General features: G+C 48.7%; 2 pseudogenes; both read left to right on the forward strand.

The window, feature by feature from the left end:
- Nucleotides 1-17,352: 17,352 nt before the first annotated feature.
- On the forward strand, nt 17,353-20,614 carry LOC125547027 (metal transporter Nramp2 pseudogene; annotated as a pseudogene).
- Nucleotides 20,615-37,942: 17,328 nt separating this feature from the next.
- LOC147980715 (uncharacterized) lies at nt 37,943-40,269 on the forward strand (annotated as a pseudogene).
- Nucleotides 40,270-72,089: the final 31,820 nt, after the last annotated feature.

Raw genomic sequence — 72,089 nt, forward strand, 5'->3', positions numbered from 1 at the left:
AGCCCTCAAGGTGTGTGTCGGTCTAAAACCCTAGATCCATTCGTGCAATCGGCCTGCGGATCAACTCTTAGCTCGGTAGCATACATAGGAATAGAAATGCAGTGTAATATATTAGAGGTAATAGTGATCGGCGGACGGGCCCCTGAGAGAGGGTCATGAGAAGTCATCGTGATATATTAGCTTGATGCCGGATAAGTCCCATATGGTACTTATTGTCGTCCGAAGACGCGCTTGTCCATAGTTCGGTTATGCCAAACAGTGAGCACTTTGAATTTTTTGCATTGAATAGGCAATGCAAAAGCCCCCAAGCAACTGGTCAGGTGGCAACGCCAGATCAGGGGATCGATGTGCCCTTTTAATATTTATAAATAATGAGTGCCAAGCCCAGTAGCCCCCGAGCCTTAATGTGGGCACGAGTGGACGAATTAAGGATCGATATCCGTTTGACAGAAAAAATTTGTTGTGTTTAACACAAACTTCTCGGAAAGAGAATAAAGATCTCATAAAGGAGTTAGAGATAACGAAAGTTGAGCTCTCCAAGATCGGCCTCAAGGGACTTAATAGATAGGAAATCAATGCCAATAAGGAACTATGAGAGCGTTATGTCAGCTGCTCGATTGTCTCAAACAGACAATGCCATTGACTCTTTAAAAGATTGGCTGCGAAAAAATTGATTTTTGCTCACAATTTATGTGTAATGATTCTATGTACCCAAGTACTTTACATCATTAATGCTTGGATCCGCATTGTAGAAAACTTTGTTGACTGACCATGGGCTTCAACCTCCTCGGCCAGTAGCCAGGGAGTGTTTGTCCTACTTTATAAAGCCTTTATGAGGGCAAATATTTACGACAAACAAGGCAATCCGGCCATACGGTTTTATAAACAAAGTTACACAGAGAGATGTGTCATATTACGTTTTAACGTAAGAAACATCTTCCGAAGAAAATAGTCCCGCTATCGTATCCTTTCTTTGGGTTGTCATGTTGATCGTGATCATAAAACCTCGCATCCGATCAATGTGGGAGGAAAATATTGAGGATTTAGTTCGGGGAAAGTTCCCGAACTCTATAGTATTAACGAACCTAAATTTTCACTTCCGTCGTTGCCGACCAATTATATCCTTTAAGATCGCTAGCTTTCGGCTTCACCCAGTCTGAGGTACTAACTCGGATGGCCTGGTAGTAACAATCACAGAGGTGCTCTCCCTTTACCGCCTAGATGAACAATCGGGAACATAGGGGTAAGCACAGGAGGCAAGCAACCCAGTTTGGAGAAAATCTTAAGTCAAATTGATGCATATTTATGGCTTTATAATGATGATTGCAGAAGGCAGCCCTCGTATATGAAATACAAACACCGATGAATGTTTATTTTGACTCTGTTGAGACCATTTATCAGTTGAAAGTGGCCCATCGTTGGCTTCCACCCCCTTGTAGATGCTACGCAGGGTGTGTTCGCAATAACAAAACAACCCTTAGCCGACGTCTCGGTGCCCGAAGGCGGTTGTGTTAGCGGAAACAAGGCAATCAGATATGCGGGCTTTATAACTTTCATGTAGTCATAGGAGCTTTAAATTGGGGAGGCTAGTTACGAGCCCCCGATTAGTGTTAGGTGACAGCCGAGGTCAAGCCGTAAACACTTCAGCCAATGTTATGATCGGCCCATCATTTAACACAGGGTGACCTCTATCTATCTTATAGGTTAATACAGACATCGGATCGCTGACCAGTTTACGCTTATTGTGACTGTCAGTTTTTGGCTTTCTCCACTAAGGCGCTTAACCAAGCGAACTGGAAGCACAATCGCGGTGGTTCTCCATTTGCACACCTAGCCGAACAAAGCGGAACATAGGAGGCAAGCACATGAGCCGGGCAACCCAACTATTGACCGAAGACACAATTCGAAACTGGTGCATATATAGCAATATCCGAGAATGTTTTTGCCGAATCTCGGAAGGTGTTCGGCGTTGCACTGCGAGACTTATGCTGGGAACACATAAATAGTTTAAAAGTGCCATAGGCTTGGAAAACCTAAAAACTTTAGTAAAAACTTTACGCCCGAACTAAAGCGAGTCATTTGGTGCCAATCCGAAAATTGGTCTTTTATAAAAAAAAGTGTGCTTCTGTCGTGGTTTAACATGACACATCCGATCTCAAGACTTCAAGCGGGTCAGCCTACGGCTTCAAGCTCCTTATCCCGAAGGCGGAGTGCTTCTCCGAGGCGAGTTTAGCAAACTAAACTCGAGCGGCTTTAGAGAGAAGCTAGGCTATCCGGCTATTGACCATACACTCGAGTCGATAAAGGAGCGGTAGAAAAAGACTTTGCAACGACCAAGAAGAAAACACATTTACTATAAAATGGCTCAAGTAAATTTTAAGAGCCCCTAGTTAACATGAGAAAAGGGAGTTTCTTTTAACGAACAACGTATGTGAGGAAGGTTGAACCAAATACAAGTTACAAAATTAAGACTTTGAGCATGAAAGCGACTTAGCTGGTTAATGTGTTCGGCATTGATTACGCGGTCCGAGCTTGATGCGGGACAAGGTTCCATCCCCCAAGCCGGTCCCGAGATGGCGGAGCGAAGAGCTCGGCACTTCGGAGTGGTGACATAGCACAACCAAAGCAGGCTAGCAGAGTGACGCCAATGTCCCCGGCGTGGTTTAATGAAGTGAGGACGAAGGCCCAGTCCAGCCGAGGTGACGTTGTATGTCTGTACGCTGAGGTGACAACACTGCCCGACCCAGATAATTAACCTGTGCACAGGAACTAGTGCAAACTGGAGATAATAGTAATAATAATAAATTAAAAAAATTGTTGCATAATTAATAATTTATGCAAAGTGAGTAATAAAAGAAATATCGCATGTGTGCCGAACACTCGATGAGGTAGAGCTCCCTCAGTGATGCTGAAGTCCCGAGGCAACCGAACATGTCGGTATGGCAATTCGACCAACAAGGTGATCACGCGAGCCGATTTAAGCCGATTGGGATGACGATGTCGGCTTGCCGAAGTGACCGCGTGACGTAGTCGAAGTCGATTACCTACACATGTAAAATAGTGCAGTCCATCAATAATAATATAAATATATAAAAATCCTCGCATAATTAATTTACGCAAAATAGTTTATTTAAAGATATGTGTCTTGGCGCCGAAGTCAATTTCGATGCAGGGCGTCGGCGTGATGCGGTAAAGGTGCGACAAAGCCTGAATTCATAGACCTGTGTATGGAAACTGACCGAACCACCACGCAACCGTCATTAATGTGGCCACCATTTGATAGAACTGTGTACAGATGATATAACAAACTAGAGTAATAATTCCCCGGGAAAAATAAACCCAAACAAGTAAAAATCACTAGGATTAATAACACCTGGTTTATTTGTTGTAGCAATCCGAAGAAAGGTGACTCCCAAAATTGGGACTCTCCACACACCCATTGCCTGATGGGCGATAAAGCGACGGCATGGCGATCCTGGCAAAAGTTGTCTCGCCGAGGCAAAGCCCCCGGTCCAACTAAGGTGACAAAGCTAGTCGGCTGGTGACGCCGAAGTCACCGGGGTATGTTGATGAAGAAATAGCAAAGTCCCTGGTCCAACCGAGGCGTCGAAGCCTCCATGTCAGTCGATCAGTCAAAGCATGTCGGCTGGTGACGTCGAAGTCACCAGAGTAGGTTTGATGAAGATATGCTGAAGCCCCCGGTCCAGCCGAGGTGAGGAACAGGCCGGTAAGGAGACGTTGCAGCTGCCGTGTCAGCCGAGGTGTTGAAATAGTTTGGCATGATGGACATCGGCTTGAAGAAGCAATAGTGTGGCCATGCCGACGCATGTCATAACTTGTGATGCGGTCAATGCCGGCTTGATGAAGTGACCATGCGGCGATGCCGGTGTGCCCGCTCCATGTGATCCGTGGGGTGGCGATGTTGGTGACGATTTATCCTTTGAAATTCCGAACTCTGGTTCAGCTCACCAAGACGATGATCTGAAGAAGTTGAGATCGGCTCAACAAATCGACGATGTGTCTAGTGCAGGTCGGCAGCCATGAAGCAATATTGCTGGACTGGTTTGACACTAGCGTGACAGTGAAGATTACCTCCGAAAAGGAGCGAAATTTGTGAGCATGTGTTTGGAAACAAAACACAATACCCTAGAAAGAGATTATTCCAAAAAGGTTGTTCAATATCTCATTCATGAAAAGAGATGAACTCAGGTCAGATTCGTATTCGCGCAGGAAAGAGATCCGAAAAGTGATGCACTAATCAGAAGGTTCCCGGAGTTTGAACGGTTGGATCGATCTGAAATTTTGAGAGGTGGTAGATATGGAAATCTGCAGCAGATGAACGGTTGGATCTTCCAAATAACCTCTGAGCTGGGCCCTAGAGACCACGCCCTAAACTCGTCCTGATTCCCGTCCAGACTCGACAGGGCTCCGGTATATCGGAGATCGGTGGAGATTGTTCCATCGGAACGCAATGAAATTTTATAGTGTTGTTATAGACTCAATTCCGCACAATTCCACTGAAGGAATCGTCAAACCGATGCTCGAGGAAGTGGTGTTAGCGGATACAAGTTCGCTTTTCGGAAAAACAGCACAGTCGCCCGAGGGCAATGTTGACGCTGATAGAGATCAGAGTTGATGTTGATGTTGATGTTCATGATAGAGATCAGAGTTGATGTTGATGAAGGCCCTCATCCGAACATGACAATTGGAGGCAGGGCACAATCCTTGGTCAATCCAAGGTGACTAGTTGAGCCGGCGACGAAGATGTTGACGTCGCTGTTGATCTGCAGGAGAGCCATTGATCCCCATTGATCCTTTGTCGAACTCACAGCGGAACTCTCAATGAAAGCACCACTGTCGGTGTCAAAACCGGCAGATCTCGGGGTAGGGGGTCCCGAGCTGTGGATTCTCGAATCAATGGTAATAGGAACGAAGGAGATGATGTTTTACCCAGGTTCGGGCCCTCTTGATAGAGGTAAAACCCTACGTCCTGCTCTTGTTTATATTGATGAAATATCAAGTACAGAGTTGATCTACCTCGAGATCATATGTTGTGGTCTAAAACCTGGGTGTACAATGAATAATGTCATACTGATCTTGCATGTCCCTATCGACTAGCCCGACCTCGGCTTATATAATGTATCAGAGGCCTAGGATAACAAGAGTCCTAGTCGAATACGTCGGTGGAGATGAGTCCTTGTCTTGATCACCAAGTCTTGTGGAATCTTCCTCGTGTATGCATCGACTATCTGAACTGGCCCATGAGTAAACGGCCATGGGGGTCCTCGGCCCAATCCAACTTATCGGGAGACGATGTGGTGAGTACCCGCTAGTCCAGGACACTGTCATCGGGCCCTCTCGAAGAGGTAAAACCCTACGTCCTGCTTGATTGTATTTGATGTGTATGATATAGTTACAGAGTCGATCTACCTCAATATCAGGCGAGCTAAACCCTAGGTTGATGGGGTAATGGATGTTGCTCTATCCCTAAAGAATAAAACCCCCTGGTTTATATAGGAACCGGTAGGGTTAGGGATACATGCTATCGGTCACAACAAAGGAAAGATCACGCTATTCTTGACTTGGAGGGCACACCACGACTCTGAAGATCTTCTGTCCGGTCACGTGTCCACGCCATAGTTCGGCTTCATAGTAGCCATATAGTCCGGCCCACAAGCAATGGGCTGGTGTCCCGAGGACCCCTTTATCCATGACTCCCTCAGTAGCTCCCGAACTAGCCTCCAATGTCGGGGAATGCCATCTGGCGTCTTCAAATCTTCGTCTTGCGAGGTGAGTTGTTCACCTTCCCCATACTGTTCGGAGCAGTGTTCTTATGCCGAATACTATCCGGAATTCGGATCAGCATTGAAAGCTCATCGACCAATCATGGCCCATTCACATTCCGCACTCGTGCCTGACTGGCTTTGACAATCCGGCGTCCGAAGACATCTTTGGATCATGGTGGGACCATCGGAGTTTAAGGCTTACCTCGAGGCAAGGGCCAACTTTGACCGCCAGGCACCTTTTTAGAAGGCACACGACCCAATGCCCCCTTTTAGCAAGCTCGTCCTTTCAGCTCTGGGCTAGGATGCTTATTTATAGATCCAAAGGTATGGGGGATGGTTAACCCATCCCCTTCACCAAAAAATAGCTTCGGAAAAAAATCCTCAGGCACCATGGCCGACATTCCCTGTTCATCCTCGTGCCCTCATGGCCCTCTCCCTGGTGATTGGACGAGATGTTCAGTCTAGCGCCTCTAGCTGAGAAATCTACAGACGCATGGCTACCTTCCCATGGAGAATCTCATTCCCGTCCGCGCCGGATTAATTTTTGTCGATGGCCCAGCACTCACTGAGAACTCTCCTGCTCCAAAGCAAGCATGAGAGGGTATGCTTCGTGCCCTTCCTACTAAGAGGCCTAGGCTTTCCCGTTCATGTCAGGACCCCGATCCTAAGTCACACTGATCTAGCATGTAACACATCATATCACTTTGTGACCTCACACACGGTATTCCCACGGGTGCCACCTTACCTCGCCCAGGACTGTTTGCGCCTTTTGGCTCACGTATATGATAGTGTCTCTAGCATCCATATGACAGAGAACCCGGGCCGACATGACTATTCATAAACCCAAATTGGCACTAACTTATAGTGACAGGCATACATGACCCAACAACGAACATGTCGGTCATCAACGTATGAACCCAAGTCGTAGCAAGCTACATGGACTTAAAGGAACAATGCGTGACATTTTCCCGAAGGGACAGACACATGAACGAAGAAGGACACATGCCGGCTAGCCTAAGTGTTCCGGAGCAGTAGCAAGCTACCATGGCTCAGTGGAAGCACTAGGAGACATTCCCCCATAAGAGAGGCTACCAAGAATAAACAACTAGATTGTCGGATCACACACATACCAAGCATTTCAAAATCATACACACAATATGCTCGATATGTGAAAATACAACATGGCATCACAACACCACTCTATGACTAGTATTTATTCATAAGGCTCTGAAGAGTCATACATAGTAAGGATTACAATCATGGGTCACATGACCCAACACACAGAGCATACAGGCAACGGAAGCATAACATGTCTGAGTACAGAAAACTACAAATGAAAAAGGCTGAGAAGCCTGCCTATCTACTAGACCCTCCCAAGGGTACAAGTTTGTAGCTGAGGTAACAAGCTGAACGTCGAAGTCCACACGGAACTACTAGTGAGACTGAAGTCTCTCTGCAAAAACATAAATTAAGCAAGCATGAGTACAATTATACCCAGCAAGACTTACATCATAACTAACTACATATGCATAAGTATCAATAAAGGGTGTGGTGGAGTTTAACTGCAGCAAGCCAGCTTTGACTCAGTGGCTATCCTATACTACGACTGCAAGTAACTCTTTTGAGGTGGCGCACACGAGTCCACATATTCACCAATCAATACACCACTATGGATCCGCTCTCGTCTCCCTACAAGAACGCCCTCCATAGCACTCACGCTTATCTTGCACATTTTAGAGTATCCACTTTCACTTGTCTATGAACTGTATAAGCAACCAAGTAGTCCTTTACTGCGGACGCGGCTATTCGAATATATTATGTTAACCCTGCATGGGTGTACTTCTTCACACACGCTCTCACCACTTATCACCGTTTACGCGACATGTACTCGGCAACCTTCAAGCGAAGCCCGGCGAGGGTGTCGGTCACGACCGACTAACCACACAAGTCTCTACTATAGGTTTATTGCCTATTCGGGTTCCATCCACAAGGAGATCCGGCAGGGATTTCAGTCACGACCCCAAACGATGAGAGCAGGGTTCCCGAGGCACCAAAGGGGCGTCCCAATACACCGTGCCTCGTGTCTCTACTGCATTATAGCCCACCCCTTGGGTCAGCGCTACGCACGGCCCCCAACACATGTCCTACAAACACCAGAAACTAGTTGCAACTCCTGGATAGAGATCAAGACGATTAATAAGTCGAGAGGGGCACTTAAGCATTCCAATGCGTGGTAGTAACTGTCTTGGATCACAAACACAGAACTCAGTTACTGAGGACGGCTGCAATGAGACAACCCACCATGTACTCCTACATGGCCTCTCACCGCTACCTTTACCAAATCATGTTCAGACAGTTAGCTCTCAACAGTAGGACATGTTCACCACATTTCAATTAATCTCTGATGAATCAGACCTGACTCAACTCTATGTAGTAGCAGGCATGACAACAATTATGAATGAGTAGGCACATCAGGGCTCAAACAACTCCTACTCATGCTAGTGGGTTTCATCTATTTACTGTGGCAATGACGGGTCATGCATAGGAAAGGGGTTCAACTACCACATCATGTAACAGTTGAATCGTTGTTGTCCTAATGCAGTCAAAGTGAGCAGGAGTGAGAGAGTGGGATTGTATCAGAATGAACAAAGGGGTTTTGCTTGCCTGGGCACTTCTGAATATAGTATAGTTCTTCATCGGTGTCATCGAACTCATCGTCGGAACAACATCTACTGAGGGGGGAACAACACCGACAAACAGAGTAGGAACACAATCAATGCAATGCAACAATATGATGCATGAATGTGACATGGCAATATGATGTGATTTGAGCTAATGTAGCTAGCAACAAGTTAAATGAAGTTGGTTTGAACTCAAGGTTCAAATTCAAACTCCATAAATTATTATTCACATGCGATTGAATTGATTTGACCTTATGAGAAGGTTTAACTTGCTTTAACATGCATGAAAATAGTACCATTGGATAGACTGGATTTTTTTATCATTTTTCATATATCAATTATTTTATTTGGAGTTATAGATTATTTTCTATGAATTTTAGAAGTTTTGGTTATTTTCTGAAATAAATAAATCATTTAAGATTTATTTAAATTCTAGAAATGGATTACTGTGACAACATGACGTAGGTGTGACATCAGCAAGTCAACAGGAGCCGGTCCAAGTTAAACCTGACCAGCGGGTCCCACTGGTCAGTGCACGGTGATGGCTAGGGTCACAGACATGTGGGCCCGGTCAAAGGCCACGTCAGCATGGTCAATGCTGACGTGTGGGTCCACTAATATTACTAAATAATCTAATTATTTTTGTTGTCTAGTAAACTAACAAAGCGGGTCCCACGGTCAGTGTCTAGTGTTAAACTAATAGGGTTAGTTAGCCCCTAATCTAATGACGGCCACGTCGGCTAACCGGCGATTAGCCACCGGCGCTAAGCAGGACACGACGGAGGTCCTCGTCCGACCGTTTCTGATGACGAGAGGTCGTGCAGATGGGTTCTGCGGGACCGACGCGACGAGGCGAGTTGGTCGGTGGCTGCTGCGGGTGCTGGGCTGGCCGGAATCAGCAACGACAATGAGTGAGGCGGCGGCCGGAGCTCGGGCGACCTTGGGTTCGGTGTTAGGGAGCATGGCATGAGGAGCTAGTGCATGCATTCGGCTCCTGGGTGCACGGTGAGAATGGCGACACGCTCAAAAGCGGGCGGAGGCAGCTGTGGCCGTGGCAGCGACATGGCACGATGGCAGCAAGCTTCAAGCATGGCGGTGAAGCTAGCTGGGGGCGCAAAAAGTAGAGAGAGGAGAGGAGGGAGACGAAGTAGCTCACAGGGAGGACAAGGAGAGGGTCAACGTGCCTGGGGAAGGCTTGACAACATCGGAATCCCGACTGCGATATCCTGTGGCCAAGGAAGAAGATGAGGTCGAGGACGACGCGTCGGGGTTCTTCCAGTCGCGTGAGCCGACAGAGAGGGCTATGGAAATGAGGTGAAGGTTGTGGACACGCTGGCGGGGCGCGAAGCTGGATGTTTCTAAGGCAACGACGAGCGGCGGCGACGGGCGCGCTCGGTGGTGCTGCAGGGAGAGAGCAGAGGAGGGGGAGGGGTCCAGAGAGAGAGGGGAGAGGTGCAGAGGGTCGAGACAGTCCTGGGCGGTGGAGCAGGACGAGGGGCAGCAGCTACGTGGCCAGCAGGAGGTGGCCGTGACTCGGCTGTGCACGCGCCACGCAGAGTGCCAGTAGGCGCGGGGAAGACAACGAATGAGGAGGTGAGTTGGGTCGTCCGGCTATCAAGGTAAAAGGCTCAGATGGGTTTCTTTCTCTCCCTGTCTCTGTTTATATTTCGTTTCTCTTTTCTATTTCTTTAACTCTATTTTGATTTAGTTTTCAAACTAAACCATTTTTGTAGAACCTGAAAATCATTGTGGGCACTCTTTGAAATATTCGAGTAACCCTCAAATAATTTCAGAATTGTTGGAGCAATAAAATATTTATAGCATTTATTTCCCTCCATCTCAAATACAATATGATTTAATTCAAAATTCCAAAAATGTCCTAGAAATATATTCATCATTTTTGGCAGAGGTTTCTATCTTAACCAAAAATCATGAACTTTTCTTGAGGCACTTTGGGTTCAATGAAAATATTTTTAGATTGAACCTAGTTGAGTTCTTTTGGTGCTAGGGTTTGATCAATCCCCATTTCAACTTTAAATAAAATTAAAACAAGATGCAACAAGATCAAGCAAGGACAACAGGGGCTGAGCTAGGGCTATGACAACTAACCCCCACTAAACAAGAATCTCGCCCCGAGATTTAAGACACGATATAAGAAGATAGAGGGGACACAAAGCTGACACGATCTACATGATCCAATTGCCCCTCTCTAAGATGTTGATTCATTGCTCCAATTGTTCTTGACATCTTTGCTTTCAAGATCTTCATCCAACATGATGACGACAGAGAGGAACTCTACATGAATCAATCCCCTCGAAGTTCGAGCACTCAATATCAACTCACGGAGTCAGAAGAAAAAGTGTCTCTTGAGCTAAAACACAAAACACACAGGAGGGGTGAAAGGAAACATATGGCAATTGCTCAATTTGGTAGGCAACAATTCCACGCTCGGTCACGGCGTAGCGAGGAGTTAACTGCCATGATTCCATAACGGGGCACCTTAGAGGAGGTGACTCGTAGAATTATTCTATTTAGTGGCAAAAGGAATTACTTTTGATACAAAGATCATTGAAACTCTTTATACCATCCTAAGACAATCACAATCGATCATTCGAAGGAGTTCGAAAGAATGACATACTCGGACTAGGATGGACGATGTGGACTAACTTGTTGAAGATAATGTAATGGATGCTTTTTGCTTCTTAGTGGAAATGGAAAGAACCCATAGTAAGCCACTTTTGAAGGTAATCCTGAGTAGTACTTACCGAGAGGGCGGACCATAGTAAAATGGCACAATTTCGGGTGCAAGGTGGGGACAAAATGCAAATGTTGGGAATGTTCCAACCATCATATCTGCCTGAGATTCAGATCTAGTTGGTAACGGGATATTTCAGACGGCATGTCTGGAAAAGAAGGTTTGCAATGCAAATCGACAAGACGATGTTGCAAGATTCTTGGGAAATGAACTACAATAGCAAGCTCCAAAACATGAGCTGGTTCTACTAGACACATGTGAACACCTTGTCCAAGACAAGCATGACCACATAGTAGTCTTATAATAAAACACTATCGAGTTCTGGTTGGGAACCATCATCAAGTATATCGAAGTCCTTATATAAGTCTGGATTAGCTCTTAGGAAGGAACTTCTTATCCTTGAACAAATCAATCAGTATCTTGGTGTGCTAGGAAATACATATGGAATGAAGATGATCAGTCTATGAAACCATGGAATACTTCGCACGTGCATGACTGACTTGGGATGATTCCAGAGGAAGCAAAACAAACTTTCTTGAATTCACGGTGAAAACTTACATCAGATACACGTGAGTTAGAGGAAGTCACTTCTCTTATCCAAACATATACCTCATGAATGCAACAGGAAGACATTGTTTACAAAGTTTCCAACACTAGCTTACTGTTCAACATGAATCATGGAGAAGATAAAATGTTGCTGATGAGCTCAACAACAAGTCATCAAGATACCCATGAAGATGGAATTCCATAACTATGTGAATAAGGCGATAGTATTGGTCAGACCCAAAAGATATAATGGTGTATGCTCGAGGAACAACCGCGAGTAAGACAACATTATGAACATCATTGCTTCTGATTTCATTTGACGATATCCCATACTCAAATCAAAGATTGGATAAGATAATAGATCCAACAACTGATCACGAGGATCAATCGATGAAGATATCATCTTCCTTCAACACACACCCAAGGATATCCCTTTGGAATGAACTAAGTCAGATAAAGCTTTTATCTTCCAATTCTCCAAGTTATTGTTTAGCTTAACCAACTAGCTCAGGGTATGCAACACAAATTCTTGGAGAAGGGGTGGTTTACAACAAAACCAACTAGATCACGAGCTCAACATCACAGTCAGGGAACAACCTGGTGATACTTCCAACAAGATATTCGGAAAATCATGAACCAACGGTATCTTATGAAGCTCGAGAGCAATCTTGCTTTCAAGGCAAGATGATGTGATCAAATAAGCAAGGGATTGACACAATCCTAACTCATTTATCGAAAAGTGCACCACGTAAACGAACTAGGTAGCATTATCAATCTTAGAATGATGATTCAATAACTAACATGCTAAGAATGAAATTATTGTCCATTAACTACCAAGCAACGGGGTTGCTAGGTGTATTGATTTCACGCTTCACGCTTCATTTGTCGTTATTCTGGTCGCAACAACGCGGGAACAAAGGAATGAATGATGATGGTGAGAAGTATCATTGTATCAAGAGTTCATAGGATGGTGTGCAATTCCCATGATATTATTGATGTAAAGATGGTAATACTCCAAGGTAGAACCGAACAAAAGCTGGATTGGCATTTGATCTGTGGAATACAACTACTTTGACCCAATCCTAGAAATGGATGAGGTACTGCGGTTTGTTTCTCCTAGTCATTCCGAAATAGAACAGCTTGACGGACCACAAGAGTAAAAGACATCGATGAACACAAATGCACAACTACTTCCGACTATCAACTGAAACACGAGGGTTAGAATACAACTAAAAAGGGACAACTCAAAGGATCATATCACTTTCTAAGTTGTGGATGCATAGATTAGTATGTCGAGCAAAGCTCAACATTTCTTCCGGATAACCCATGCAGAAGAGGAAGGACTGGCAAATTCACAATGTAGGATGGAGAACCCATCAAGAGCACTCTGGTTGTGATCTTTTGGTTCAGGATGAGCTTTTGCCAGGATGGTTCATGGTATTTGGAAGAAGTATATACCACGAACCTTGAGGACTATTTTAAAGGTCACTAATATCTTGAAGGAACTAACAAAGACTATCAACATGAATGAGTAGGGTGAATCTTGGGTTCAAAACCCAGGAGTAGAATGCCTACTAACTATATGGCATCACGGGATGTTTTCGAGAATGATGGCCAGAATCAGTACACTGGGAACACAAGACATGGCTAGATTACTAGGTGATCCTCTAAGACAACTAGGGTCATAATAATAGCTCCAACATATATGTCGAGGCACTAGAGTACCTCAACTCACCGATTAGTGTGGTTAAACTGGCCCAAAGAAACAACGGGAACGGAAAGAAGGGAGTTGCAAATGCATCAGACTATTTAGAAACCTGGGATGACTCGGACAGCATAACAGCTGTAAATGCTCAAAAATATTTGAGACATCCTGCAAAATAGTGGCATGACCACTCAACATCACAATATCAAGGTTTTGAGGCTAGCTATGAACATACGGTAGTAGTAGAAACTAAACTGAGACTTGAATCCATCAATCCTATAAGTCTATGGATTAGTAACACGTGATCCTGATAGAAATAATAGAAAGCCTAGTTCTTAATTCCCATAGAAGAGAAGAGGATGACTCAGATCAGAGGGACATAAGGAAAAGGAGTAAAAAGAGCCGTACATTCCCTTCCACAATCAATTCTGTTATATAACTAAAGCATTTCTAGACACGACTACTACCAGTTTGGCTTGGTAGTCCTACAGGCGGTCAAGCTCTGATACCAAAGTTGTCAGGACCCCGATCCTCGTCACACCGATCTAGCACGTAACACATCATATCACTTTGCGGCCGCACGCACGGTATTCCCATGGGTGCCAGCTTACCTTGGCCAGGACCGTTTGCGCCTTTTGGCTCACATATATGATAGTGTCGCTAGCATCCATATGACAGAGAACCCAGGCCGACATGACTAGTCGTAAACCCAAAGTGGCACTAACTTAGAGGGACATGCATACATGACCCATCAACGAACGTGTCGGTCATCAACGTATGAACCCAAGTCATAGCAAGCTACAAGGACTTAAAGGAACAACGCGTGAAATTTCCCCGAAGGGACAGACACAGGAACAAAGAAGGACACATGCCGGCTAGCCTAAGTGTTCCGGAGCAGTAGCAAGCTAACATGGCTCAGTGGAAGCACTAGGAGACATTTCCCCATAAGAGAGGCTACCTAGAATAAACAACTAGATTGCCGGATCCCACACACACCAAGTATTTCAAAATCATACGGACAATATGCTCGATATGTGGAAATACAACATGGCATCACAAAAAAACTCTACGACTCAAAGTATTTATTTATAAGGCTCCGAAGAGTTATACATAATAAGAATCACAATCATGGGTCACATGACCCAACACACAGAGCATACATGCAATGAAAGCATAACATGTCTGAGTACAGAAAACTACAAATAAAAAGGCTGAGAAGCCTGACTATCTACAAGACCCTCCCAAGGGTTCAAGATCGTAGCTGAGGTAACAAGATAAACATCGAAGTCCATGTGGAACTACTAGCAAGTATGAAGTCTCTCTGCAAAAACATAAATTAAGCAAGCGTGAGTACAATTGTACCAACAAGACTTACATCAGAACTAACTACATATGCATCAGTATCAATAAAGGGGGTGGTGTAGTTTAACTGCAGCAAGCCAGCTTTGACTCAGTGGCTATCCTCTACTATGACTGCAAGTAACTATTTTGAGGTGGCGCACACGAGTCCACATATTCACCAATCAATACACCACTATGGATCTGCTCTCGTCTCCCTACGGGAACTCCATCCATAGCACTCACGCTTATCTTGCGCATTTTAGAGTATCCACTTTCACTTTTCTATGAACTGTATAAGCAACCAAGTAGTCCTTTACCGCGGACGCGACTATTCGAATAGATCATGTTAACCCTGCAGGGGTGTACTTCTTGACACGCGCTCTCACCACTTATCGCCGTATACACGACATGTACTCGGCAACCTTCAAGCGAAAGCCCAGCGAGGGTGTCGGTCATGACCTGACTAACCACACAAGTCTCTATTCCAGGTTTATCGCCTATTCGGGTTCCATCCACAAGGAGATCCGGCCGGGGTTTCACTCACGACCCCAAACAATGAGAGCAGGGTTCCCGAGGCACCAAAAGGGCGTCCCGGTACACCATGCCTCGTGTCTCTACCGCATCATAGCCCACCCCTAGGGTCAGCGCTATGCACGGCCCCCAACACATATCATACAAACACCAAAAACTACACTACTGCACGCAGCTGCTAACGCGACACAACGATCAGAGACCGTTCGACGAAACTGTGTGTGATGCAATAATCGCAAATGATGGTGTAAAAAACCCGTCAAAAAAGGCGTAAAACGCTTGCGATGACAGATGCATCAAATGTTTGCGATTCAGGGCATACAATTTAGTTCAATGAACCATTTTCGATGAGGAGGAAAAAGAAACGGGTAGCCAGATGAAGGTGTGTGCGATGTACAACATATGGTTCACTTGGATGAACTATTTGTGATTAGGCAACACAAAAGAAACGGTCAGCCAGATCAAGGTGTGTGTGATGTATATTACAAAGTTCACTTGGATGAACTGTTTGTGATTAGGCAACACAAAAGAAATGGTCATCCAGATCAAGGTGTATGCGATGTATGACATGCGGTTCACCCGGATGAAATGTTTGCGTTGAGAGAAGACAACAGAACGGTTCAATATAACAAAGAACATAAATATTGCAAGGTTCAAATTCAAAGATTACAATGCCCAAATTCAAACATTGCAAGTTGTGCCATTTCTGAAAAGGGGTCAGTCGCTGACAAGTCATGTATGGGTTTGACACAATAACTTCCAATTGCTTTGCCATATGCTCTACCAAAACGATGTTTGGCATTTTTGGAGGCATTTCCATTCCACAGTACTAGCCGACTCTGATAATCATACCATTTATGTTTCCTAATTAAATGCGTGTTCTATCTCAGTACCCTCAGCACCTTTGCTCTGGGAAGAAAGAACCTGGCGAGTGTAATCTCTGGTGGGGTCCCTTTGTAGGAGTTCAAAGTAATATTTGAGAGATGCAGATCCAGGCATTCGAGATTGTGTTAGTGCCTACGTGCACTTCAAAAGAAGCAAACGTGTTAGTGCCTACATGCAGTTTTGAACACTGCTACACGCCCATTTCGTTTTTAGGATTTGTAAAATGCAACAACGTGATATCTTCGATCTGGCATGATTAGCATGGGCATTTGATTCCAATCTACTCCCTCCATCCCATAATGTAAGAAATTTTTTGACACTAGACTAGTCTTGAAAAATGTCTTACATTATGGGATGGAGGGAGTAGAAACATGAAGCCTTCTTCACAAGAGGTTGGATTGGATGAAAAATTCCCTAAGAAAACTAGTACAGATGAATCCAAAGGAGAAATGCTTATGGACGATTGTAACCATATGAATGAAGCAACCAATATGGGGTGGGGGTGTATGTCCTAAAATCCTCCAAAATTCCTTCAGAAATCGTAGTAAATTGTCATTGTAAACTTGGGGAAAGGTGCAAAAAATTGAACTCCCTTATGGTTAACATTTAACAGGAAAGGAACATCACGTCGATATACAACTTCTTGAGGCACGGAAAGCATCTTAGGCAACTAACAACTTGGTCTAGGTTGGGGCCGACAGATTCTAGTGCCAAGACCTTCCCTGTGCCCAGAGTCTGGGTGAAGCTTCGCTGGATGACAGATGAACATACATATTCAAAACTAGAAATAACGTTGATATCAAAAGGAGAGGTATATAAGGCGACTGTTGTACCTGAAAGTTGAAGTATTTGACAGACGAGTAGCCCACCACTTTCAATTTCGGTGCAGAAATGACATTGATTCTTGTTGGACCTTGTTGATCAACTAGAAGTAATCTCTCAAGTGAAGGTGTGTCCTGGATGACCATATTGTCGTCCACTTTTTGTGATCTCTTGTTGCAGCACAGGCAACACACATAAATAGTCCGGAGGGTCCTGGAGGTGATGTGCAAGGTACTCGACCAATTCATCACCTGAAGATGAAGTAACTCGAGTGCAGTACAACCGCGGAGCAAGCGCTCCATGTCCCATGTCATCCTTTGGGATGTGGACGGCGACGAGCTCGAGGTGCTTCAGTCGTGGTAGAAAAAGAGCGGGCGCATCATTAAGGGGGGTGGCAGTTCATGAACTTGGCGAGGCGCAGCGTGTGCGCGAAGTGTAGCAGGGACGTTGGCACCAAGCGCATATGCCCATCATTATAACTTAGCTTCTCGAGCTGATCTATGGCGCGGGATCGGAACCACTCGTCAAGCTTGGCTCGGTGTCTCTTGGATTAGCACCGAAGTCTGGCTATAATTTGCATACCGTAATCTGAACCGTTTGCATTGAAGAGATGCACAGATCTTGCGTTGAACATCTTGTACGCTTCCCAGTGAGCCTGCACATCGGACTGCGCTCACACGCCTCCCATTCAGTCAAGCAGCTGTCCACACGGCACCTCCTATAGCCATTAAAACCAAGACATGTGGCATCACATGAATGGTTAACTGAACGCACACGGTTTGAATTATACAAACGTTTGAGATATTAAAGTGGAAGCTATTTTTTCAAAATGCCTTTGTTGGCTGTCAATATTCGAGTGCGCCTTCTCTCAAAATGGACATGAAAAATACCACAGCATGTCGGGTGCCCTACCATGATAGCATGCTAACTTTCATGAATTTCAGACGAGTTTTGGACTTACTAGAATTTAAAAACCGGGCATCTCAATGTTTTGCCGGCAATCAACGGTGCCCTGGTGTTTGAAATTCATTCCCATTTCTTCCATGGGACCTAAGCATGCACCCAAGGACACATATTTGATTTATCAACCAATTTATATGCACTGGAGCATGTGCATGTAGTTCAAATTTGAATTATGCACGTAAATGCATTGAAAACTCACTTAATGAACAAAAATGTCCAAATGAACCCCGAAAAATCACAAAAAATAACACAACACTCCTGTTGTTCAATGTTGACACGATAATTTTTTTGAAAGCAATAAGAGGGAATGGATATCGTTTCGTCCCCAAAGGTGGGGCGTTCCGTACCGAAACCATCATGCTTGTTGTGAGAAGCTCTAGTTTGTGAGAAGCATATACCCAAACCTGCCCCAAATGGGACAAAAAGGTTACCACGACATGTTGATGCCGCTCCATGATAGCATGCCAAGTTTCATGAATTTCAGATGAGTTTTGGATTTACAAGAATTTAAAAATCAGGCATCTCAATGTTTTGCCAGCAATCAACGGTGCCCTGGTGTTTGAAATTAATTCCCATTTCTTGCATGGGACCTAAGCATGCACCCAAGGACACAGATTTGATTTTTCAACCAATTTATATGCACTAGGGCATGTGCATGTAGTTCAAATTTGAATTATGCACATAAATGCAATGAAAACTCACTTAATGCATAAATTTTTTCAAATGAACCCTAAAATATCACAAAAAATAACACAACACTCCTGTTGTTCTATGTTGACACAAGAAATTTTTTGAAAGCAATAAGAGGCAATGGTATCATTTCATCCCCAAAGGTGGGGCGTTCCCTACCGAAACCATCATGCTTGTTATGAGAAGCTTTGGTTTGTGAGAAGCATATACCCAAACCTGCCCCAAATGGGACAAAAAATTTACCACGGCATGTTGATGCCGCTCCATGATAGCATGCGAAGTCTCATGAATTGCAGCCCAGTTTTGGATTTACAAGAATTTAAAAATCAGGCATCTCAATGTTTTGCCAGCAATCAACGGTGCCCTGGTGTTTGAAATTCATTCCCATTTCTTGCATGCGACCTAAGCATGCACCCAAGGACACATATTTGATTTTTCAACCAATTTATATGCACTAGAGCATGTGCATGTAGTTCAAATTTGAATTATGCACATAAACGCATTGAAAACTCACTTAATGCATAAAAATGTCCGAACGAAACCCGAAAAATCACAAAAAATAACACAACACTCCTGTTGTTCTATGTTGACACGAGAAAAGTTTTGAAATCAATAAGAGCCAATGGATATCGTTTCGTCCCCAAAGGTAGGGCGTTCCCTACCGAAACCATCATGCTTGTTGTGAGAAGCTTTGGTTTGTGAGAAGCATATACCCAAACCTGCCTCAAATGGGACAAAAACATTACCACGACATGTTGATGCCGCTCCATGATAGCATGCCAAGTTTCATGAATTTTAGACGAGTTTTGGATGTACTAGAATTTAAAAACCAGGCATCTCAATGTTTTGCCGGCAATAAACGGTGCCCCGGTGTTTTAAATTCATTCCCATTTCTCTCATGGGACCTAAGAGCATCTCCACCCACGCCCCCTGGAATGCCCCCCGGGCCATTTTTCTAGCACCGACGGTAAAAAATCCTCCCACTGATGCCCCCAAATCCTCACTTTTCGCCGGATTTGGAGAAAAACGACGCCGATAAACCCACCCCGAACTCAGCTCCCCAGGGGGCAGCTGGGCGTGCCGGCGGTTACTTTTTCTGGCTATTGGCCCACTCTCAATCTCCCACCTCCCTCTCTCCTCTCTTTTCATCTGGGCCCCACCCATGTGCCCTCACCCTCTTTCCTCTCTTTTCCTCTCTCCTCTCCCATGCCCCTGTCTCTCGAGCATGCCGATGAGGCAGCGGGGCAGCGAGGCCGGCGTCCGGCGTGCGGGGCAGTGAGGGCGCTTGGCCGTCGTCCGGTGTGCTTGATGAGGTCGCCTCGGGTGACCTCGCCGAGAGCCTGCTCCCTGGCGGGGGCACCTCCTCCTCCCACGACGAGTACGAGGAGTGCGCATACGACTCGGACGGCAAGATCTCCATCTCCATCTCCGACTCGGAGCCCGACGACGACGGCGACCCTGGCGCCGCGCGCGCTCGCCTGGCCTTCTCCTGGCGGAAGCTCTAGCGCTTCACGGGGCCCGGCTTCCTCATGGCATCAGCTTCCTCGACCTGGGAAACCTCGAGGGGGACCTGCAGGCGGGCGCCGTCGCCGGGTACTAGCTCCTCTAGCTGCTGCTCTGGGCCACGGTCATGGGCGCGCTCGTGCAGCTGCTCTCCGCGTGCCTCGGGGTCATCACCATGAAGTACCTCGCCGAGCTCTGCCGGGAAGAGTACCCGCCATGGGCCACGCGTGCGCTTTGGGTCACGACAGAGCTCACGCTCGTCGACGCCGACATACAGGAGGTCATCGGTAGCGCGATTGCCATCAAGATCCTCTCCGGGGGCATCGTGCCGCTCTGGGACGACGTCGTCATCACCGCCTTCGATCTCATCCAGGCCAACACCATGGCCGCCTTCCGCTCGCTTTGACTGCGCGGCATCCTTCCGGCTCTGTTCTGCGACGCCATTGCCAGTGGCTCAGCGAGGCAGGCGAGTCCTGGCTCATCGAGCGAAAGCTCGTGTAACATCCCAAAATTCTAAATTTTGGATGTTATAATAAATAGATAGATTTGACTGATTCTTTGATTGATTGTCTGAAAGTGAGTGAATTCGAAACTTTTTGAAAGTTAAATGAGAGGGAATAAAAGGACTTTCCCAAACTTTCATATTTGCTTTCTGATCTCCATGAATTCAAATTCTTTTCAAATACAAAACCCTTGAGCGAAGATGATATGACTTCTTCCATTTAAATTAAATGAAAGGGTATTTGAAAATAATTGGATTTCATTTGAAAATATTTCAATTCATAAACTTCATGCATCTCAATGATTTTCATGAGAGAAGATAAAAGGAGTTCTTCAAATTGTATGAAATATGAGTTGGGAGTTTCAAAGAATTAAATTCAAAGTTCTTTTGAATTTATTTTCAATTTGGAGTTATTTGAGTTTTATTCAAATTATTTTTATCCAAAAAAAATATATGGAAATTAGGGTAACAAGATTCCCTACAATAGAAAATTGGAGAAAAATTAATTTGAAATCATTTTGGTATTTTCTAAAATGATTTTTGTTGGGTTTTAATAGACCAGTAGCACTCTTTGATTTATTTGATTTTGTGTGGATTTTATTTGACTTTACTAAAATGTCCACGTTGTAGACAATGTTTTTCTGAAAATTTTGATATATTATATGCCTAGGTTCTATTTTATTTTAGTTTGCTTTATGTTATTCTCCATTGTGTTTTTTCTAAAAAAAATCTTTTCGCCGACTGGGCCGTCCCAGCTCGTGCCAGGCCTAGGCCCAGTGCGCCACCGCCTTTGTCTCCCTCCCCGAGCCAGAGTTCGACTCCCGCACGTCGCCGGACGCCGCCGTAGCCGCCGCGGACTCCTCCGCTGCCTCGCCTTGCCCCTCCCGCAAGCCTCTCCGGCCCCTCCTATAAATACCAGAGACCCGGGCCCCGTTTCTCTCCTCCTCCGCCGCAACCGCCGCCCTCGCCGGAGCTCCCGCCTCCGACGAGATCTGTCGCCGCCGCCGCGCTTCGTTCCGACGCCCCTGAGCGCCGCCGACCCCACCGCTGCATCTGCCTCGATGCGTCGCCCCTTCCCCGCTACTCCGCCGTCGCCGGCGAGCCCCGGAGCAGCCGCCTCGATCAAGCCCGACGCCCCGCCGCCGTTGCTCTTCGCCACCGCCGCAGTAAGTCGTCGTCGCCGTCTCCTCCGTCCGATCTAGAATCGACGGCCAAGATTTGATCTAGAAGTTTTTTTCTTCGAACCGGTATGCGCTAAGTAGCGGACGTTCGCTCGATTAGCCTTGCAGCGAACGGTTTTCAGCCTGTTGTTTTGCGCCGCGTGGTAGGGGCCTATCTGTGATTATTATCTTTGCAGATTAGCCCCTGGAATTTTCAGAACAGTCCCTGAAATTCAAAACCCTCCAACTTTTTATCCGTAACTCCCATTTAAGCGATTCTTTTTGCAAAATACTCCTTGTGACATTTTCTTTCCAATAAAAATTGGATTTTGGAGTTTGAGCAAATCAAATTTGTTTAACTTCAAATCTAGTTCAAACCTTCGTTTGATCATAACTTGAGTTTCGTAGCTCCGTTTCAGTTGATTCTTTTTGCAAATCGAAGCTCTTGACCTAAACTTTCTGATAAGGCCAAATTCACATAATTTTGGTACTGTTACAAATTGTTTTATGTTGCAAGAGTTATTTTCTTGGTTTTGATGTTTTCTGAATCGACTTCTTCGATCTTTCTGGTATTTTGAGTGATTGCTTATGTGTGGTTACTATTGCTTGCTTACGATAGATTGACCGGAGTGTGACGAGTAGAGCTATCAAGAGTTTTGAGTGTGAATCGTCTTCATCAACATTGCAGGCAAGTTCACACTTTGATCACACCTTTTTCATACCCAGTTTTTATTGCATTAGATCAAACCTCCAACATTGCATGATTAGGATCTAATTAAATTGTGGGATGGGAAGTAGTTGAGGTAGTACCTATTACCTGTTTATTATCAAACCCTTGGGAGTTACTATTACGTTATGCTTACTTCGCCATGCTATGCTCGTAGACGTGGATTGGGTTTTTGAGATTATTCATGACAGATGTGAGATTGTTAATTAATGGTTTACTTAAGGTGGCAACTTAAACACACATCTGGGTGGATTGAGGCACCTGGGTAGACCAGGATTGCCTGTCTAGGCACCTGGGTAGACCAGGATTGCCTGTTTTTTTATGGACCGCCACCCACGCTCAAAGGGATCATGAGATTTTTCATGCTAGAAACTTCCGTGTGCAGCCACAAGCTATTATGGGCTCTAGCATAGTTGACTAAGTCGTGCAAACTCTTATAGTGGTAGACTAGCAGATGTAGGGGAGGTAGGTGGTACGGTCTACCCGATCGTAAGGTGCTAGCGCTTCTGAAAGACTATGTCTCAGTCATCCGTCTTCTCAAACACCTTGTAGTGCGAGAAACCAAACGGAGGCGATCGAGTCTTGTGGGGAAAAGTGTGCAAACCTCTGCAGAGTGTATAAACAAATCATGATTAGCCGTGTCCCCGGTTATGGACAACTTGAGTATCTAGTACTTGGATTATCATGTGAATCTCATCACGTTACTTTAAATTAAGTTTGTTGGGTTTAATGATGTTATGTAATTGGGATAGAGAATGCTGTCAACCATTCTCAATGTTCAACAACCACCATGATAGTTAAATAAAATTTATTCCTTTGCAGTAGGGAAAATTTGGCTTTTCGCAAAAACTATAACCATAGAGCTTTTCCACCATCCAAATATGCATGTAGTGATAGCCTTTGTCCATCATTCTCTATGGTGTGAATTTGCCAGTACATTCAATGTACTGACCCTCTGTGGCTGCAACGTCTCATGTTGCAGGATATCTTACGACGAGTAAGTGATACGTTAGGGTTACGATTTCTACACTCAACTTTGCCGTTGGTGTTGATGGGAATCCACAACCTTGTTACTTCCGCTATTTTGGATTGAGGTCATAGTATTTACGTTACTTTATACATGTGATTTACCTCTGTTATAAATCCTCGAGTACTGTGTGTCAGCATACCGATTCAGGGATGACACTTAAGCACAGAGACTTGATCCATTCGGGTCAGGTCGCTACAAGATGGTATTAGAGCACATGTTGACTGTAGGACGTGACCCTAGAAACCGGCAAGCCCATAGCAAAGATTTTTCTCTACAACTTTCCCTTGCAAAAAGATCTTTTACCTCTCTTCTCTTCCGAGCTTATTCAAAAATTTCCTTTTAGTGAGACTATACCCCTTTCCCCTTTTGACCACACGAAGATTCGACTGATGAGACCACTCCAAGAAGTACAAGATATCGGACAACTAAGACCACTTCGGAATGAAGAGTATTTTCCGTGCATCCGAATAATGGAAACTACAATGGTTGAAGACCGAAGACAAGTAGGATTTGAAGGCTCTGAAGAATTCCCAGATTTGTATGACCTAGGAAGGCTACCCTTATGGAACTTGGCAGACTATGGAAGTTGTCAATACCCGAGATCAAGGTGTATCGGAGAAAGACTAAAACAAGGAGCATGAGAACTCGAAGTTTTGAGGCAGGAGATATCAACTATGGAATGATAGCTCATGGGAATGACAATGTCATCACCCGCTGATGCTATTGTCACCGTGCTGAGTTAAGGATGCATTTCTTTAGAATGGATTTGATGGAAGAAGGCCGATGGAGCACCTATTAGTAAGATGAAGTTTTAACCTTAGCCGGTGTACCACCAGGATCTGGAGTAGTACATCAAGAAGTTTAAGGTGCAGCTCCATGAAGCCGTATTTTGACAAGGAAGCATTTCGTGAAGAACTTAGGTCCAAGAAGCTGAAGTAGCAAGCTGGAGGAGCAAAACTCGAGAAACCGGAGATTCGTCAGGAACTAGACCATGGTTCATGCCAAGGATGTTGAAACCTAGAAGTTTGAAATGCAACTCCGGAGTATTAAAGAATGTCACGAGAGACTTCACGTCAATAGAGATGATCTGGCAAAAGAACTTGAGAGAGACAAGCATGATCTGAAGAAGCCATTCGAGGCATGAACAAGGCTTGAAGAGTTTGGAGACGTTGAAGATTTATTGACCTTAGAAGACCAAACCCTTGTTATATACCTACGTTAGATGCGACGATTGTGAGCTGTCATTTGTTTGATGTTTTTCGACAGCCACAACAAAAATCTGTCTTTTCAAAACTGTTGTTTGTATTGTGTGTATCCCTCTCTATCTCTCTTATCTCACCCCAAACCCATGGACCCAATAGAGGATGAATGAAGATGAGCTTGTATTTTCTGGACCAATGAGTCAGTTGGAGACGGACCGATGGATTCAGAACATGGAGGATCACATGAAGAATAACCCTGTAGTCGAAAAGGATATGACCCAGCATGCTTTTCAGTGCTTTGAAAGAGGTGCTGTTACTTGGTGGAGGATGTACCAAACCATCAATGGATGGCAAGGAGTAACCACTTGGAGAGAATTTAAGTTGACTCTGCAAAGATCTCACCTTGTGTCCCAGAAGTTGAAGCCTTATGGAAAGGATATGAGGAAACCTTGTGCATGTAAGATTCATGGAGAAATAGGACACACCCATAAAGAACACAAGGAGGAATGCCCTAATTGTGAAGGAAGTCACCCAGTTGAAGAATGCCCAACTAGGCAGATCACTTGTTTCTTGTGTGAAGGGACTACCCACTATCCTTCTCAGTGTCACATTTACCCCATGGTACAGAGGACCATACATCAGAAGAAAGAAGTAAATAAAGGAGCCCTTATGGAAATTTTATAAGAACCCGTGATGAAGGAAGATGTGGAGGACACACCTAAAGAAGACCCGAGTAAGCCCTTCACTAAGTCTTGCTATTCATGTGGAGAAGAAGGACACATCTCCCAAAATTGTTTGAATGGGGATCTAGTAGAATTCCCGACAGAGGAAGTAGAATATGACCCACAGGAAATAGAAGCCCTTATTGGAATGGAATAGTCCGGGAAGAGAAGTAGATTGGATTCCAGGAAGTACCCGAGTCATATCACTTGTTACAGGTGCAAGGAGTTAGGGCACTACCTCAACAGTTGCCCAAAAAGGAAACCTCGATACTTGTCAGAAGTAATATGTTTTAGTTGTAATGGAGCAGGGCACTTTGCCAGAGAATGCCCCAAGGAGAAGGAAACTTGTGCTAAATAGTTGAGTTTGCAACAAAAGAAATGGAGTAGCAGAAGTGAGAACATTTTCTTTTATATTGAGGTGTTGAGTTGAGACATGTAATGGAAAAGCAAAAGATTGTAATCATTGGAGAATCAATGAAGTTAGCATCGTTGGTAAAGATTTGGGTTTTATGAGTTGTTACTCTATGAAGAAGGATTTTGACCATTTTGAGGACATGAGAAATATGGTATATGGAAGATTTGTGCATTTTAAGGGTGGTAGTACCCTGTAAGAACCGTTGACCCCTGGAAAAGATAAGGATACTCCACTGAGTGGATTTCGGACAAAATGAATATGAGTTTTATCTCGATATGTGTGATACCCCAAGAGTATGTGGGATGAACTTGGAGACCGTCAGTTGTTTGGACCAAATGTGATCAAGGAGTCAGAAGAGAATGTTAAGTTGATTCGAGATAGACTAAAGGTAGCTCAGTCCAGACAGAAGAGTTATGCAGACTTAAAAATGCAAGGAGGTAGTCTATGAAATTGGAGATAGAGAATGTCTTCATGTGTTCCCTCTGCGAGGAGTTAAAACAATTTGTAGTTAAGGGAAAGTTAGCCCCGAGATTTGTAGGACCATACCGAGTTTTGGAGCGTATGGGAGAAGGGGCCAACAAGTTGGAGTCACCCGAACGACTGTCAGGAGTTCATGATGTGTTTCACGTTTCCCATTTGAAGAAGTGCAATGCAGAGATGGCCAATATTCCCCTGTAAGGACGCTTGACTCTGGAAAGGATAATGATGTTCCACGAAGTGGAATATGGACTTCATAAGTATAAGTTTTTCTCTCGATATGAGGGATATCCCACGAGGATGAAGAGATGAATTACTATTGGATATAAAGGAGGTATGATGTCGGAAATATGGATCAATGGAAACTCCATGATGAGTCTGAGTAATCATGTCCTAGTTTGGTGCCAATAGAAGGAAGGAAGACAGTACAATTGGATGGATTTAAGAATACTAGGAAGTTGGAAGTTGGAATAATGATCAGTTGCCCAATGATAAGTTCAAGGACTACAAGTGATGAGGTGTGCCATAACCCACAGGCCCAGGACCTGCCAAGAAGCAAGCACATTCTTGCTGAAGGAAAAACCCTGGAAGAGGATATACCTTTGTGGACAGACGATTTTATAGGAGTAACACAAAACCTGAGAGTTGTGAAGAAACGTTAGATGTTGTCTGGCTTGCAAAATCTATGGATATATCCTAACTTGGTTCGTCGACAAGAGAAATTCTGCAATGCTTGTGAGGATGACGGAGTGTTAGAATGCGAGATTCGCTAAACCGTACACAAGGTAATGATTTGGGTGCGGGATGGATTGATCAGCATACTGACTTACTCTTATTATTCGCCTTGCTATGTGGGAAGGTAAATCTGAGTGACCTACCTATAGTAAAGAGACGACGATTAAAACCCTGTTTAAACCTTAGAATGGTATAGCAAGTTTTCCCTTGTACAAGGCAGCTTTTGCCAACCGTAGGTTATACGGTGAGGATCAACCCAAACCCATTTCCTGCAGGAGAAACCATAAATCGTTGACCACCATGAGATATCGATTAGTTGTTTAGTACTGGCGCCAGACCCGTCAGGTAAGAAGACCCAGTCGCGGAATAACCATACCAAGATGAAAGGATAGAAGAATTGTGGTAAAGGTTATGCCACTACCGAAAGAGCCAGAGAAGCAATTATCCTTACGATCTGAGAAGACCGGCCCTGTCAAGAATAGGGATGGAGTATATGAGTATTGATGGGACCGTAACAATGTTTCTAAGGGTGGTAGCACCCGAGACCCCGGAGACGATCGATGGATTTTGAGAAGACCCCGAACTTAACCTATTTCTTTCTAGCCTCTCCGAATCTTGAGGATGAGATTCATTTTAAGGGTGGTAGGTTTGTAACATCCCAAAATTCTAAATTTTGGAATTTTATAATAAATATATAGATTTGACTGATTGTTTGATTGATTGTCTGAAAGTGAGTGAATTCGAAACTTTTTGAAAGTTAAATGAGAGGGAATAAAAGGACTTTCCCAAACTTTCATATTTGCTTTCTGATCTCCATGAATGAAAATTCTTTTCAAATACAAAACCCTTGAGCGAAGATGAGATGACTTCTTCCATATAAATTAAATGAAAGGTTATTTGAAAATAATTGGATTTCATTTGGAAATATTTCAATTCATAAACTTCATGCAGCTCAATGATTTTCATGAGAGTAGATAAAAGGACTTCTTCAAATTATATGAAATATGAGTTGGGAGTTTCAAAGAATTAAATTCAAAGTTCTTTTGAATTTATTTTCAATTTGGAGTTATTTGAGTTTTATTCAAATTATTTTTCTCCAAAAATAAAATATATGGAAATTATGGTAACATGATTCCCTACGATAGAAAATTGGAGAAAAATTAATTTGAAATCATTTTGATATTTTTTAAAATGATTTTTGTTGGGTTTAATAGACCAGTAGCACTCTTTGATTTATTTGATTTTGTGTGGATTTTATTTGACTTTACTAAAATGTCCACATTGTAGACAATGTTTTTCTGAAAATTTTGATATATTATATGCCTAGGTTCTATTTTATTTTAGTTTGCTTTATGTTATTTTCCGTTGTATTTTTTAAAAAAAAAATCTTTTCGCCAACTGGGCCGGCCCAGCTCGTGCCAGGCCTAGGCCCAGTGCGCCACCGCCTTCGTCTCCCTCCCCGAGCCGGAGTTCGACTCCCGCACGTTGCCGGACGACGCCGTAGCCGCCGCGGACTCCTCCGCCGCCTCGCCTTGCCCCTCCCGCAAGCCTCTCCGGCCCCTCCTATAAATACTAGAGCCCCGGGCCCCGTTTCTCTCCTCCTCTGCCGCAACCGCCGCCCTCGCCGGAGCTCCCGCCTTCGACGAGATCTGCCGCCGCCGCCGCGCTTCGTTCCGATGCCCCCGAGCGCCGCCGACCCCACCGCTGCATCTGCCTCGATGCGTCGCCCCTTCCCCGCTACTCCGCCGTCGCCGGCGAGCCCCGGAGCAGCCGCCTCGATCAAGCCCGACGCCCCGCCACCGTTGCTCTTCGCCACCGCCGCAGTAAGTCGTCGTCGCCGCCTCCTCCGTCCGATCTAGAATCGATGGCCAAGATTAGATCTAGAAGTTTTTTTCTTCGAACCGGTATGCGCTAAGTAGCGGACGTTCGCTCTATTAGCCTTGCAACAAACAGTTTTCAGCCTGTTATTTTGCGCCGCGTGGCAGGGGCCTATCTGTGATTATTATCTTTGCAGATTAGGCCCTAGAATTTTCAGAACAGTCCCTGAACTTCAAAACCCTCCAACTTTTTATCCGTAACTCCGATTTAAGCGATTCTTTTTGCAAAATACTCCTTGTGACATTTTCTTTCCAATAAAAATTGGATTTTGGAGTTTGAGCAAATCAAATTTGTTCAACTTCAAATCTAGTTCAAACCTTCGTTTGATCATAACTTGAGTTTCGTAGCTCCGTTTCAGTTGATTCTTTTTGCAAATCGAAGCTCTTGACCTAAACTTTCTGATAAGGCCAAATTCACATAATTTTGGTACTGTTACAAATTGTTTTATGTTGCAAGAGTTATTTGCTTGGTTTTGATGTTTTCCGAATCGACTTCTTCGATCTTTCTTGTCTTTTGAGTGATTGCTTATGTGTGGTTACTATTGCTTGCTTACGATAGATTGACCGGAGTGTGACGAGTAGAGCTATCAAGAGTTTTGAGTGCAAATCATCTTCATCAACATTGCAGGCAAGTTCACACTTTGATCACACCTTTTTCATACCCAGTTTTTATTGCATTAGATCAAACCTCCAACATTGCATGATTAGGATCTAATTAAATTGTGGGATGGGAAGTAGTTGAGGTAGTACCTATTACCTGTTTATTATCAAACCCTTGGGAGTTACTATTACGTTATGCTTACTTCGCCATGCTATTCTAGACGTGGATTGGGTTTTTGAGAGTATTCATGACAGATGTGAGATTGTTAATTAATGGTTTACTTAAGGTGGCAACTTAAACACACATCTGGGTGGATTGAGGCACCTGGGTAGACCAGGATTGCCTGTCTAGGAACCTGGGTAGACCAGGATTGCCTGTTTTTTTATGGACCGCCACCCAGGCTCAAAGGGATCATGAGATTTTTCATGCTAGAAACTTCCGTGTGCAGCCACAAGCTATTATGGGCTCTAGCATAGTTGACTAAGTCGTGCAAACTCTTACAGTGGTAGACTAGCAGATGTAGGGGAGGTAGGTGGTACGGTCTACCCGATCGTAAGGTGCTAGCGCTTCTGAAAGACTATGTCTCGGTCATCCGTCTTCTCAAACACCTTGTAGTGCGAGAAACCGAACGGAGGCGATCGAGTCTTGTGGGGAAAAGTGCGCAAACCTCTGCAGAGTGTATAAACTAATCATGATTAGCCGTGTCCCCGGTTATGGACAACTTGAGTATCTAGTACTTGGATTATCATGTGAATCTCATTACATTACTTTAAATTAAGTTTGTTGGGTTTAATGATGTTATGTAATTGGGATTGAGAATGATGTCAACCATTCTCAATGTTCAACAACCACCATGATAGTTAAATAAAATTTATTCCTTTGTAGTAGGGAAAAATTGGCTTTTCGCAAAAACTATAACCATAGAGCTTTTCCACCAGCCAAATATGCATGTAGTGATAGCCTTTGTTCATCATTCTCTATGGTGTGAATTTGCTAGTACATTCAATGTACCGATCCTCTATAGCTGCAACGTCTCATGTTGCAGGATATCTTACGACGAGTAAGTGATACGTTAGGGTTACGATTTCTACACTCAACTTTGCCGTTGGTGTTGATGGGAATCCACAACCTTGTTACTTCCGCTATTTTGGATTGAGGTAATAGTATTTACGTTACTTTATACATGTGATTTACCTCTGTTATAAATCCTCGAGTATTGTGTGTGTCAGCATACCGATCCAGGGATGACACTTAAGCACAGAGACTTGATGCATTCGGGTCGGGTCGCTACAGCTCGCCATCGCCGAGCTCGCCTCCTCGGCAATCCGCGCCTTCATGACCAGCGTCGTTGTCTCCGAGCTGCGTTGCCCACAACGTGTTTGTGGAAATGACATGCACAATAAAAAATTAATAAATAAATAAAAGAAACAACCTTTTGGGGAGACGGCTAGGAAAATTTTGACCCCAATGCCAAATGTTTCGCCGGCAGCCCCCCAGGCGGTGAAAAAATGCCTCTTGGGGGCTCAATGGCTGGAGATGTTCTAAGCATGCACCCAAGGACACAAATTTGGTTTTTCAACCGATTTATATGCACTGGAGCATGTGCATGTAGTTCAAATTTGAATTCTGCACATAAATGCATTGAAAACTCACTTAATGCATAAAAATGACCAAACGAACCCTGAATAATTCTAATTCTTTTATGATCGCTACAGATAAAAAGGTGTAGCAATTCAAACAATGTCCATGGCCGCTGTGACCCCATTATGTAATTCAAATAAAGACAAAAAATCAAGTAGATCCCACACAGTTTATTATAACCAACCGTGTGAGATGCAACACAAAATATCTTCGGACTGTGTCTGAATAAGCGACCGTGTCTGATGACAGTTTGTGTCGGTGTCAAAACAGGCAGATCTCTGGGTAGGGGGTCCTGAGCTGTGGTTTCTCAGATCAATGGTAATAGGAACGAAGGAGATGATGTTTTAGCCAATTTCGGGCCCTCTTGATAGAGGTAAAACCCTACATCCAGCTCTTGTTTATATTGATGAAATATCAAGTACAGAGTTGATCTACCTCGAGATCATATGTTGTGGTCTAAAACCTAAGGGTATGATGAATAATGTCATAATGATCTAGCATATCCCTATCGACTATCCCGGCCTCGACTTATATAATGTACCAGAGGCCTAGGATAACAAGAGTCCTAGTCGAATACGTTGGTGGAGAGGAGTCCTTGTCTTGATCACCATGTCTTGTGGAATCTTCCTCGTGTATGCATCGGCTGTCCAAACTGGCCCATGCGTAAACAGCCATGGCGGTCCTCGGCCCAATCCAACTGATCGGGAGACGATGTGGTGAGTACCCCCTAGTCCAGGACACTGTCAGTAGCCCCGTGAACCGGTCTTCAAGTTGGGGATGCTCCTCAGTTCTTCTGAACTGTTATTTGTCTTCGGTCGTCGGTCTTGAAAATTGGTTCAGCAAGTCTTCCCATCTTCTATCTTGAGATTGCCGAGCTAAATGGGAAGAACTCACACGTCGGGTATCCGAGGAGCCCTTTAAGTCTTTGGCCATTATCAATGGCTTGTTATGTTTATGCCACACCTAGGATTTGAAGTATTTGTCGTGCGGTAGTGTCCTCTTGCATCCGAGCTCCAACTCCGGACTACATTCGAGGTATCTTTTTGCAGCCGAGCACCAACGCCGGACCGCTCCAAGCTCCAACGCCGGATTGTATCCGAGCTCCAACGTCGGACTGTATCCGAAGAGTCTTGGTACAGCCGAGTTCCAATGCCGGACTGCATGCGAGCTCCAGCGCCAGACCATATCCGAGGTGTCATATATCACCTTGGTTCGAAAAAGTTGAAGGAGTTTAGCCGAGCTTAATGTTGGAAATGCCCTCTATGGAGCCAGCCACATGCAAGCGAGCTATATCCCGAAATGTTTTCGAGGGGGGTTCAGCACCTCGGTCATGGGCTAATTGTTTGCAGATTTTATTTCCAACACGTGTAAATCTATTTGCTGTCAATATGTATAACTAGTAGCCCTCAAGTTGTGTGTTGGTCTAAAACCCGAGATGCACCTGAAGGAAAACCTGAAACCGCTGATCCTAGTAGCCCCTAAGACTCAGGTCGATTCGCGAAATCGACCTGAGGATCAACTCCTAGCTCGGCAGCATACGTAGGAATAGAAACGCAGTGTAATATATTAGAGGTAATAGTGATAGGTGGACGGGCCCCTGAGAAAGGGTCATGAGAAGTCGCTGTGATATATCAGCTTGATGTCGGATAAGTCCCATATGAAACTTATTGTCGTCTGAAGACGCGATTGTCCATAGTTCGGTTATGCCGAACACTGAGCACTTTGAATTTTCTGCATTGAATAGGCAATGCAATAGCCTCCAAGCCACTCGTCGGGTGGCAACACCAGATCAGGGGATCGATGTGGCCTTTTAATATTTGTACATAATGATCACAAAGCCCAGGAGCCCCCGAGCCTTAATGTGGGCAGGGGTGGCCGAATTAAGGATCGATATCCATTTGACAGAAAAAATTTGTTGTGTTTAACACAAACTTATCAAGAAGAGAATAAAGATCTCATAAAGGAGTTAGAGCTAACGGAAGTTGAGCTCTCCAAGATCGGCCTCAAGGGACTTAATAGATAGGAAATCAATGCCAATAAGGAACTATGAGAGCGTTATGTCAGCTACTCGATGGTCTCAAAGAGACTGTGCCATTGACTCTTTAAAAGATTGGCTACAAAAAAATTGATTTCTGCTCACAATTTTTGTGTAATGATTCTATGTACCCAAGTACTTTACATCATTAATGTTCGGATCCGTATTGTAGAAAACTTTGTTAACCGACCATCGGCTTCAACCTCCTCGGCTTGTCGGAGTAAATGGCCATGGGTAGCCTAGCCGGCTTCCCCTGGCACTTCTGCAAAAATTATGAGCCCGCCCGGCCTTCAAAAATCCAAGACACGGGGCCGCCTTCCCCCCGCCGGCTGCGATCTAGGCCGGCCTTGGGAAGGCGGTCCGAATTCAACTTTCATGAGAGGGCCGACTCCAAGAAGCCAGCTACGGGAAAGCCGACTCCTTCAAGCCGGCTCCCCATAAAGTAGTCAAGACCGTACCCACAGAGTTTGCACCCACCTAATGGCGGTGTGTCGGGGCATGGCTACAGAAGAACCTGCCACCCCCGAATCCTGGAGCACGCCTGGCACAGTGCGCCGTACGAGGTAGGCATGACCCGTCCGGCGCAGCACTGTTGCCATGTTGACCCTGGCGTCACCCACGACGGGCCGCCAGCGTGGCCCACAGGCGGTGGGCCCCTTAGAGCAGGGAGACGGCCTAAGGCGGCCGCGTTTCCAACCAGCCGGCCCAAGACGGAGCCGGCTCCGCCAGCCGGCCCGCCGCTTCCCTCGAAGAGGACGCCCCATTAAGGAGACAAGACGCGGTAAGGCTACAGCGATCACCCGGCAGGCGGCGGTACTGTAGCCGCGCTTGCCACGATGAAGCTCACGTCAGCAAGATGAAGCCACAGTGACCAAGGGGTTGACAGCCGGCGGGACCCACCAGCCGGCGGGCCCCAGCAGTCGGCGCGGAAGTCGGCGAGTGCAGTCACAGACGGCTGGGCCCGTGCCCAGCCGGATTACCATTGTACCCCCAGGGGGTAGGCCTATATAAACCCCCCGGGGCACCCATGCAAAGGGTTCGACCCCCTGCTAGTTCTAGAGACGATACAAAGAGAAGAAGCAGGCTAGCCGTGCCCTTTCTTCCTCCTCCTGCCCCAAACAGCTCAAGGAGCGTTGTGTAGCTACTTGATTCATCTAGCGAGCATGCGGAGACCCCGCAGAGCAGCAGTAGGGGTGTTATCTCTTTGGAGAGCCCCGAAGCTGGGTAAGAGCCGCCGGCGTGCGTGTCTACGCCTCATCCCGCTTCTAGGCACCGGCGACGTCTTACTGGTTCCCACACAGATAAGCCACCCGTTGGCATATGTCGCACCTACCACCCGACATTTGGCGCCCACCGTGGGGCCAGGCGCACCGTCGTCCGGAGACCTGTTCTGGACGGGAACCCTCTTCCTCCCCAGCGAGCGTAGCCAGCCCGGCACGCCCGATGGCGCTTGCCCCGACGCGCTGCAAGACGTCACCAACATCTGCGCGGCAAGCGGCCTCGCTGATCTCCCCGACGAGCTCGCCTCCGATGCGGGCGCTGACCGCCTCGCCAACTTTCTCGGCCAGCTCCATGTCTCCAGCGAGCCCGCTGCGGACCTGGAGTCGGTTGGTTCCACCGACCCGATGCCTGTCGACTCCGACACGGCCTCCTACGGCGCCTTCCCCGCCAACGTCGCGATCTACAACGACCCGCTTCCCCGAGCCGACGACCACGATGCTGTCGCCGCCGAAGTGATGGTTGTCGGCCACAGCGGCCCGGCCGACGAGAGCGCCCGCGACGCCTCGCGCGCGGCGGCCCATGACTTGTCCGCTCCTCTCCCGGCCGACGCCGACGACGAAGCCCTGGAAGCACGCCGCCTCGCCCTCCTCGCAGAGGGCCGGAGGCTGGCCTCCGTAAGACGCCTCACCGAGGCCTACCAGCGCGAGGCTGACCGCGCTGCCTTCGGCACGCCGGCCCCGAGCGGGCCAAGCCGGGCCGGCCTTGTCAAGCAACGCGGCGCCGTCATCGCCGACGCGCTGGGAGTCGACCGCCCGGTCTATGCCACTCCGCTCGAGAACTTGCGTGCCGCCCAGGCGGCCGTAGACGAGCTGGATGGCCTGGAGCCCGAAGACCTTCCCCACATGGCCCGGCGCATCCAGCAGTTGATCGACGCCGCCACGCAGCGGCACGAAGCCGACGCTCGCGCGGAAAGCCTTCCCCCGCGCCGAGAGCAGGGCGCGACGTCCCGGACGCCGACTCCGAGCAATACCCGCGCGCGACGCGAGAAGGAGCCGGCTACTAGCCACGGCCGGACCCGGATCTCCATCGAGCGGGACGCGGATGGTTATCCCCGAGCCATGGAGTGGCGGGGCGACCCGCCTCCGCCTCCGCCCCGTGGAGAGAGATACCCCGCCTCACCGCCAGTGGCGCACCCGACTCTCAGCGGCCGACTGGGCCGCCGCGAAGGAATCGGCGAGAACGACGCCCGCCATCGGCTCGACCGCCTGGCACGATCCCTGGCATTGGAAGAAGAAGACGATGTCGGCCCGCCTTGCTTTGGCCCCCGCATCCGCGACGAGCCCTTTCCCAAAGGGTTCTCGCTCCCACGAGACACGCCCAAGTACAACGGCTCCGTGAAACCGGAAGATTGGTTGATCGACTACTCCACCGCAGTTAGCATAGCCAACGGCAACCGGCGAGTCGCCGTGAAGTACGTGCCCCTCATGCTGCAAGGCACGGCGCGGACTTGGCTCAACAGCCTCAAGCCGCGTAGCATCAACAGTTGGCTAGACTTCACAGAAGCCTTCATCCGCAACTTCACCAGCACCTACAAGCGGGCTCCCAAGCCCAGACAGCTCTCCTGGTGCGTGCAAGGCCCCGCCGAGTCCACCCGCGATTACCTCACGCGTTGGGCCGAGCTCCGCAACTCTTGCGAAGGGGTGCACGAGGTACAAGCCATAGAGTACTACACAGCCGGATGCCGAGAAGGCACCCTCCTCAAGCACAAGCTCCTCTGCGACGAGCCGGCTACTCTCGACGAGCTTCTGGACATAGCGGACAAGTACGCCACCGCCGACTCCTCGATGAAGACCGAGCTTCGGGTAGACGCGTCCAGGAAGGTGCTCAACCCGGCGCCTAAGACGCCGGCTGGAGAGCCCGGCCGACACCCCAACTCGAACGACAACAAGCGCAAGGGCCCTGCGCCGCCTCCCGCTAGCCGGCAGGTGGCCACGGTCGAAGATGCGCCGCCTGAAGAACGACCGGCGCCCAAAAAGCCCAAGGGCGGCAGGCCGGCTTGGCAGCCCGCTTGCTCCTACGAGCAAACCCTCGACGCCCCTTGCAAGTTCCACAGCGGCGTGAAGCCGTCCAACCACATGACCCGGAAGTGCAACTGGCTCACCCGAATCTCTAAAGGCGAGGGGCTCTTGCCACCTCCGCCTGCCGGCCCGCCGCCTCCGCCTCCGCCGCCTCCGGTCGCTCGGCCCGCAGTCGGAGCCGTGCAAGACGAGTTCCCTGATGAGCAAGCAACCTACGTCGTCTTCACCAGCCAGCCCGAAGACCGGCACAGCAAACGCCGAGAGTACCAGGAAGTCAGCGTGGTCGCTGCCACCCCCGCTGAACACATGCATTGGTCAGAAAAGCCCATCAGCTGGAGCCGGGCCGACCACCCGGAGGTGATGCCGTCTCCCGGCTCTTATGCTTTGGTCCTGGAAGCCACCCTTGCAACGGACAGACGCGCCGCCCGCTTCTCTCGTGTATTGATAGACGGCGGGAGCAGCATCAACATCCTGTATCGTGACACCCTGGAGAAGTTGAACGTCAAGACAAAACAGCTCACGCCCACTCGGACAGTGTTCCACGGCATCGGACCCGTCCTGTCCTGTGCCCCCATTGGCAAAATCAAGATTGATTTACTTTTTGGGGACAATGAGCATTTCCGCCGGGAAGCGATCTGGTTTGAGGTGGTGGACCTGGAGACCCCTTACCATGCATTGCTGGGCCGACCTGCCTTGGCCAAATTCATGGCGGTTCCCCACTACGCATACCTCAAGATGAAGATACCAAGCACCAAAGGCGTCATCACCGTAGCCGACGACTACAAGAAGTCCTCCGAGTGCGCCGCGGCCAGCAGCCGGCTGGCCGAGTCCCTTGTGATCGCTGAAGAGAAGAAGATGCCGGACCGAGTCGTGGCCATGGCCGGCAAGCAGTCGGCCGTGTCCCCCGACCCCAAGGAGCACAACACTCAAGGGTCTTTTCAGCCGGCCAAGGAGACGAAGAAGATACCTCTTGACCCCGAGCGTCCGGAGAGATTTGCCGTCATCGGGGCAAACCTGAACAGCAAATAGGAAGGCGAGCTCGCCGATTTCCTCCGAGGGAATCGGGACATCTTCGCATGGTCCCCCAAGAACATGGCGGGTGTTCCGAGGAAATTCGCCGAGCACAAACTGCATGTTCGAGAAGGCGCGAAGCTGGTCAGACAACCCCTTCGCCGGCTGTCAGAGGAGAAGCGCAGGATTGTAGGGGAGGAGATAGCCCGGCTCTTGGCCGCCGGCTTCATCATGGAAGTTTTCTTTCCAGAGTGGCTCGCCAACCCGGTCCTTGTGTTGAAGAAGAATAACAAGTGGCGCATGTGTATAGACTACACAAGTCTCAACAAAGCCTGCCCCAAGGATCCTTTCGCCCTGCCAAGGATAGACCAAGTGATAGACTCCACGGCCGGATGCGAGCTGTTGAGTTTTTTGGATGCTTACTCTGGATATCACCAGATAAAGCTAGACCCGGATGACCGCCTGAAGACCGCCTTCATCACGCCGTTCGGAGCCTTCTACTACCTGACTATGACATTCGGCTTGAGAAATGCCGGTGCCACCTTTCAGCGTTGCATGCAGAAGTGCCTCCTCAAGCAGCTCGGCAGGAATGCCCACGTTTACGTGGACGACATCGTGGTGAAGACGGAGAAGCGTGGCACCTTGCTGGAAGACCTCAAGGAAACATTTGAGAACCTGCGCCGGTTCCAAATCAAGCTCAACCCCGAGAAATGCATGTTCGGGGTGCCAGCCGGCCAGCTCCTAGGGTTCCTGGTCTCCAAACGCGGCATCGAATGCAACCCAGCGAAGATCAAGGCCATCGAGAGAATGGCGATCCCCACCAAGCTTCGAGACATTCAGAAGTTCACCGGGTGCTTAGCCTCCTTGAACCGCTTCATGAGCCGGCTCGGAGAAAAGGCCCTCCCCCTCTACCGCCTCATGAAGAAGAGCACTCACTTCGAGTGGAACAACCAGGCCGACCAAGCTTTCCATGAGTTGAAGAAGATGCTGGCCGCGCCGCCTGTCCTCGCGGCGCCGACTGAGAAAGAGCCCATGCTCCTTTACATCGCTGCAACCAGCCGGGTGGTCAGCACCGTCATCGTAGTCCAGCGCCTGGAAGAAGGCCGAGCCCAGCCGGTCCAGAGGCCGGTGTATTATTTGAGCGAGGTGCTGTCCGCCTCAAAGCAGAACTACCCGCACTACCAAAAGATGTGTTACGGCGTGTACTTCACCGCCAAGAAGCTGAAGCCCTACTTTCAAGAGCACCCCGTCACGGTCGTATGCACTGCCTCGCTAGCCGAGATCATAGGCAGCCGGGGTGCGTCCGGCCGGGTCGCGAAATGGGCGATCGAGCTGGCCCCTTACACAATCTTCTACCAGCCCCGCACCGCCATCAAGTCCCAAGCACTGGCCGACTTCCTCGTCGACTGGGCCGAGACCCAGTACCTGCCGCCGGCTCCGGACTCCACCCATTGGCGCATGCACTTCGACGGGTCCAAGATGCGGACCGGCTTGGGAGCCGGCATCGTCCTTACCTCTCCCAAAGGCGACAAGCTCAAGTACGCGCTACAGATCCACTTTTCCGCCTCCAACAATGTGGCCGAGTACGAGGCGCTCATACACGGGCTCCGGCTTGCCAAAGAGCTTGGCATTCGCCGGATCCTGTGTTATGGCGACTCGGACCTGGTAGTCCAGCAGTCATCCGGTGACTGGGACGCCAAGGACGCTAACATGGCGAGCTACCGTTTCTTGGTCCAACAACTCAGCGGATACTTTGAAGGGTGCGAGTTCCTCCACGTACCTCGAGCCGACAACGAGCCAGCTGATGCCTTGGCCCGAATAGGCTCCACCCGGCAAGCAATTCCAACCAGCGTCGCTCTACAACGCCTACTCAAGCCGTCTATCAAGCCGTCTCCGGAATCCGATTCCATCTTCGTGCCGCCTGACCCCGATGCGGCCAGGTCCGGCTCGAAGAATCAAGTAGCCGACCTCAAGACCCCTGTAGCTGGCCCGGGGACTTCGGCAGCCGGCTCGGGGACTGCGGTAGCCGGCCCGGGGACTGCACCAGCACTACAGCCGGCGGCCGACTCCAGCACCTCACCGCCCAGCCCGCCCACCCTAGTGGCAGTAGCCACGTTGGCAGTAGAAGAAATCGCGGCTCCTTCTTGGGCTCAATTCATCCTCAACTTCTTAGTGAACCAAGACCTGCCGGCCGACGAAACAGAAGCAAGACAAGTCCAGCGTCGAGCCGGAGCGTACACAATCGTCAACAGAGAACTACTCAAGCGCAGCGTCACCGGAGTCCTCCAGCGATGCGTCGAGCAAGAGAAGGGCATTGCAATCCTCGCAGACATTCACCAAGGAGAGTGCGGCCACCATGCGGCCTCAAGATCACTTGTCGCCAAAGCCTTCCGCCATGGTTTCTTCTGGCCGACTGCTCTAGACGACGCCAAAGAACTAGTCAAGCATTGCAAGGGATGCCAGCTCTTCAGCTCCAAGAAACACATGCCAGCCTCGGCACTCAAGACCATTCCCCTCACTTGGCCCTTTGCCGTTTGGGGACTGGACATGGTGGGCCCATTCAAGACGGCACGCGGCGGCATGACGCATCTGCTCGTCGCCGTGGACAAGTTCACCAAGTGGATTGAAGCAAAGCCGATCAAGAAGCTGAATGGGCCGACTGCCGTGACCTTCATCGCAGACATAACAACTCGGTATGGCGTGCCGCACAGCATCATCACCGACAATGGCACGAATTTCGCCAAAGGAGCCTTGGCACGTTTCTGTGCAGCCCAAGGCATCCGGCTGGACTTAGCGTCCGTCGCCCATCCGCAGTCAAACGGCCAGGTCGAGCGAGCCAACGGCCTCATCCTCTCCGGCATCAAGCCCCGATTGGTTGTACCTCTGGAGCGGTCGGCCGGCTGTTGGCTCGATGAGCTGCCGGCTGTCATCTGGAGTCTGCGCACTACACCCAACAAGTCAACCGGCTTCACCCCCTTCTTCCTTGTGTACGGTGCCGAGGCGGTCATCCCAACTGACATCGAATTCGACTCGCCTCGAGTAACCATGTACACGGAAGCGGAGGCCAAGGAAGCACGAGAAGACGGCGTCGACCTGCTGGAAGAAAGCCGGCTGTTAGCTCTCAGCCGGTCTGCAATTTACCAGCAGGGTTTGCGCCGTTATCACAGCCGGAAGGTCAGGCCAAGATCTTTCCAAGAGGGCGACCTGGTGCTCCGGCTGATTCAGCGAACAACCGGCCAGCACAAGCTCTCAGCCCCTTGGGAAGGCCCTTTCGTCATCAGCAGAGCTCTAGGCAACGACTCCTACTACCTGATCGACGCACAGAAGCCGAAGGCACGCAAAAGAGACGACTCCGGCAAGGAGTCAGAACGGCCATGGAACGCCAACCTCCTTCGAAGATTTTACAGTTGAAAGGCAGTATGTATCACGCTAACTTTTGTATTAAGTACAAGAAAATAGGCTCCCCGAGGAGGGCTCGGGGACTGCCATCCCTTATTTATGAATGAAAATATCATGCTTGTCGCATCATTTACTTATTCTGTCCGGCACCGAGTCCGACTAGTCGGCTCGGGGACTGGCCGACTGAAGATATATTAGAAGTCCTACCTGCAGTCAGACAAGTAGTGTGCAGGCTCTCAAGCCTTCCCTTGCCAAAGTCGCAGTTCGAAGAATCGGCTGCCCGACTGGCAAGGGTCAAAGGTAGAAATGACCGCCCACACGAAAAACGGCTAGGGACTAGCGGACTAATATAACAAAGCCAGTTTTTCCCGCATCGCCGACCAGCTACCAGAGTAGCCGGCCGGCCGGTTTCCATTCACTTTATTTTAAATCCAAGAAAGCTCAAGTACTTGCCCCCCCAAAGAGGGAAGGCGGCAAAGGAAAAGCCTAAGGACAAACAAGCATACGTGAATGGAAACCAAACATGCACGTGATAATATTTACATAAAAAGACCTCCAAGAGGCCAGCATTCAACATAGTTTGGATACACCCCCAGTGGGTGGAACTGCGAACCTTAGCAAAAGATTGTTCAAAGACAACAAAGCAGGAAAGATAAAGATGGCAGGTCAGGCTGGCGGAGCGGCCGACTGGTTGGCGGAGACAGTCACGCCGGCTGAAGGAGCGGCCGGCTGACGAACTTCGGCTTGGTCGCCGCCTCCCGCAGAGGGCGCGCTTCCACGCGCCTCGTTGTTGGAGGCACGGTCGGCCTGAGGTCGGCTGGTTTTTCCACCAGCCGGCTCGACGTCTCCGCCGTCGTCGTCTTCGTCCTCTTCGCCCTCGTCGCTGGAGGCGATCTCCTCCGCCGAGTCCTCGCCCACCGCCGGGTTCAGCCCGAACCACTCCTCCGGCTGCGCGACACCGTCATAATCGATTTCGAGTGCGAAAACGCTGATGTCGGTGCACTCGGCGATCGTTGAGGCTCGCTGGGCGATAGCCGGCCTCACCTCCTCCAGCTCCGCGTCGGCCTCCATCCGCCAAGTACGCAGCTGGTCCAGGCTCAGTCCTGGGTACCAAGCCCGTACGAATTCCAACGCCCGCCCGGCTCCGAGGCGGGCCGCTGACGCCTTCCAAGCCTCGAAGCGTCCGACTGCGACTTCCAGCCAGTCGGCAGTTCGACTTGGGGCGCGGGGGATCGTCTCGCCAGGCCAGAGGGCGGCCAGCACCTGCGCCCCCGCACGTTGGAGCCGGCGGAGCATCCGGTGGGCCGGCTGCAGCCGCGCCTGGACAGCCAGAAGCTGCTCCTCAAGGGTCCGGTTTGCATCCGGCGCAATGTCGGCCCCCGCTTGACGGCGCGCTTCGCGATGAGCCTCGATGGTTTGGGCAGCGAAGACGGAGTAGCCCGGGAAGTAATCTGCAAGAAACAACAAGCAGCAGTCCAAGATAAGTCAAAAAAAAACCCAGACGGCAAGGGATGGGGGAAGGCCGTGGAAAGCAGCTTACCGTCGATCAAGTCTTCAATCCGGCCGTAGCCTTCCTCTAGGCCTCGCCGGGTCTCGGACCAGGTCGCCGCCGCTATCTCATACTCCGCCAGCACGGCGGCTTCGCTCTCCTTCGCCGCCTGAAGGGCCGTTTTGTGGCTCCCCTCTTGGTCGGCCAGCTTCTTGGCCAGGCGATCCCGTTCCTGAGCCAAGGCAGTGCACTCGGCCTCTTTGGCGAAAAGGGCGGCCTTCGCTTCGCCAAGTTCCTTCCTCAAGTCGGCGTTGGCCCCTAAAGACAAAGAAGAAGAAAAATCAATAAGAAAGGAGTCGTTAAGAAAGATTCGACCCGACTGCGCGGCAGTCGGCCCGAATCTCGGGGACTACACCCAGTGGGTGCGCTGGCGCGCCCCCACAGGACACAAACAAACCAAGTACTTACTTCGGCTGTCGGCCAGGTCGTTGGTCCACCGGGTCAGCTCTCGAGCCTGGGAGTCGAAGGCGGCAACGCGAAGGTTGTGGTATTCCTGAAAGTTTAGAAAGAAAGCAAAGTGAGGTGGCCGTCGAGAAAGATCCGACCCGACTGCGCAGCAGTCGGCCCGAATCTCGGGGACTACACCCAGTGGGTGCGCTGACGCGCCCCCACGGAAGAAATCAAGAAAGCAAAGCAGCCAAGAGCGAAGGACGTACCCGGACGGAGGTTCGTGTCGACGAGAACTCTTGGTTGAGCTGCTGCAGCAGGGCGGCTTGAGCTCGTAGCCGGCTCCGGACCCCTTGAGCCGCTGCTTCTAGCTCGCCGGTCCCCCCGATGGGAGTCCACTCGGACACGGCGGAGCTGGCCACCTCCAGATCTCCTGCCGGCTGGCCCGCGCCCGCGGCTCGTCGTGACTCCGGCGGAGCGGCGCCTCCTTCAGCACGCCGGCCCGTCGCCAGCTGCACCTTGAGGCCGGCCCGGCTCCCTGGCTCACCTCCGGCCGGCTCCTCCGGCGCCGCTAGCGATCGACTGCCTTGGCCCGCCCCGGTTGGCGCCGCAGGCGGCGTTCTCTCGGCCAAGACCACGGGCTCCTCCTCCCTCTCCAACAGCGGTGGGTCTTGGATGATCTCCTCCGCCATGGGCAACGGGGTGTTGGGGGCCACGGCTCGGAGGGGAACGGCGAGCAGCGGAGGCTGGCTGCGCGAGCTTTCCGCCTCCGTCTCTGCAGGAGCCGCCTCCTTCTGGGCCTTGGCTACGGCTTCAGCCTGCCCCTTTGCCGCCTGGGCGGCCGCCTTCTCCGCCGCCTCGCGCTCCTCCCGCGCTTCACGGGCGTTCCGCTCTGTGGCCTCCCTAAGATCGGCTAGGGGGTCCACGCGGCGGGAGCTCGAAGAACCTACAGCCGGCCCCACGACGGAGCCGCCTGGGCCCCGCTCGAGAGAAAGCGACGCCCTGTCCAGCAAACGAAGAAAGCTAAGAGTGCATTTGAAGAAAAAAGAACAACGTCGAGACTACGGCAAGCGGTTAAAAACTTACGCCGAGACCGCCTGGGGCTGTTTCACGGCTTTGTGGAAGCGGGCCGCCTTCGCGGCCGCCTCCTCTCGCTTCGTCGCCGCGGCGGAGGGCTTGGACTTCTTCGGCTGACTGCGGAAGAGGCCTAGAGCGGCCCGACGTTTCTGCGCGCCGCCGGCAGCCGGTGCGACGGACGAGCCGGCGCCCTGTTGGTCGGCCGCCGGCTGGCGGCGCGGAACGACTTCGGCTTCGAAGTCATCCGGCCAGTCCTCGAAGCTCGCGGTGAACTTCGAGCCTCCGGGCTCGGTGCTGTCCCCCACGACGGCGTCCTCCATGGCGGCCGCCCCCAAGTCCGGGTCGTCAACACCATCCACCGTGCGGTCGGGGACGTATTGGCGCTCGATCCCTGCCGCCCCAGCCGGCGGCGGGAGAAGAGGGTTCTGCACAGAGAGCCGGAAGGTCATAAGCCAGCCGTCGCGAAGCCGGCTGACGACGAGAAAGAGGATAAAGAAAGAAGCTTACCACGGGTGGAGGATTCGCGCGAGAGTACGGCGCCTTGCCGTACTGCCAGTCCCCGCTGAGCTTGCAATTGGCGATGTAATTAACCATAAGCGCCACCTCCGCGTGGGGCATCTCCCATGTGCTGAGCCGGCTTGGGTCGAACCGGCCGCTCATCTGACACATCATGTGGGGCCGGCTCTGGAGAGGAAGGATCCGGCGCTCCACGAAGGCGGCCACCAAGTCGGCTCCGCGCAGGCCTTCCGACTGAATGAGCACCCGAAGCCGGGAGATGGCGGCGTTACCGGCCGGAGACAACGACCGGGATCGGAAGCTCCACGAGGGCTGCCTCCCAGCCGGCGGGCCGGCTACGTAAGCTGGCAAGTTGATGTAGTCTTCTTGCTCGGCGACGTTCTTCACATAGAAGTAAGATCTCTGCCAGACCTTCACCGACTGGATCAGGGGGATGGGCGGGAACGGATTGTTCTCGCTCGCCCTCCTCATGGCGATGAAGGCTCCGCAGGGGGCGGGCATGCCGGCGACGACCGTGCCGAGCTTGCTCTGGAAGAATTCTCCTCAGAGCTCCAGCGTGGGGAGCAGCCCCAAGAAGCCTTCGCAGAGGGAGACGAAGGCCGACAGCAGCATCACCGCGTTGGGCGTGAGGTGATGCGGCTGGAGGTTGTAGAAGTCGAGGAAGGAACGAAGAAACCCGCTCGCCGGGAGGCCGAAGCCGCGCAGGCAGTGCGAGCGGAAGACGACCCGCTCGCCCTCCTCCAGCGCCGGCGAGATCTCCCTCTCGGGCGCCAGACGGACCTGAACGCGGTCGGCGCCGGGCAGGCGCCGGGTCTGGCGAAGGAACTCCACGTGATCCTCGTGGACGTTGGAGCCGTCCCAGGAGCTTGACAGTGCCATGGCGACGAGGTGGCGTGGAGACGCGACGGCGTTGAGGAGGAGGCTGCGGCGGCGGCGAGAGCAAGGAGACGAGGGCTAGGAGGGATGGAGTGGGAGGGGGCGCGCGAACCTCTGTCGCTCCCTCTCCTCCCCCTACTTATAGGCTCACGTGACGGAGTCGAGGAGGCGGGGCGTGGGGAAGCGTGGGGGTCGATCGTGCCCACTTCCCACGCCCCACGATTACCGATCCTTAATGGCGAGGTGAAACTGCCTTGAGAAGGCGAGCGGCCCTGTGGGCCACGGGAGATCCGCGCCCGGACCGAGGCTCGCGAGTGGCGGGCCCGGGCCTGCGGCGGCGTCCCATCGGGCGCGTGCGCTCGCAGAATCCTGCCGCCACGTGGCCGCAAGAGGGCCCGTGGTCAGCATGCAGGCCCCCTCTCCTCCCGCTTACACGGATTATCAGAAGTCGGCATATGCCCGCAAAGCCGGCTCTCCGGGATAGGAAGCTGACCAAGCTTCTCGTCCCCTTGTTCACCTCGGAGCTCGATCAGCTTCGGGGACTACTGTCGGAGTAAATGGCCATGGGTAGCCTAGCCGGCTTCCCCTGGCACTTCTGCAAAAATTATGAGCCCGCCCGGAATTCAAAAATCCAAGACACGGGGCCGCCTTCCCCCCGCCGGCTGCGATCTAGGCCGGCCTTGGGAAGGCGGTCCGACTTCAACCTTCATGAGAGGGCCGACTCCAAGAAGCCAGCTACGGGAAAGCCGACTCCTTCAAGCCGGCTCCCCATAAAGTAGTCAAGACCGTACCCACAGAGTTTGCACCCACCTAACGGCGGTGTGTCGGGGCATGGCTACAGAAGAACCTGCCACCCACGAATCCCGGAGCACGCCTGGCACAGTGCGCCGTACGAGGTAGGCATGACCCGTCCGGCGCAGCACTGTTGCCATGTTGACCCTGGCGTCACCCACGACGGGCCGCCAGCATGGCCCACAGGCGGTGGGCCCCTTAGAGCAGGGAGACGGCCTAAGGCGGCCGCGCTTCCAACCAGCCGGCCCAAGACGGAGCCGGCTCCGCCAGCCGGCCCGCCGCTTCCCTCGAAGAGGACGCCCCATTAAGGAGACAAGACGCGGTAAGGCTACAGCGATCACCCGGCAGGCGGCGGTATTGTAGCCGCGCTTGCCACGATGAAGCTCACGTCAGCAAGATGAAGCCACAGTGACCAAGGAGTTGACAGCCAGCGGGACCCACCAGCCGGCGGGCCCCAGTAGTCGACGCGGAAGCCGGCGAGTGCAGTCACAGACGGCTGGGCCCGCGCCCAGCCGGATTACCACTGTACCCCCAGGGGGTAGGCCTATATAAACCCCCCGGGGCACCCACGCAAAGGGTTCGACCCCCTGCTAGTTCTAGAGACGATACAAAGAGAAGAAGTAGGCTAGCCATGCCCTTTCTTCCTCCTCCTCCCCCAAACAGCTCAAGGAGCGTTGTGTAGCTACTTGATTCATCTAGCGAGCATGCGGAGACCCCGCAGAGCAGCAGTAGGGGTGTTATTTCTTCGGAGAGCCCCGAAGCTGGGTAAGAGCCACCGGCGTGCGTGTCTACGCCTCATCCCGCTTCCAGGCACCGGCGACGTCTTACTGGTTCCCACACAGATAAGCCACCCGTTGGCATATGTCGCACCTACCACCCGACACGGCTAGTAGCCAGGGAGTGTTTGTCCCACTTTATAAAGCCTTTATGAGGGCAAAGATTTACGACAAACAAGGCAATCCGGCCATATGGTTTTATAAACAAAGGTACACACAGAGATATTTTATATTACGTTTTAATGTAAGGAACATCTTTTGAAGAAAATAGTCCCGCCATCGGTTCCTTTATTTGGGTTTTCATGTTGATCATGATCATAAAACCTCACGTCCGATCATTGTGGTAGGAAAATATTGAGGATTTAGTTTGGGGAAAGTTCCCGAACTCTATAGTATTAATGAACCAAAATTTTCATGTCATCGTTGCCGACCAATTATATCCTTTAAGATTGCTAGCTTTTGGCTTCACCCAATCTAAGGTACTAACTCGGATCACCCGGTAGTAACAATCACAGAGGTGCTCCCTTTACCGCCTAGCCGAACAATCGGGAACGTAGGGATAAGCATAGGAGCCAGGCAACCCAGCTTGCACTACAAAAAAGGACACTTCCATGATGATACGTGTTTGTCACAGTAGGTCACGTTTTCTTTCATGCATGTACATCCATGACAAATTTATGACAGAATCAGGATAGTCATACATGTGCTGTCATAGAAGTGTTCCATGACATTACCAAAATTATCATCACGGAAGTGTCCACTTCCATGATGATAAGTCGCGCGTCATGGAAGTGCTTTCGTCAAGGGTGACCGACACGTGGCATCCACCATAACGGGATGCCGTTAAGCTATCGGGTCCGGTTTTGGATCCAATAACCGGCTAACAGCCCGGACCAATGAGGATTTTCCACATGTAAAATTCTCATTGGCCGGAGAAAACACGTGTTTGCTCACCGTTGGGACAGATGTCATCCATTCATTGGACAGGAGGCGCCTATGATACGTCGACACGTGGCACGGCTCAACAGAGGCCCATTCCGGTGAATAGGCTGGCCCGTTTGGCTTGGTCAAAAGGTAATGGGCCAGCCCGCGGAAAGCCTGTTAACGGCTTGTTCGTTTATAGCCCATTTACGGCCCGCTAACTCACGGCCCATTACGACCTATCTGAATTAAGCCCAATAGCTTCATCTGGGCCTTCCAATATGATTCCATCCCGTTGTAACTTCTGCCCATGTATGACCCATGATGTCTTTCGTCCCAAACGAGACAATTTGTAACTCTTGGCCCATTAACGGCCCGTGGTGAATATGGCCCGGAATGAATAGTGTACCCCTTTATACCCATTAACGGACCATTATTCCATTGGGCCGTTTCCAACCCGTGTTATATTCCAGCCTTCTCAAGGCCCATTTATTCTTGGGCTCATTTCCAGCATTCGGATTTTCTGCCTCTGGGCCAAATTCAGCCCATGGTTACAATCGGCCCGTTTGTGGCCCGTTACTCTGTTGGGCCGTTTTCATAACGTCATCAAATACGGCCAATTAATGACAGCTTGTAATTGTTGGCCCACGAACGGAAGATTCCAAATCTAGCCCGTTTACGGCCCACAATGCGGTCTGTTATTGGCCCGTGTTTGGCCTATCGATCAGACGACACGTAGAAGGCCCATTGATGCTACGACCCGTGGAAGGCCCATTGATGCTACGGCCCGTAGAAGGCCCATTCTTTCTATGGCCCTAAGAAGGCACATTGTTTATATGTCCCATAGGAGGCCCATGGTTACTACTAGCCCATGGTTATTGTGGCCTAGTTTTAAAAAATAGGTTATTGCGGCCACTAGCAAACCGCGGAAAAAGAACAGCACTATCTACAAGCAAACAAATAAATAATACAACAAGGAAATAAATAAGCAAGCAACTTACGCTGGGCTATCACGGATATTACACATATTACATCCACTGGGCATCAAAGTTCACCACTAGTGCAAATATAGGGAACAAAGAAGCATATCATATACACTAGTTGTCAAAGTTGGCGACCAGTGCAAATAAACACCACAGCAAAACAAGTCGAGAACTGAAACCACTTCAGAAGATCTCAAGAAATAATATCCTGGATACCCATAATGCTAGCAAGATGCTTAGCAAGCTTATTAACATTCTCTTGTTTGGCGCTTAAATTCTCCAGCGCTTGCTGTTGCACCAGAAAGTATGCATCTGAATTCTACATGGACTTCCTCAGTCCTTCAGCTTCCTGTCGCAGCACATCTGATCAATGTCTTTCAACTTGAAGTTGAGACTCAAGAAGACGAACTAATTCAGGTAGCGAGTTCGAAGAGCTTGTGCCAGCAGTAGCGGCCAGTAACTCGAACACTACATCAAGACAAGACTTTTTGGTTCTCTCACTGTCGTCAAGGTAGTTTTTATCAGATTTCTTGGAGACGAACAGGGATGTCTCACTATCTTGAACCTTATCTGCATTACTTCCTTTGACATTGCATAACAGGGTACTGTTCTCCAATATTTTGTCCACATTTTAAAAGAGAAACAAGCAGACATATCACATGTTTACCATGTTGTATATGAAACTCATTTTGGTAAATCAGTTTAGTAGTTTTTGTTGCCAAATCAAGATAGAGACACAGTTTAAATAATATTTGTTCCAGACAAAGCAGAATAGACAGAATATAAGTGTGGGAAACTATAGAGCAATAACAACACTTGTAATGTGCATGACATGAGAACATAGCTGTTTATTCAATTCATACTGAAATCAACATAGAGCAAGTTACAACATTAAACCAGTTAAAGAAACAGGTTTAAAACATACCTGTTGCGCCATTGGAGTTTCAATTCCATCCTTCAAATTTGAAAATAGTTGGTCTGAGTAAATACAATGATGCAAGAGCAAAGGAGTATGAACCATAGCTACAAAACCTGAACTGAGAACAATTCTTGTTCTCCTTTAAGCGTTGAGTTGGGATTTGGAGTGGTGGTCCTCGTGCTTTGGGCACTGTAGTTCCCTTTACTAACTACTCGTGTTTGGGTGCTCTGTGGTGGAGACGGTGCTGTGTCAACTGGAACTAGGTTACTATCTGCTAGGGTTGGAGTCAGAAGGGGTATAGTTGGTTCTCTGTCCAACTGGGTAGGGGTACAGTCTGCGAGAGTCTGGGTTATGTGTGGTGGGGCTGGTTCTTGGGCATGTATAATCGTGGTTATATCTGCATCAACTGGTAGCACTATCTTTTCTGAAGATCGTGCTGTTACTCCCTTAGATACTGCCATCACCCTCTCCAATTCAAATGGCTGATAAACAAGAAAAGTATTTGAATGTACAAACATTGTATGATAGAGAGGTGCAATGGATAGTGGGGAATCAAAGAAGGCATGAAATAATTCACATTCATGTTGTCTAACCAAACAGGATAGCATGACACAGTTCCACATATATGATGGCTAACTAAACAGGATAGCATGACACAATTTCACGTTATGATGGCTAACTAAAAAAGATTGAAAGACATAGTTCAAAATATGATGACTATGTAAACATGATGACATGATATAACTATATAATGTGTTTATTAAATAGGTTGGCATGCCATAATTCACATACATGCCGCCTGTGGAAACATGATAGCATGATATAATTCCCGGATAGAATGACATAATTCAAAATATGATGACTGTAAACACTAAACAGGATGAGATGATATAACCATATGATGTCTTTATTAAATGGGTTTCCATGCCATAATTCAGATAGATGCTGTTTATGTAAACATGATGGCATGATATAATTCAAATATATGATTTACATAGTAAGCTAGTAAGCAGATGGCAATCCATATATGATGTAAAAACTAAGCAATGCAAGACAACATGCATGACATGGGTAATATAACCCTGCCAAGTTTGAGCATAGACCTCAGGGGGGAAATAGGACTGGTCATCAGTCTCTGGATCCTCCTCTGAGGAGCTCTTTGTATCCAGCAAGATGTCTGCTTCAGCAGGTAGCATTGTCTGCTCTGAATACCTTGTTTTCAATCCAGATACTTCCATCACTGCTTCAAATGGCTGATGCACAGGAAGAGTAGTTGAATATACAAACGTTGTCGACAAATGGAACACGTAATACAAAAAATTGATAGCATGATATAATTCACATACGTGATGATTGGCTCAACAGCATGGCATTGCATAATTCACATATATAATGCCTTTGCAACAAGATAACATTGCATAATTCACATATATAATGTCTTGCAACAAGATGGAAATGCATAATTCATATATATGGTAATTAGATACTAAACATGTGGCATTCATAGAAAGCGTGTCTAAACTAATCAAATGACATAGCAATGCAAGACACCATACGCACGATATGACCAACATAACCCTGCCAAGTTAGAGCATACACCTCGGGGGGGGGGGGAATTGGACTGGTCATCTGTCTCTGAATCCTCCTCTGAGGAGCTATCCGTAACCAGCGAGATATGCGCTTGGTCAGATAGCATAGTCTGCTCTGAAGACCATATTTTCACTCCAGAATTTTCCATCACCGTGTCAAATGGCTGATGCACATGAGGAGTAGTTGAATGTACTAACATTGTTGACAAATGTAATACGTAACAAAAAAAATGATGGCCTAATATAATTCACATATAAGATGACTGGCTAAGAAGGATGGCATTGCAAATTCACATATAAGATGCCTGGCTAGACAATATGGCGTTGCATCATTCACATAAACGATGAATAAACTAAACAATTGGCATTCACACAAAGCATGTCTAAACTAAGCAGTTGACATATTTGATGTATAAAGTAAGCAATGCAAGGCACCATATGCATGATATAACCAACATCAGCATGCCAAGTAAGAGCAAAGACCTGAGGGGGTAAATAGGAGTGGACTTCTCCTTCTGAATCCCCCTTAGAACAGATATCTTCCTCTCGATTACAATCCGAAATGGGTGGAGGGGGGCTGCCTTTGTGCCTACCATCACTACAAGGATTCTGGTCTATTGCAACAAAATTTATTGCTACAACTACGTTTTGTTGCAATAAAACATGATATTACCACAATTTCTCCGACTATGGTAATACGCCGCACATATTCCCATAACTTAGTTTCATCGCGATAAATACTAACTTTGTTGCAATACAGGCCTCATATTGCAACAAACTGTACCGGCGTAGCAATATGGTAGTTGTATTGCGACAAAAAAATTCCGTTGCGTGAGGGGAGTCATTTAGTTGTAATAGTGGCTAAGTATTTCAACGGAATAACTATACGTAGCAATATTCAAAAAAGATATTGTAATATCGGCATGAAGTTGCATTAGTTACAAATATTGTTGCAAAAAAGTGGCTAACTATTGCAACAAAGTGCTTATGGTAGCGATATTGCAACAAACAAATTCCGTTGCGCAAAGCAGCCGTTTTGTTGTAATAGATACTAGGTATTTCAACAGAATAACTATTTGTGGTAATATTCAGAAATATATTGCAACATCAGTGTGATGTTGCATTAGTTACAAGTAAAACAGTGGAAAAAGATGTTATTGGAATTTATAGATATGATGTTATAATTTTTGCAAGCTTTAAGGTGTAATTAAAATATATTTTAATGGCACCAATTTCAATTAACAAAAACAATGGAAAAAGTTTCTAAATGGATAGAACACACTTTCTTGACAGGAATATATATTTAATTTGTTAAATTTGGATTTGAAATGGCCAACTTGTTGCCATTTTATAACTAGGGTGTTTTCTCCCAAACATGGACTTGTCAGATGGAAACCGAAAATAGAGGGGCCCTGGTGTGAAAATTGCCAGATCCAAATCTAGAGCTGAATCTGACCGAGGACTTCTATTGGCGCAACCGCTGACCTGCGGGCCCGTGGCCTCGCTGGGGCTGACTTCCGAAGGTGGCATCTACGGTGACCTCTAGTGGCGATGACAAGTGGGGTAGGCCACCATGCAGTAACCAAAAAAATGTGGAGAGATTCACCTGCGCAGGGATTCGAACGCTCGTCCTCAGTGTTGCAGATCATGGTTCAGACCAATGGGTTATGCAAATGTTGGTGAATATAGTGGGTTATCATGTAAATATCTAGTTCCCAGCCCGATCAAGAATTCAGACACCGATGACTAGTGTCTCTTGTCCATTTAGTCCTTCATAAGTGCTTCATTTGTGTTGTTTTAAATATTTTCTTTCCTTTTTTTCCGAGCAAACAGGGATGCTAGCATTTAGTTGTCCTCTTGTCTTTGCACAACATTATCATCCTCCTCTGAAGAAGAATATGGAGTACGTGAAGTGCCTAGTTCTGATTATGCCAGGATAAAGAAGCCAAGCCTCTCTTCTTAAGAAGGGAGCAGTTGAACGATGGTTACATTATTGCCCACAAGAACAAACTAACTTTAGCTCAGAAGGACTCACAGATCTGCATCTTTGTTGCTGTGATGGCCAGTACAATGTTTTTCTATGATTCCTTCTGATGAGTTCCAGTTTTTTAAATGTGTGCTATGCATTGATCATGTAGGTTGACTGTTTAAACTGTCAATTCATAGTATAGTTTGCTTTATACTAATCACTTCTTTTGTGTTTATGCAAACAGGGGTGCTCTTCTTGATTTCAATGGGAACTGCACAAAATGTTCACGAATACATCGAATATTCTCGAATCATTCATTTCCGCCACAAGAAAGAAGGTGCCGATATGTTCATGTCGTTGCAACATATAAAGGAGAAATCTTACATGCTACGCACGAATTTGGTTGATTTTGGTGGAACTGCACAAAAAGAACACCTAGTTTATTTAGCACGAGTTGCCATGTTATTGTCCTAACTGATGGCAAACCCTGCCCGTTCCACAATCATAGGCATTTGATATTTTGGAATGGGAAAACCTTGTCAAAGTTTGCTCATTGATGTATGCAAAACAACATGCACTTGACATTTCGGAATGGGACAACCTTGTCAAATTTTGCTCATTGATGTTAGCAATAAGACATGCGTTTGATATTTTCGGATTGGACGCCCTTTGCTGTTAGCAGCATCTATTGATTTTTCTTTATTCTTTAGTTGTTAAGTAAATATTAGCTCTGACATGTGAATCACTGAGATGCATAATCATCGATTGTTTTGAATGTTCTCTACGAATTGGCAGGCATGTGTGTTGATTGGAATGTACAGGAACGCTAAAATTTGTACTCCCTCTGTTCCTTTTTACTTACCATATTAGATTTCTTTCAAGTTAGTTGATTTTACATTGTGTATTTTGATACTTTTTTCTTTGAGATTGGTCAAAGTAGAGATACTTTGACTTCAGATAAAACTTGTATGCAGACTAAAAAGGACCGGAGGGAGTACGTGTGAAACTGCTGCAAATGAGGTGATCACCCTGGGAATAATGCTAGTACGTATTGTTTTGCATGTTCATCCAATGCCAGTGATACAAGAATTCAAACAAATCGAACTAAATTCATTCATACACTGCCAGATTTCATATAAACATGCCGGGTTTCATTACATTTCATACATTCTTCAACTAAAAAGGGGTACGCTGGAGGTATAATTAATTAACCATAGCACCCGTGTCCGGCTGAGACAAACAGAAGCTTCTTCTCCAGCGGACTGAGCTTCAGTGACATAACAGCAGGTGTAGTTGCGTCACTTATATGTCGTCCATATGCCTCTTGGGCCCACATGCCAGTGACCCAACTGCACTTGCAGTTAAGTAACTGAAGCAACGTCCTTCTCCAACATAGCACTCCGACTCCATGTTGCTGCCAAGAAGCTAATCGACCGTCAATGGTCAACCCGCCTAGCTTGGCTTCAACCGGAGGGTAGTAGCGGTGGGCTTACTTGGACACGAGCGGTGGCGACCTACCGTGTTATAATCTTCCTCGTTTTCTGTGTGGCGTGGCACTACTAGGGAAAAGCCTAGCAGCAGCGCGGGTTTTCGGCCTTTTAGTAGCGCGGCGGCCGGCGCTACTAATAAGGCGCTACAGCTAACGTATAGCAGTAGCGCTGGTCCACCCGCGCTACTGCTACACAAGTATTGCAGCAGCACGCTTAAAGGAACCTCGCTGCTGCTAATAGCTATAGCGCGCTTCCCCTGTGCGCGCTACTGCTACAACCACGCTGCTGCTAACTTTTCTCCACTCGCTACTGCTAATTTTAATAGTTTTATGTTTTTTTTCGGCATATTTGTTTTGTATTTGAACAGGCTTTATAGAAGAATCTTTAGCACATACAAATGTCATCATGATAAACAAACAAATGCCTGCGAGACCACAAATGTAATCATAGCATATACATACAAATAGTCTTGTCATAATCATCATCCAACACAAAGTGGTATCTTGTCATCATCTCGAAAATAGCGATACATGCAAGTCTCAAATACTTGCAACTACAACGTCATCCATCTAAACAAAGGTATACGCGAGAAGAGCTATCACTATGAGTGAGAGCGGAACTATGCAGTACATGAGATGGCGGTTACGAGTCCTCTCTCGCGCTAGCGTGAACCTCAAGTAACTAGCTTCTCCTTCCTGTATGCTTTTGAAGCCTTTATGGCTGGCGTCCGAGAACCCATTCACTTGCGCCTAACACTCATGCCACTCGTTGTACACCCCCAGAATCTTCCCTTTGTACACGACATAGCAGTTCCATCTCGCCATCAAGAAACTAGGTACCTGTTAGAGATGCATGTTCATGAAGAGGATGTAAAATCATATATATGCAACAAAATATACTAGAGAACACCGAAAAAGAAAGGGTTAGCAACTAGATGCAACATACAGTACGCAAATTAATTAACTAGAGGTACGCAGGTCATCATATGCAAACTAACAAAGTAGCGTTATGCAAGTTCGGCAGGGATCGTGGACATCACAAAGTTGCATCGCTACAAATAGTATACAAGTTCAACCGACACATATCATCATCATCGGCATCATAAATCACTAGAAGTTCCATCCTTCCATACCATCGAGGATGGACCCTAGCTTCTTGAACAGCGTGAGGTCTAGACGTTGCATGCCTATGCGAGTTCGAACGTCAGATCGCGATATAGGGCCGTGGTGGAACATCCCCTTCTCATCGACGACTTCTTTCATGATGATCGTCGCAATGTCGCTTTGGATGCGAAAGAAGTCATCTCTAAGTTTATAATCCGCTTCTCCATGAGATTCTAGCCACTTGTGGATATGATCATCATTTCTGCTTCTCATGCGAAGCTTTTGGTGATCCGTGTTGAACTGAATCATGAGATGGAGGATGTACAATCCATCCTTCTTGCTTGGTTTTGGGACTTGGATGCAGGAGAAGTTAGTTTTATGCGCGAAACCCATCTTCTTGTTCCTTTGTTTCCTGATTTGCATGTGGCCACCTCTAAAGCTGAAGCCTTGGAGAGCATCATCTAGAATATTCATTATGTGGGTGTAGTCTTTTTTCTCGTAGTCTCTGGAAGGGTCAAAATACACGGCATGGGAGACTTGCGGATAAAGAACGATAAGGACGGCGCGCCCGTTGCTGCGGGGAAAATACACCTCAAATTATTCCCCGTAGAGAGAGAAGGAATGATTGAAATGTATGAAAGGGTTGTTCGAAACTGACTTACTTTGGATGATAAGCCACGAGGACAATTTCCCGGTCCTTATTCCGTACCATGAAGTTTTGGAGGTAGTCCCTAGCAGTTTCACGCTCAAAGTCGCCGAGACTCAAGAAAGACTCGTGCATCACTACTAGAAAAAGGGTTATAGATGGAATTGACACTAATGGCACACCAGACATGTGGTGCGCCATTACTATATACTAATGGCGCACCAATTGTTGGTACGCCATTAGTGTGGTAGACACTAATGGCGCACCACGCCCACGGTGCGCCATTAGTAAATTTTTTTCAAAACTACTAATGGCGCACCGTGGGAGTGGTGCGCCATTACTAGTTGAACTAGTAATGGCGCACCACACCCACGGTGCGCCATTAGTAAATTTTTTTTTTAAAATTTTTGTCAAAACTACTAATGGCGCACCATGGGAGTGGTGCGCCATTACTAGTTGAACAAGTAATGGCGCACCATGCCACGGTGCGCCATTAGTAACTTGGCCACCACTTCCACCGAATGCACCCCCCCGCCCCCCCGTGGATAGCCTTTTTAGTTTAAAAAAATAAAAGAAAATGATGAAAATGTAAAAAAATAAAAGAAAATAAGTTTCCCATGTGATATGTGGTCTAGTTGTTGGGAAAATTTGCAAATATGAATTTCGACTTCATTTGCAAAATCTCTCGAGAATTTGTAAAAATGGGCATAACTTTTGCATACTAACTCGGATGAAAAAGTTTTTTATATGAATAATCATCTACTCGAAAAGTTACATCCGAATTTAATGGGGGAACGTCGTTAAACATTTTCAAAATCCTCAAAAACCTAATAGAAAAAAGATACGGGGCTTTTAAGATCTCGGGAGGCAAAAAAATTCAAAAAAATTCAAACTTACTAATGGCGCACCTGCCCATGGTGCGCCATTAGTATCTTCCCGCCTTCAAAATTCAAAATAGGTCAACAAAATAAAAAAAAAGTTACTAATGGTGCGCCATTAGTATCTTCCCGCCTTCAAAATTCAAAATAAGTCAAAAAAATAAAAAAAGATACTAATGGCGCACCTGCCCATGGTGCGCCATTAGTATCTTCCCGCCTCCTCTCCTCTCCTCCACTCCATCCCCTCCTCTCCTCTCCTCCACTCCATCTCCTCCTCTCCTCCAATCCATCTTACCTTCTCTCTTCCACCATACTACCCTCCTCCTCTCCAGCGACCTCCTCCTCCTCTCCGGCGACCTCCTCGTCCTCTCCGGCGACCTCCTCCTTCCTCCTCTCCTCCCCTCTCCTCCCCTCACGATTTCTCCTCCCTCCTCTCCGGTGAGCTCCTCCTCCCTCCTCTCCGGTGAGCTCCTCCTCCCTCCTCTCCGGTGAGCTCCTCCTCCCTCATCTCCGGTGAGCTCCTCCTCCCTCCTCTCCGGTGAGCTCCTCCTCCCTCCTCTCCGGTGAGCTCCTCCTCCCTCCTCTCCGGTGAGCTCCTCCTCCCTCCTCTCCGGTGAGCTCCTCCTCCCTCCTCTCCGGTGAGCTCCTCCTCCCTCCTCTCCGGTGAGCTCCTCCTCCCTCCTCTCCGGTGAGCTCCTCCTCCCTCATCTCCGGTGAGCTCCTCCTCCCTCCTCTCCTCCCATCTCCTCATGGTTTCTCCTTTCTCCTCTCCGATGCTCCGGTGAACTCCTCTCCGGCGACCTCCTCCTCCTCTCCGGCGATGTAGGCGAGCGCCTCTCCGGTCACCTCGTCCTCCTCCTCTCCGGCAAAAGAACACGGCAAAAGAACGTATAAGATCCAAAAATGGGAACAAAATTTGAAATAATATCGTTCAAAAAAACGAGTAAAAACGAGCAAAAAATGGGCAAAAAATCGCGATCCAGATCCAAATTCAAAATTCAAAAATAGCAATGGCGCACGGTGGGGATTAGACGGTGCGCCACTACTATTTTCACGCCTTCAAAATTCAAAAATACTAATGGCGCACCATGTTCTATACTAATGGCGCACCAGTGGCCTGTACTAATGGCGCACCGTGGCCTATACTAATGGCGCACCAGTGGTGCGCCATTAGTATACCAGATACTAATGGCGCACCAGTGGTGCACCATTAGTAAAAATTACTAATGGCGTGCTAGTAATGGCGCACCAGTGATGCGCCATTAGTAGGCAAAACTGGTGCGCCATTAGTAGGCCTTTTCCTAGTAGTGCATGTAGTACGGATCCGCCACACAGATTTGCGAGACTTCTTCACTGTTCATGACAGAGCTCATATGTTGCGCAAAAAGGCGGACGATTGTAAAATCGAGCCGCCATCTCAGAAACATCTCAAAGATATGGTCAAACCGCAGGAAGAACACCTCCACGGGCCGTGTCTCGACGTAGCACTTCCCCTCAGGCACACGAGCCGCGTATGTCAGATATCCTGGATCCTTTGAGGCTAGTAGGCTTTTCTCAGTCGACAACACATGGTCGTGCAGTCTCCTGAGATCCCCTGATAGTGCCTCCAGCAGTTTCAGCGGTAGCATCTGCTCGCCCGTGAGATGGAACATGGCCGCACCTTTCATGGGTACACGCTCTTCAGAATGCATCATTTGGCTGCTATGTGCTTTGGCTTGTTTGGAGGCAACTATCTTCCCCGATCTCTTTCTCTGCTTTTTCTTGGGCACACCTTCTAGACCCTTCCTTAACCCCTGCCCCAGTGTTCCCGGGCTAAGTACTGTACGACCCTCGTGCTAGGATAGTTGAGCCTGTGTTGAGGCGGCATCTTCAGGCATGTCCTGTGAGGATTTCATGAAGAGAGACTTTTTGCAATCCCTGCTATGACCTTCTTGCCCGGGCATATCATCATATCCTCATTAGCAAGCTGATAGCCCGATTCGTCATATGGTTGACTCATCAATTCTATGTCACAGTCATACGCATTTGTATTGAGGAAATCCATAGGGTCGACCTCCGTCTCATCATCCATTCTCTGTTCTACAGGACAAATTACATCAGCTAGCACTATTGGAACCCCTTCATCATGTCGTCCGCCGCTCTCACCCGGCACTACAGGAGCTGGTAAATGCGTAGGCGGGGTGGTTATCTCCGCACATGCTTGTTGATGTGTGGTTATTGGTGTGCTCTTGGCCGGCTCCAGACGAATAAGATTCTTCGGCCATAGCAGTACCCAACCCTTGCAGCTTCCATTCCGCGGCGGGGTCTCGTTGTCCGCTCCCACATGCTGTACTGGAGGAGGCAAATCCTCGTGCCCCGATTTCACACTGGACAAGCTAACCCTGAAGTGCCCAGTAGGGATCGGCTGGTTGTGGAACGTGGGTTGCAAGGGGTCCATTATCATCCCCTTTCCCACGCCCACCTTCTGGCCTTTGATCAAGTAGAGTATGGTGCACGGGGTTTCTTTCGCCTGCAAACACATATGTCTGTGGCGTAAAACATCTGAAAGGCAACAAAAATGGAATATTATATATATATGGTGGTGCGACATGTAATTACCGTGATGGCGTCGAGCTCAGCCAAAGACGAAGGCCCACCGAGCGCGCCAGAGACTGAGGACGGGATGCTATGAGCGGGAGCGGCTGCGAGAGGAGGCCCGGTTGCGTGGGCAAGTGATGGTGCGATGATGTTGTTGTTCATGGAGTTGCTCCCGTTGAAACTGGGCAACGGGAAATCATGTACCGTCTTGTCTGGATTTTCCTTCGTCCAGTTGATGATAACTGGAACCAAGTTAGTAGCGAAATCATTTCTGCAGGCAGTTACAGCTACATTGACTGCCTGCTGTAACAACTCATATTTGTCCTTGGCTGCTTTTTTCGCGTCCTCAGCTGCTTTTTTCTCGACTGCAAGCTTCACCTTCGCGTCGATGTCCGCCTGACTAAACTTCTTTTTCTGCTTCTTGGCCTCCGGGCCCTCGTTGTAAAACACCTTCCATGTGGTGCCATCTCCAGTGCCGTGCACACGACCATATTGCGGCCGCTGGACCAAAGGGAGTCCCTTAAGTTCGTTCAAGGCCCTGTTGAGAGGGGTGTCCCACTTGGGCCTCATTGGAGAAGTAGGGTTTTCGGCTGCAAGCTGGTGTTGCTTCTCCAGTAGTCTAATCAATTTCCTCGTGATCTTGTCCGTGTAAAAACCCTTTTTCTCCTTGTCCCACTTGTAGTGGGCCCTGATGAAGTCATGCTCCAAGGGGTTGGTGAACTTCGCGAAGGGGTCTGGGAGACCCGCGGTTTCACGTTCCGCGTCCTCCTTATCCCATATGGGCCTTTTACCGAGGTAGCCATGGCTTCCGAGGTGATGCTTCCCCGTGTTCCTTTGCTGAAGGCTCTTGAATTTTGCAGCCTTAGCCTTGGCATCCTCGGTAGCGCAAGTGTCCTTAAACTTTTCGAACTCCTCTTTCGTAAGTGTCGGATTTTCCTCCAGAATCTTGGACAGGGGTTCCTCAGCCTCAATAGCTCGTTTCACCCTCGATTTCCTGGAGGCAAAATCATTGCTGAACATGCCCATGGCGTGATAGTTAATCTTTTTCATCTTCGGATCATCCCACGGTTGTTCTATGTTATCATCCCGATCGGGGAACTTGAATCTCTTGTGCAACTTCGTTAGGAGCAACTGCGTCAAATGTTCTTTACTCCTTAAGTCATCGTCATTGATGCTTGCGCATTCCCGTAGGATGCATCCTACTTGGTTCCCATAGCACTTGCGAGGTTCTTTCGGCTCTAACGGCTCAAACTTGCCAGGTACCATCTTTGTGATCACAAGTCGTCCAATCCCTAGTTTGTTAGGTTTTTGTATCCTCTGCTTCTTATGCCTCTTTTCGTTACTGGCATCGGCGCCGGTATCTTCCCCGGTGGTACCTTCCCCACCGGTCTCGGCACCGCCATCGGTGCTGGCGCCGTCGTTGTCGGCGTCAGTACCATCATCGAGGCGGACCTGCAAACCTTGCTTAGCAGTCAAAAAGTTGAGGTAGTCTTGTTCACCCTCATAATCCATCTCGTCTACATCTTGGTCAGAAGGCCCAGTTTCTTCGTTGTTCGACATGTTTCCTATGATTAAGTATCCTCATTTATTTCTAAAAGTATGAATAAATGAGAAATGAGATAAAAAAGAAATCTATGTGCTAGCACTCGATATGCCAACTATGTAGCACAAATCATTCCTTTATTCACGGGAAATTTCGGCATGACCTTTGCTAAAAATGGACATATCGAGCGCCTGAAATTCACCGGAACGGAAATGAATCAACATTTCAGTGTAACATAGGCAACTCGGATCATTTACCAAAACATGACATGTCCAAAACATGACATATCCACATATCACATGCTAATTCAAATTTGCAAATAAATTCACCAAATTTTGAAACCTATCTAAATTCATAACTAAATAGATAACCTAATTAACATAACTAAAACCTAAGTAAATTAACCCTAGCTAGCAGAGAGAGAGAGGGGGGGTGGTTTACAGAGGGTGCAGGGCGAGGAGGCAGGCCCGACGACGGCCGAGGTTGGGAGGGGAGGAAGTAGAGGAGGGAGGCGAGGGCCGACGGGTCGGGGGCGAGCGCCGGCGCCGGGGGCGAGTGCGCCCGGGTCGGGGGCGAGCGCGCCGGGGTCGGGCGCGGCGGGGTCGGGGGCGAGCGCGCTGGGGTCGGGGGCGAGCACGCCGAGGTCGGGGGCGGGCGCGGCGGTGTGACGGGGCCGGGGAAGAGAGAGTGGGGATTTGGGGGAAAAGAGGCGGGATGAAGCAGGGAGAGGGAGAATTTTGGGTTAAGTGGACGTAGCAGTAGCGCGTTTACACGAAACGCGCTACTACTATTACGAGCAGCTATAGCGATTTTCTGCAGAAACCGCTACTGCTACCTTGACTAGCTGCAGCTCTTTTTCACTAAAGCGCTACTGCTATAACCAGTTTCCCTTTTTTCTTTTCCTCAGCATAATAGGAACATATATATTACATCATTGGGCCCTTGCATAATAATGGCTAAGTGTGTATACAAAATAGGAACATATATATATTACATCATTGGACCCATGCATAATAATGGCTAATTAAGTGTGTATACAAAATAGGAACATATATATCCATTTTGCAAAAGCATGAAATATTAATCACACATCTATCTCGAGATCGAGCACACGGTGGAGATGATGATGTAGGGAGGTCAAAAGTGCATAAAGCTCTTCTTGACAAAGAAAGATCTAGTTAGGGGGCAAATAGGTCACTTAACTAAATGCTACATCTACCTAGCTAGCTAATTTGGGAGGAGACAACTACAACTAGTGGAGGGGGGAGGAAAAAGAGAAAGGAGATGAATTAATGGAGGTGGTGTAGTTATAGCTAGGAGTAATTAAGAGAGAGAAAGGTAGGTAGAAGAGGAAGAGTAATGGGGGGAGAAGTATTGAGGAAGAAGAAGAGTGAGAGAGGGAGGATGTGCGAGGTAGGGGAAAGGGAGGAGAGGAGATGGGGAGGAGTTGGAAAAGGTGGTGGGTGCTGCGTCTTAGCAGTAGCGGGGGAGAGAAAGCGCGCTGCTGCTAAGAGCGTAGCAACAGCGCACTTTCCTGTCACACGCTACTGCTAAACGGGCCAACCCTGTGCACAATTTCAAAATTAGCAGCAGCGAGGTGACAAAAAAGCGCGCTGCTACTATGGCATTAGCAGCAACGCGCTCCCTGGCGCCGCGCTACTGGTAAACTTATGTCGTTGTGTACTGTCGGTGGATTTTTGTAGCAGCGCGGTTTAAGCATCACGCGCTACTGCTAAGTTTGCACCAGTAGCGAGCTTTCCGTAGCCGCGCTGCTACTACTTAGCAGCAGCGCCTGTTTTTATGCCACGCTGCTGCTAAGATTCTGTGTATAAGGTTTTCCCTGGTAGTGTGGCCTTGTTGGTAGTGGGACGGGGCCTCGACGAAGCCGGTGATGTCCTCTGTCTCGTTGCCCGTGGAGCGGGGGAAATCCTCCCCCTTGTTGCCGGCAGGGTGGGGCCTCGGCTGAGCCGGCGATGTCCTCTACCTCGTTGTTGGCGGGGCGGGGGCCTCGGCGGAGCCAGTGGTGTCCTCTGCCTCGTTTATGGCACCGCGGGGCCTCGGCGGAGTCGGCGGTGTCCTCTGCCTCGTTGTTGGCACCGCGGGGCCTCGGCGGAGCAGGGCCTCGTCGACTCGAGTGGAGTGGGGACTCGTCGGAGCCGGCATTGTCCTCTGCCTCATCCTCGGTCTCGCCAAACAGCGCCTCGCCCGCTTCATCGCCCTCTTTGTAGGCGGCCGTAGCCTCCGCCACCCGCATGCGGTACCGCTAGCGCTCGAGGCGGCCCTCATGGGCGGAGCGGTACGAGTCGAGCAGCGCCTCCTACTCCGCCCGCTCCGCGGTGATCTGCTCCTCCTCCTACTGGTTCTCCTGGAGGAGATGGTGGTTGTCGACGGCGTCGGCCTGCGCCTACCGGAACTGCTCCTGACGCTTCTGCCTCACCGTGTCCATGTATTGGGCACGTGCCTCGCCGATGGTCATGGTGCAATCCACCGGCGAGGATGGCGCTCAAGAGGGGGTTGGCGCCGGACCGTCGACTCGCATGTTCTCCATTGGGACGTCGTCGTCCTCCGGCTGCCTGCCGACCAGCCAGTCACCAGCAATGGCTGCCATCTCCTTGTGGTCCGGTGTCCGCCCGTCCCGAAGAGCGCTGGAGCGCGAGGAAGCCATGGTGGGAGTAGTGGTGTGGACAGGAGAAAGGGAACGGAGGCGGATGACTGCGGCTATGGCCGGCGCAACAGTTTATATAACAATGGTGGGCGGAGGAGGGACAGACGTATGGCACCGGATTAGCCACCTCGGCAACCGCGTATCATTAATGTGGGCAGCAGATGGATGGACGGACGGCACTTGTTTCGTTTGAAGGTGGAGCAATCACCTGCACCGGGAAGCGGGGCGGGCGGCGCTCACCGTTTCAGGCGGAAAGCGCGCGTGGGCGAGGGAGGCGGTCTGGGTGGGCCAGGGCAGTCAGACTCGTCCCTGGCAGTGGGTCGGTCCAGCAGCCGGGACATGCTGGCTCGCCAGCGAGCTCGCCGAGCTGAGCAACGACAATCAGACGATCGACGTAACTTCCGACCATGAGCTGGCGCCACTGTCCAAGCCGGTTCATGCCGTGTTCACAATAGAGCAGGTGCGGCCCACTTCAACGCCGTAATTGTGGAAGAGCTACCAGCACAGGAGGACCTGTGCTGCAACCTCCGTCTCCTCAACGAGCACTGGTGAACAAGAAAACGACAATGCCGTCACGGACATGCGGCCCTATGATCCTAGCTTCCCGAATGAATAGCGGGGGCTGTATCAGACCATCCGTAGGGCTCGCGAGGCCCTCTCCGTCGTTCTTCAAGTTGTTGCGCTTGCCGTGGCATTGCCGTCTCATGTTGTCAACATGGTCAACGACATGAGGAATGAGGAGATGACATTACTTGGAGAGGATGACAGTGGGGACCCACCAGGGCCATAGCCGCACGTATGCAAGTGCCTCCTTATTATATACAACTGTAATATTTTTTGCTTTCTCCTGGTTTCCTGACATCACGGTCCCACACCATTGTCAACCTATGTAGTCAATAAACGAGGGAATGGCACAAGGAGCGGCCGACAGCTGGGACCAAGCAGCTCGAGCAGTATTTGTCTTTCTGAGGTGTGAGCCCTGCAGAGTTTTTCTTGAGCGATGTTTTCGTTGTTGTTCAGACGAGAGTAGGGTATTAACTGGGCGGGCTGTGGCCCGTCTAGCCCAGGCTAGATATCCAGCCCAGATATTAATTTTTTTCAAGCTGAAAATGGCTAGCCCGGCTATACTTTTTTTTGAGGAATACCCAGACAAGGTCAACTTGTTATTCTCTGCCCCACTGGGATGCAAATCTTTCCTAGGAGGGATGCATTAGGCTGAACTAGAAAATGGGCTTTAATAAATAATAAATGGGATGTAATTATAAAAACTGGGCAGTAACTATAAAGAAATGCACCAAACACGTAATTACTTTATAAAATAATATTTCTGGATTTCGAAAATTTTAATTTCATTAATTGTTGTGCGTGCAATGTTTTGTTGGATTTTTACGTAATACAAATTTATATTTAAATTGTATTTAATTTGACTATAAATTTCGGGATAAAAATATTTCAGATCCCATCAAAATGTGGGAAATTTTATTGAATTCTGTTTTGAACGATTGGTTGAATTTTAATCGTTGTCCTAGCTACAAAAATGGTTTGTACTTTTAACAGACTGTAAATGGGATGTAGTAAATAACATTAGAATTCAAAAATGGGATGTGTACATTCTTACAAATCGCAAATGGGCTATAAGTTCTCTGCCGCACATTTGTGGGCCTACTAAGTTGACACGTATGCAAGGCTTTGTCAACTTATAGTCAACACACGGTTCTAGCAGCTGTGTCCGTTGGATGTCCATCCAACGGATGTCGTCCTTCTTCTTCAATCTCGGATATTCTAGCTTCAGGCGCCCAAAAAATGTTTCCTCCCCCTGACATCTGGGTGCACCGTTTCGGAGGCTGGCATGTGGGCCTACTAAGTTGACGCATACCATGGGCTTTGTCAACTTAGTCAATATAAACGATTCTAGTTGTAGTCACCGTACGATGTGCACCCAATGGCCGTTGTGATTCTTCAACCCCAGGTCTTCTTGCTCCATCCGCCCAAAGCAGCACCGGTAGTGCCGACTGCTCCTGCCTCCTGTGGCCGGCTATGCTGCCACGGAGGCCTCACCTCCCCCTACCACTCCCACCGCTGGCCAGGCCCTGCGGCAACGACATCCTCACACTGCAGCCGAACCAGTGAACACTCGTACTCCTGTCCGCATGGGCATCCACTGTCGCATCTTCCCCGGCTCCGCATCGTCCCCTTCCTAGGCCTCGCCGTCGTCCACCGCCTTGTTTCCCTCAGGGTGGCGTGGTCAACGTGGTCAACGACCGACTTCCATGGGAAGAGTACTGTACGTGGAGAGGCTGACAGCTGGGTCCACGGCCGCAGCAAGGAAGTGCCTCCTTATTACGCGGAAACTAATTGTACCTCCACCTGACAGCAGGGACCCATCTGACGGGCCACCGTATTTCGTGAAAAAAAATGTTTCCCCCCTGACTGCTGGGACACACCAGCTACATCTTCGCACACAAGGAAGTGCGTTCATATTACGGGCAAAAAATGATTCGCCCCCCTGATTGCTCGGACCCACCAGCTACATCTTCGCACGCAAGGAAGTGCTTGATTGTCGGGACCCACCCTGTCAAAGCGTACGTAGCGTTGTCATTCTAGTCGCGAACGTGTACGTACATACTGGTCGATCGGTCTGTCTACAGGCTGCAGCGATGAACCGTGGCCGTGTAAGGAAGGGCACATGTGGTAGTAGAGGCACGCACGTGTGGTAGTAGTGGCGCGCACGTAGCATGTACACATACGTATAGCTGCCAAGGTGCAAGAAAGTAAATACGGCCACGTACGTACATATGGGCGGGGTCTCGAACGCCTACTCGCGCATACGTACGGCCAGGGCTAGTGTACATGAACATGGCTGGGTCAAAACGAAGAAACTGCGTCATCGTCGTGTTCATGGGGAGGCAACGGAATGTGTCGTGTTCATCAGGAGGCAACGGAACTCGTGCTGTTCATCGGGAGCCAACCGGCTTGGACGGAACATGCGATGGAAACGAGGCCTGGCGTACCGCAAAATGGAGGAAACGACCTTGTGTTCGACCGGCCACGGTGGAAACGGGATCCTGTTCATTGGGAGGGGTCTGGCATACCGCAAAACACAGGAAACGAACCTCCTATGGTCGAAACATGGTCCTGTTGATCGGGAGGGGTGTGGCGTACCACAAAATGGAGGAAACAGACTTGTGTTGGAGCGCTCCAGTCGAAACGGGGGTCCTGTTCATCGGGAGGGTTGTGGCATACCGCAAAACGGGACTCCACAGGATAACATTCATCTCCACCGTCAACTACCTCCACAGGCTACTGTTCATCCACCGTCGACCTCCTCCATCCTCCACCTGCGACTGTTCATTCACGGGTTCCTGTTCATCCAGCCTCCATCGCACGCTCCTCCAATAGCTACTGTTCAACCAGCCCTCACCACGGGGGTCCTGTTCAACCACCCCTCCACGGGCTACTGTTCATCCAGCCCTCCACCGGCTACTGTTCAACCAGCCCTCCACCGGCTACTGTTTAAATAGCCTTCCACGGGGTCCTGTTCATCCACCGGCTCGATCGATCTTGGTACTGTTCATCCAGTGGCAACGGCCTCTACTACCACGGGTTCCTGTTCATCCAACCCGCCACTGGGAACTGTTCATCCAAACCCCCTCAACAACGCTCATTGTTCATCCAGGGAAGGAGGCAGTAGTGTTCGATCGGCTTCTGTTAGCAGCAGTAGCAAAGGAATCACTCGGGTTCAGGTAACAGCAAGGGATCAATTGATCGCTCGGGTTTAGTAACGCGTAGCCTGCAGTGCAATCGCTCGGGTTCAGTTACAGCCCAACGCCTCGCTCAGGTTCATTTAGAGCGCAACGCCGCGCACCCACGCGTGTACATATGAGAGAAACATGCATCGCTCGGCCCCCGACCACCCACCGTAACCGGGAACTCCCCGATATTTTCCTCGCCCTCGCTTCTACCATGGTTTTTTTCCGTCATGGACAGCCCAAAGAATGTGATGCATGTGCGTCTTCGGCCCGCCCAGGACTAAAATCCCATTTTCTGACATGATTTTTTGTCATAGAAGTAGGACCCCACCACATCTATGATGATACCGGGTTTTGTCACAATTATCGTCATAGAAGTGTCATAAGTATGACATAATTTTTTTTGTCCAACCCAAAATGTCATGGATGTGTCTTTTTTTGTAGTGTTGGCCAAATCTTAAGTCAAATTGATACATATTTATGGATTTATAACGATGATTGCAGAAGGCAACCCTGGTATATGAAATACAAACGCCGATGATATGTTTATTTTGACTCCGTTGCGACTGTTTATCAGTTGAAAGTGGCCCATCGTCAGTTTCCACCCGCTTGTAGATGCTACCCAGGGTGTGTTCACAATAACAAAACAACCCTTAGCCGACGTCTCGGTGCCTGAAGGCGGTTGTCTTCGCGGAAACGAGACAATCAGATATGCAGGCTTTATAACTTTCACGTAGTCATGGGAGCTTTAAATTGGGGAGGCTAGTTACGAGCCCCTGGTTAGTGTTCGGTGATAGCCGAGGTCAAGCCATAAACACTCCGTCCAATATTATGATAGGCCCATCGTTTAACATAGGGTAACCTCTATCGATCTTATAGGTTAATACAGTCATCGGATCGCTGACCAGTTTACGCTTATTGTGACACTTAGTTTTCGGCGTTCTCAACTTAGGCGCTTAACCATGCGAGCTGGAAGCACAATCGCAGTGGTTCTCCCTTTGCACACCTAGCCGAACAAAGCAGAACATAGGAGGCAAGAACATGAGCCGGGCAATCCAACTATTGACCAAAGACACAATTCAAAACTGATGCATATATAGCAATATCTGAGAACGTTTTTGCCGAATCTCTAAAGGTGTTCGGCGTTGCACTGTGAGACTTATGCTGGAAACAGATAAATAGTTTAAAAGTGCCATAGGCTTAGAAAACCTAAAAACTTCAGTAAAAACTTTACGCCTGAACTAAATCGAGTCATTTAGTGCCAGTCCGAAAATTGGTCTTTTAAGAAAAAGGTGTGCTTCTGTCGTGCTTTAACATGGCACATCCGATCTCAAGACTTCAAGCAGGTTAGCCTACATCTTCAGGCTGCTAATCCCGAAGGCGGAGTGCTTCTCCGAGGCCAGTTTAGCAAACTAAAATCGAGCGGCTTTCGAGATAAGCTAGGCTATCCGGCTATTGACCATACGCTCGAGTCGAAAAAGGAGCGGTAGAAAAAGACTTTGCAACGACCAACAAGAAAACACATTTACTATAAAATGGCTCATGTAAAGTTTAAGAGACCCTAGTTAACATGGGAAAAGGGAGTTTGTTTTAACGAACAACGTATGTGAGCAAGGTCGAACAAAATACAAGTTCAAAATTTAAGACTTTGAGCATGAAAGCCACTTAGCCGGTTAATGTGTTCGGCATTGATGACGCGGTCCGAGCTTGATGCGGGACAAGGTTCCATCCCCCAAGCCGGTCCCGAGATGGCGGAGCGAAGAGCTCGGCACTCCGGAGTGGTGACATAGCACAGCCAAAGCAGGCCAGCAGAGTGACGCCGAAGTCCCCGGCGTGGTTTAATGAAGTGAGGATGAAGGCCCCAGTCCAGCCGAGGTGACGTGGTATGTCTGTACGCCGAGGTGACAACACTGCCCGACCCGGATCATTTACCTGTGCACAGGAACTAGTGCAAACCAGAGATAATAGTAATGATAATAAATTAAAAAAATTGTTGCATAATTAATAATTTATGCAAAGTGTGTAATAAAAGAAATATGGCATGTGTGCCGAACACTCGATGAGGTAGAGCTCCCTCCGCGATGCCGAAGTCCTGAGGCAACCGAACATGTCGGTATGGCAATTCGAGCAACAAGGTGCTCACGCGAGCCGATTTAAGCCGATTGGGAAGACGACGTCGGCTTGCCGAAGTAACCGCATGACGTAGTTGAAGTCGATTACCTACACATGTAAAATAGTGCTATAAAAAAATAATGTAAATATATAAAAATCCTCGTGTAATTAATTTACGCAAAATAATTTATTTAAAGATATGTGGCCTGGCGTCGAAGTCAATGTCGATGCATGGCGTCGGTGTGATGCAGTAAAGGCGTGGCAAAGCCTAAATTCATAGGTCAGTCCGAGTTCCGGATGCGGCGTTCACCGAACTGTGTACGGAAACTGACCGAACCACCACGTGACCATCGTTAATGTGGCCACCATTTGATAGATCTGCGTACAGATGATGGAACAAACCAGAGTAATAATTCCTCTGGAAAATAAAACCAAACAAGAAAAAATTACTAGGATTAATAGCACCTGGTTTACTTGTTGTAGCAATCCAAAGAAAGGTGACTCCCAAAATTGGGAGTCGATCTGCACACCCATTGCCTGATGGGCGATAAAGCGACGGCATGTCGATGCTGGCAAATGTTGACTCGCCAAGGCAAAGCCCCCGGTCCAGCTAACGTGACGAAGCTGGTCGGCTGGTGACGCCGAAGTCACTGGGGTATGTTGATGAAGAAATAGCAAAGTCCCCAGTCCAACTGAGGTCTCGAAGCCTCTATGTCAGCCGATCAGTCGAAGCATGTCGGCTGGTGACGCCGAAGTCACCAGAGTAGGTTTGATGAAGATATGGTGAAGCCCCTGGTCCAGCCGAGGTGACGGAGTAGGCCGGTAAGGAGATGTTGTAGCTGCCGTGTCAGCAGAGGTGTTGAAACAGTTCGGCATGATGGACATCGGCTTGAAGAAGCAACAGTGCGGCCATGCCGACGCAGGTCGTAACTTGTGACGCGGTCAATGCCGGCTTGATGAAGTGACCATGCGGCGATGCCGGTGTGCCCGCTCCATGTGATCCATGGGGTGGCGATGTTGATGATGATTTATCCTTTGCGATTCCGAACTCTGGTTCAGCTCACCGAGATGATGATCCGAAGAAGTTGAGCTCGGCTCAATAAAGCGACGATGTGTCTAGTGCAGGTCGACAGCCGTGAAGCAACATTGCCGCACTGGTTTGACACTAGCGTGACGGTAAAGATTACCTCCGAAAAGGAGCGAAATTTGTGAGAATTTGTTCGAAAAGAAAACACAATACCCTTGAAAGAGATTCTTCCAAAAAGGTTGTCCAATATCTCGTTTATGAAAAGAGATGAACTCAGGTCGGATTCGTATTCGCGCAGAAAACAGATCTAAAAAGTGATGCACTAATCAGAAGGTTCCCGGAGTTTGAATGGTCGGACCAAGCTGAAATTTTGAGAGGTGGTAGATATGGAAATACTGCAGCAGATGAGAAGTTTGATCTTCCAAATAACCTCCCAGCTGGGATCTGGAGAGCACGTCCTAAACTTGTCCTGATTCCCGTCCAGACTTGACAGGGCTCCGATACAAGTTCGCTGTTTGGAAAAACAGCATTGTCGCCCGAGGGCAATGTTGACGTTGAGCCCCCGAGCTCCATGCATGATTCCTCCATGATCATGATAGAGATCAGAGTTGATGTTGATGAAGGCCCTTGTCCAAACATGACGATTGGAGGAACGGCATAGTCCTTGGTCAAGCCAAGGTGACCACTCGAGCCGGCGACGAAGATGCCGATGTTGCAGTTGATCTGCAGACGAGCCATTGATCCTTTGTCGATCTCATAGTGGAACTCTCAATGAAAGCACCACTATCGGTGTCAAAACCGGCAAATGTTGGGGTAGGGGGTCCCGAGCTGTGGATTCTCGGATCAATGGTAACAGGAATGAATGAGACGATGTTTTACCCAGGTTCGGTCCCTCTTGATAGAG

The sequence above is a fragment of the Triticum urartu genome, chromosome 3A (assembly GCF_056163025.1).
Source record: "Triticum urartu cultivar PI428250 chromosome 3A, HENAU_Tu73, whole genome shotgun sequence".
NCBI lineage: Eukaryota > Viridiplantae > Streptophyta > Magnoliopsida > Poales > Poaceae > Triticum > Triticum urartu.